General features: G+C 34.0%; 3 protein-coding genes and 1 long non-coding RNA gene across 5 annotated transcripts in view; 3 read left to right on the top strand and 1 right to left on the bottom strand.

The window, feature by feature from the left end:
- Positions 1 to 3,943, top strand: part of LOC120085597 (nucleic acid binding protein) — an 8,279-nt gene extending 4,336 nt beyond the window's left edge. The window contains exons 3-8 of the mRNA XM_039041662.2: positions 1 to 1,576; positions 1,911 to 2,125; positions 2,269 to 2,890; positions 2,992 to 3,073; positions 3,349 to 3,396; positions 3,578 to 3,943. The exon at positions 1 to 1,576 is cut by the window's left edge and continues 133 nt beyond it. Coding sequence (XP_038897590.1) covers positions 1 to 1,576; positions 1,911 to 2,125; positions 2,269 to 2,890; positions 2,992 to 3,073; positions 3,349 to 3,396; positions 3,578 to 3,781 — 2,747 coding nt within the window. The 3' untranslated portion in view covers positions 3,782 to 3,943. The remainder of the gene's footprint in view (positions 1,577 to 1,910; positions 2,126 to 2,268; positions 2,891 to 2,991; positions 3,074 to 3,348; positions 3,397 to 3,577) is intronic.
- Positions 3,944 to 16,935: 12,992 nt separating this feature from the next.
- LOC120085598 (Ubiquitin system component Cue protein) lies at positions 16,936 to 31,111 on the top strand. Of its 2 annotated transcripts, none has more exons than XM_090318085.1 (9): positions 16,936 to 17,541; positions 17,876 to 18,035; positions 18,140 to 18,201; positions 25,743 to 25,837; positions 26,582 to 26,695; positions 28,059 to 28,124; positions 28,313 to 28,410; positions 28,523 to 28,941; positions 29,418 to 31,111. In XM_090318085.1, exons 1-9 carry the CDS (start codon positions 17,133 to 17,135, stop codon positions 30,608 to 30,610), a joined length of 2,616 nt encoding a protein of 871 aa, XP_090174211.1. In that variant the 5' UTR covers positions 16,936 to 17,132; the 3' UTR covers positions 30,611 to 31,111. The 2 variants fall into 2 exon arrangements, with proteins under 2 accessions (XP_090174211.1, XP_038897593.1); XM_039041665.2 differs by having other exon boundaries at positions 16,965 to 17,541; positions 25,754 to 25,837.
- Positions 31,112 to 31,231: 120 nt separating this feature from the next.
- Positions 31,232 to 36,439, bottom strand: SAT32 (interferon-related developmental regulator family protein / IFRD protein family). The gene is made up of 13 exons (XM_039041666.2): positions 36,045 to 36,439; positions 35,567 to 35,735; positions 35,274 to 35,354; positions 34,500 to 34,582; positions 34,280 to 34,392; positions 34,073 to 34,183; positions 33,853 to 33,962; positions 32,622 to 32,934; positions 32,446 to 32,523; positions 32,314 to 32,364; positions 32,098 to 32,187; positions 31,861 to 31,938; positions 31,232 to 31,525 (listed from the first exon to the last, which is right to left on the bottom strand). Exons 1-13 carry the CDS (start codon positions 36,052 to 36,054, stop codon positions 31,484 to 31,486), a joined length of 1,329 nt encoding a protein of 442 aa, XP_038897594.1. The 5' UTR covers positions 36,055 to 36,439; the 3' UTR covers positions 31,232 to 31,483.
- A 21,976-nt stretch (positions 36,440 to 58,415) lies between these two features.
- Positions 58,416 to 60,200, top strand: LOC150034183 (uncharacterized). Its single transcript, XR_016532374.1, has 3 exons — positions 58,416 to 58,813; positions 58,918 to 58,993; positions 59,948 to 60,200. It is a non-coding gene; the product is annotated as an uncharacterized LOC150034183 (long non-coding RNA).
- Positions 60,201 to 72,089: the final 11,889 nt, after the last annotated feature.

Raw genomic sequence — 72,089 nt, 5'->3', positions numbered from 1 at the left:
TAATGGACAATGAAGATAGTCAAGTGAATATAGATGAGGAAATGCCTGATTCCTTGAAGCATTCTACTCGTAATAGATGTGAAATTTCCATGGAACTATCTGATAAAAGGAGAAAATTGAGACATTGTGATTCCCTTGAAGATGGTGTCAATGATAAAGTTTCTGGTCAACATTCTTCATCAATTCCTCTTGATTGCAAGCACAGCACGTGTTCTGATTTTGATGCTGGCGGCTTGAGACCCATGGCCTTTGATGTTCAGGAGCCTGGAGGTTTGGTACATTGCAGTTTGCCACAGTCGCAGGATCCTTCAAGCAAGCATGATCATTTGTCTTATGCAAAAACATCATTTGACCTGCACAACAATTCTTTTGAATGCCCAAAGCATTCAATTGATGGGAATCAAATTTTGAGTGTTGATCGCAACTTTCCTGCTCAGAGATTGTCTACTGGAGATATCAATAATGATCTTCTGCCTCCTAGACATCAACTATCAGTGCCATGTACTACAACTTCTCAGAGTTTGTGGTTTTCTGATGGAGATCCATCAGCCTTGGATATCTTCTCTGCTTCCAAACAGCTATGGGTGGGTCTTTTAGGCCCAGAGGCATCTGAAGCTCACATAAGGTATCAATTTGAGAGGTTTGGTTACATTGAACATTTTTTCTTCTTTCCATTAAAAAGGTTTGCAGTAGTGGAGTACGGTCACATCATTGATGCCATAAGGGCACGTGAATATTTGCGTGGACAATTTCAATGGTGTGTAAAATTCATGGATATTGGTTTAGGGACTAGAGGCTCTACCCACGGAGTTGCAGTTGGTTCCAGTTTGCATGTTTATGTTGGAAATGTTTTGAGCTACTGGGTGAAGGATGAGATTCTGCATGAGACAAGGAAAGCGCTTAACAAGGGTCCATACATGGTCTCTGATCTTGTCAATGAGGGAGCATTGCTGATGGAATTTGAGACTCCGGAAGAAGCTGCAGTTGTAATGACACATCTCAGACAACATCGAAGGGAAAAGAATATTCACTGGACACCTCCAAATGCAGGACAAACGAATATTGTTGCACCTTATCTAGACGGTGGAAGATCTACTTGTGCCCCTATTGGTGGTAACATCAGAAGCAACAATCCTGCAAACGTGCCTAGTAGTATGGTTGGGTCACCTCATGCTCTGATGGTCCCAGAGAGTCCCGACTTTGGGACAAGAATGTCAGAGCTATCTTCGTTGCTCTATACACTGCGTGCGAAATACAACATCAATCAGAATTCAAGTTATTTTGAAAACTACATATCTGGAAGTTGCAATGCTTCAATGAGGGAAGAAGACAGAACTCCTACTAGCACTCTCTGGGTTTCTTTTCCAAATTATAATTCTCCTTTTGTCACTGACGAAGAATTGATGAAGATCTGTAATCTTGCCATCACCAATATTGGGTCTGTTGTGAGGATGACTCGGGCAAGTGTACAGGTGGGATGTGGTTGGTTTGTTGAGTGCAGTTGTGTAGATGCTGCAATCACCGTCTTGAAGAATCTCCGTGGTTGTCCTGGAATTTTCCTTCGAATAGAATTCAGGTTTTTCCCTCTCAAACTTTCTCTGTTTCATGTTGGTAGAAGATTTTTTCATTGTGTTTCAGGAGCTTTCAGTTTTATTTACAAAGTGGTTGTCCTGGAATTTCCCTTTGCATTGGATTCAGGTCCCTCCTCCCCTACCTTGAAGTTTGACTTTTTCTCCCTTTGATTGTATTCTTAAAGCGTTTGGGATCTTTCTATCATGTTTAGTCAGCTATTACTTCCTAATTTCAATTACACTCGGCTGTCTTCCATTTTGCTTCTTTCTTGCTCCCACAATATCTGTTGTTGAGGTTGGATTGCCTGTCATTAAAATATTTCTTGTGTATTTGAAAAGTTTTCCAGGAAGGTTCCATGCAACACCTTTCCCGAGGAACCATGATAGTTGTGATCCATCTCCCAGAATATTACTTGAGAATCATGCAATACCTCAGCAAGGTGGATATTCCTATCAGTCAAACTGGGCTCCTTCTGGTCATACAGAGATGCTTGAAATAGGGGTCGGGAGGACTGATGCTTGTGACCGAAACCTGCTGATAGATCATCCACAAGGTGAAATCTACAGATGGTGGCTTCCGCCACCCCCCACCCCCACCCCACCACACACACACATTAAAAAAGAAATAAAAAGGAACTGATGAAAATTGTTTAATTCTTGCCACTGTATTCAGTTAATGGTTTGATATCCTATTTAGGTGTCCACGTAGTGTCTGGAACGATTCCATGCTTGCCCACATCAACAATGGGACCTCCGGCTCCACCACCTCCACCTCAGATTCAGCCACCTCCATTTATTCGATCTCCATACCCTCCTCCAAACAGTTCTTGGGATGCAAGGGGTTTAAACCATCCTTTGCCTTTAAATCCAATATCACCAAGTGTTATACCTAATACTTTTCCGGGTAATTCTGTTGCATGCCCTCCCTTTTTACCTGCTTCCGTGACACCTCTTTCTCAGATACAAGGAACTCCGATGCAGCAGCATCTAGACCATGTTTTCCCCCATCTTGTTGCTCCGCCATCAATATCATCTCTACCACCTTCCCAGCCTGATATACCTCCTCCTATGCCTCCATCTCCACCACCTTTGCCTCACTCACAACCACCTAATATTCCTCCTCCACCCAGCTCTCCTCCGCCTCCACCTCCACCCCTGGCTGCCACAGGAACCAGTGAAGTGGAAAATTGTAGCCAGCATGTTCTGTATCAATGGCAAGGAGCACTTTGTAAAAGCGGGGTTCAGTACTGTACAATTTATGCAAGAAGAGTGGACTCCCAAACTTGCAAATACTTAAATGCTGGTCCAGAACCTATTGAGTAAAGACTCGGGTTCTTCGTTTTTCTCTTCTATTTCAGCATCTGTTTCTTCTTCTTCTTCTTACTTCTGCTGGTATTTTGCTTAATTCTTCTTGGTGTAGGTGGCCTGCAAAATTAGATATGACCAAACGCACAGATTTTAGGCATGTGAAGTCGACATTCACCAGCACTTCACCAAGTAAAGTAAGTGCCTCATTCTTGAGATGAAGATCCTTCCGATGGGAAAATATTTAAAAATTAGGAATTTAAAAAAAAAAAAGAAAATAGAAAGTAGAAGAGGAAAGAACCCCTCACTGTAGCCTGTAATAACATTGCTACTGTGAAGTATGAACGAGGACAAACTAGGTTTAGATCTAGTAGATGCAAAGCCGTTTTTATCTCCCCTTTTTAATTATCGCATTTCTAAAGCTATTTAGTATTCACTTCTAACTATTTCCCCCTCTTAATTTTTTCTTTAGAGGGAGATATGTCAGCTGATCCCATCTTCTGGTGGAGACCATAAAGGAGTAAGCATCTCTTCCTTTCAAATTTGTCTCATTTGCTTTAGAGCTTTGGAAAAAATTGTAAATCATTTTCCTAGTAACTTGTGATATTTGTCATTTGATTGTTCTAGAGATACAAGCATGGCTGTTTATTCATTGCGATATGCAGTAACATTTTAACAATCACACCCTGTAATCTTGGCAGTTTCAAGATTTTGTATCGTATTTGAAGCAGAGGGATTGTGCGGGAGTAATAAAGATACCGGCCACTAAATCACTATGGACAAGGCTTCTCTTTATACTTCCATATTCACAGGACTCGTGTTCTCTGCTCTCAATTCCACTAGGGCCACCAGATAGCCTGATTGCCTTGGTTCTTCCCAAAGAAACAAACTTCGAATGGGTTTGAATACGGTTGCTCGCAATCTTGTGCCAAATAGTTCAATGTAGACTATTGAACTACTCTCGCTGCTATCTTTATAAGCAAGACGAAGACGAGAGTGTAAATTTTGTATGGAACATACAAATTTTGACTGTGAGTTTATCATCTGCCTGCCTATTTTTCTCGAAACTAACGTCTTCTCAAACCTTCTTCAATGTAATGAAAATGCATTCATTGCTCAGGTGAAACAACTAATTTTCAGAAAGTAAGAAAGGAACACTAATTATAATGAAAATCAAGTTTTATACAAAAGTAAATCTTATTTCACAAAGTCGACTCAGGTATAATTGAGTAAAAAATTCTCTAACTAAGAAGAAATGAACGCTAGAACACGAATTAAAATATACCTTTTAAACATACTTTTCAAATGAAATATAGTAGGCAAAAATTGCAAAATTTATTCTTAGTGCAATACGTTTACATGTTCACGGCAAAAAAAAAACCAATACTTTATTTATTTATTTATTTTTCTGAGTTTTAACGATTTACAAGGTGGAATCCAAGCAACGTCTTTTGAAATGATAGGAATATCTTCAAAAACTATGCTTGAAAAATTACAATATCTATCTAAGATGATAGCATTTGCCAAATTTAACTAGCATGAATAATATAATTCAATTGATATAAAATTATATTATCAGTCTTAGAGTCTGACCATGATTACCCACTCCACGTATTATTTGTATTATTTTTTTAAAAAAAATTGTCAAATCTGTTGCTTAATTAGTAAACTTAAAAATGGATGAAAATTTTCACAAAATGGCCTCAAAACTAAAATCTTTTCTACCAATGATCTATTCTATACGAAATTCCAAAATTACCCACAATTTTAAAAAACCTTCATACCGTTTGGTATCCGCGCACCTCTACGAATACTTTACAATGATAGGTCCCTTTATTTCCTTCATTTCCTTCTCAAAACATTTCTCTTCGAAGAATTTTCTTTCAAATTTTCTCTTGTTTTCTCTTCGAACTTTAGTTGAGCACTCCTTGCAGGATTCTCGCTAGTCGTTTCTACGTACTTGCCATTGTCGTCGTGATTTGAAAGATATCAGACTCTTCTTCTTGAAGAATGCATGTTGATATTCGAGGTTTGACTATCTTTTATGGTTTAATCGCGTATTCATTCGAAATTGATCGTTGAGAGAATACTAAGTGATCAGATAAAAAATACTAAGCGAGCGTTTAGAGAATATTAAGCGAGCATTTAGATATTATTAAGCGATAGAATAGAGAATATTAAGTGATCGTTGAGATATTTATTGTGTGATCGTTTAGGTTTATATCATAGCTATCTGTTATGCGATCGTTTAGCTAACTATTACGTGATTGTTGAGATATCTATTATGCAATCGTTGAGATATCTGTTATGCGATCGTTTAATTTTTGTTATGCGATTGTTTACTAATTGTTGTAATGTACACGCTTGTCAGATTGGTAAGATGAACATCCCTGCTGAGAAATATTTCTCTGCTACAGTCTCTTACCACGTCCACAAAACTGCCTTTGTGATTAAGAATAAGTTGACAGAAGAACAGATGAGACTGTATAGGAAAACAACCTTTGGTCCACTATTGGATATAGATCTTGTTTTTAGTGGACAACTTTTGCACCACTTTCTGTTAAGGGAGGTAGCAAATGTGAACCCAGACGTTATATCTTTCAACATTCTAGGGAAGAAGGTAACATTCTTCCAAGACAATTTTAACTTGATAATTAGGTTGTGACCGACTAGGCGAGTAGTAGAAAGAGTAACAAGTGGTGAAAGACTATGATAACTCATTCTTGGACTGAAGAACCCAAAAGAAAAGGATAGTTCTCGCAAGGATGTGGAGACCACATTCGAAAAGTTCAATTTTACTAATGATAAAGATGTTGTCAAGGTTGTATTGACACTATTCATTGAAACGATGATGAATGGAAAAGACAAGAAAACCCAATTCAATGTGAATATATTTGGGATTGTCGATGATCATGAAGTCTTTGTACATCACGACTGCTCTTCTCTCTTTTATAAACGTATATTGAATAGCATGAAGACTATCATGTGCAGAAAGAATGAGGCATATGATTCAAAGAAAACATAAAATGATCATCGTGCCTTATATTACTTTATAAAGGGATTCGCACTTACATTCCAGGTATGTACTTTTGTTTCTAATTCACTTTAATATATATTGAACCTGTGTGTTATGTCGTGTAATAAAGTTCCCATATCATAGGTTTGAGCTTACGATATTGTATCCACATCAAGTAAGTTCATAGCCACCAAAGTCAGTAAGATTGCAATTCCTAGAATTCTTAGATGGACTTGTTCTCGTGCTTCATCTTATAAATCATTAAGCGATAAAGTTTTCCAACCAAAAAAAGTAAGTAACTGATCGCTTCTAACTTACTCATTTGTTTATAGTTTCATTCATTCTTACTTGCTCATTTGTTTATGTACAGATTACAGTTGTGTCGAGACTTGTACCTAGCGCAGAGGAGATAAGGTACAAGGAGGACCGACTGGAAGGACTTAATATGGTTCATGTTGTTGGAGAAAGAAGGATTAAAAGGGTTAAACACTTCATTAATACTCACGAGTCCTCTGGGGGGCACGAAGAGTATGAACCCCATGTAGATCAGCTTGTAAATGTGCAACGTATAGAGCCGGAACCACGTATACCGGTTCAGACTAACCTCATAGAGCTGTAACTACATGTCGGTTTAGACTAACCCCTTGAAGGATAAGAGGGCACGTGACGAAACATCAAATAGGCAGCATAAGTCCTCAAGACATCATCATTCCAAATCCTACAAGGTTCTTAGGAAGGAAATTAAAGAAGTTTGCAAAGATATGGCAAACTTGACTACCATGGTTCGTCAGATGGGAGATACATTTACTATCCAACATCATCTGATGGGCCAATAACTAAACGAAATAAAGATGATAGTCCATTATCTGAATGAGGTATGTATTTCTGTACAGTCGTTCAGATATTCTCAAATGGTAACGATCATTTATATAGTCTTATAAGATTGTTTAGATAATCTAAACGATCGCTTATATTTTCTAAACGATCGTTTAAATATTCTTTGGTGATCGTCTAGATAATCTTAAACGGTCGTTTAGATAGTCTTAAATGATTGTTTGGATTTTCTAAATGAACTTTTGTAAATTCTTAAATGATCATTTAGAAAAGATAGGCGATCATTTAAGATTATTAAACGATTGTTTGGATTTTCTATAAGATCATTTATATATTTTTAAATGATCGTTTAGAAAATATAGACAATTGTTTAGATGGTCTTAAACGATCATTTGGATTTTCTAAATGGTCGTTTACATATTCTTAAATGACCGTTTAGAAAATATAATAGACGATTGTTTAGACGATCGTTTAGATGGTCTTAAACGATCATTTGGATTTTCTAAATAGTCGTTTATATATTCTTAAATGACTGTTTAGAAAATATAGTAGACGATCGTTTAGATGGTCTTAAACGATCATTTGGATTTTCTAAATGGTCGTTTACATATTCTTAAATGACTGTTTAGAAAATATAGTAAACGATAGTTTAAGATATTAAACGATCGTTTAGATAGTCTTAAATGATCGTTTGGATTTTTTAAATGATAGTTTATACATTCTTAAATGATCATTTTGATGGAACGAACACATGCACAACAGAAGAAAAAACGGATCTAAAGTACTCTAATTAGGTTAATTACAAAGATAAGCATGCATTAATAAAACAAGTAAAAGGGGATTTAATAAGTACAACCTTTGTAGTCCCCAAAATTTCTTCAAATCCGCTCCAATCTCCTCACGAACAGTTTGTAGACCACCACAAGAGTCTTCCAAATTATTCTCCAACTTAAAACGGGACGGTGGAATCTGGTGAGTGACTAATTTGGAGAGGAAAAGGTTAAGACTTTGAGAGAAAATTACAATGAGATTATCACATAATCTCATCCTATTCCACTATGACCAAGAGTTTTTAAAATTCATTTAAACACTCCCTTTTAAAGACCATTACATACAAAATATGCAACTTTGAGTTTGATGAGAATTTAACACTAAAAAATCTACTAACTGGGATTTAGTGGGGCAAGTGTCTTCAAATGAAGACAACACTTAGCAATTTAATAGTTGAAATTTTCCACTCAGAAATATTGGATCTTTCCACTAACTTGGTCAAAGTTTTGACTCTCAAAGTCCAAAGTCAACAAATTTGACTTTTTGACTTTCAAAAATCTAAAGTCAACAATTTGACTTCATTGCATTCTTGACCAAATCAACAATTTGACTTTTAATGCACTTTTGACCAATTCCATTTTACTTCAAATTTAATTCTAATAATCAATTTTTAAATTAAATTATTAATTAATTTAATTTAATATTAAATCCAACACTAATCCCAATTTATATGAATTCCCCTATTCATAATCTTGACATTCAAATCTTATTTAAAATCTCCTATTTTCTCTCTCTTTATGTTTAATTCATAATTAAACATTAGGTTAAATATATCATATATATTTAATGCTTTGCTCTAAAATGTTTTAAGGTTTAGTCTGATATGAGCTAGTAGGGGACCTCATGGACCTACATATCATGGGCTCTAACGATATGCGATTAACCGGATAAACTCTTTAACCCAATTAATCACCATTTGTTAACTACCGAGTCACTCCACTAAAGCCCAGTAGTTGCACTCCCCTCACTGTAGATATATTATGTCAACTCGATATAACCATGATTAGTAAGTTAACCCTTCACAGGTTGTTCATAATAACGAGTGGGTCAAAAGTTGTTTTACCCCCAAGATTACATCTTGCTTCTTAAGTTCTACTGATCCTCTAATGAACAATTGGTTTATGGTCTAATCACTAAACTGAGTCTCTCTCGTGCCAATGAGAGGGTGAGGCCCCTTATTCAAGACCCGGAGTCAGCACTTAAGGGAACAACTTCTCTATTATCCCTAAAAGCGGGTAGGAGTGAATTCCGTTTTGCACTATATGTCCTCAGCTATCTACTTGGTCTTACCCCTGAAATGGGAGACTTATTGAGCCGACGCTTTTGAGCCAACTTCACCCATGCAAATAATTCCGAATAAACATAAGTTCATAGTTAGCTTAGGATTAAGGTAAAGTTACTTAGGTTATCGTTTTGAAATAGTCAGTATTAAACTGTAAACAACGTTATAAAGTAAGAGTGACTTAATTCTTGGTCCGATCTTATGCAAACTCATTGCATAGGACGCCCCGCTCCTCATGTCAATACATGAACGAATCAGGATCACTTCGTTTGTAGCACTTTACAACAAATTGTAACAACTACAAAGTGGGTCGCATCCAATAGTGTTACCAGAATAAGGCACCCAACCTTATTCGTATACTATAGATCATTTTGATTATTTACTCAAACCTGATTCACTCTTATGTCTCCACATAAAGTTAAGTACTCATGTAATAGTCATGGATCTTTTAGTTTATTGGATTTATTTCTAAAAACGAAATAAGCAATTCATATATTCAATAACAACTTTATCGATTTACAAAATAGGTTTATTGTTTACAAACCACGAGTTTTAGGACATAAAACCCAATACGTTTAGAAAATATAGACGATCGTTTAAGATTATTAAACAATCGTTTAGATAGTCTTAATTGATTACCTCGCTTAACAAAATATTTCGTTTGATTTGTTCAGGATAGTAATAATATAAGGACTCGTCATGATGAAAGGAAAAATAATGAGGGAATTTTTCGTGATGATAATAATAATGATGGTAACAATACCTATAAAAAACATGAAGAATATCCCCCTCAAACTAGTGTAGATGAACATGTCAATGAACCAGTTGGGATGATTAGTGAGCAATCCAAAACTCAAGAACCGTCTCCAATATTTGAATTGATGGACACTGCCGTCAATGATCCAATTATTAGTGAATAGCTAGTTCATCACACCGCTTATGAAATACATGAACTCCCCACTCAAGCATTCAATCTTAGGGGCCATTTCGATTCGAATTCAGCCAAGGTTGTGTCTTCAACTCAAAATGATGCCACTGGAGTCAAGGTAAGGCTATTGCATAAGTTAGTTATCTTAACATTGTACTATCACCGATTTATAATTAAAATGTAGGATAAAAACGACCACGAGCGCTAGAAAAGGAAAAAAACAACCAAGTTTACACCTGAGGATGTGAAAAGCGGGAAAATGGGAGATTCTCTTTCTAGTGATCCCCCCCCTCTCCCTCCCTTTCAAGTGATCCTTAACCACCTCATTCACCTTCTAAATCTTCTCAACCCCAATCTCAAGAAGCTCAATCACCTATAGTAGGATTGAAACTAACCACTAGTATTATCAATCTGAATCCCTTGGTCCCTATACCTGAATTTTCCATAAGGATCGTTAGTTCTTATGACTCATGCTTCCCAGTCCCAGATGTTCTGTGGAATAAATGCAAGAAATGGAAAAGTCATCCTAAAACCATAAATGAGGAGCGAACGGTAATATATACCTTTAGGACCAAGATTTCTTCAAAACACTTAAGCAGACACACATGGGTGTTTGGAGACGTGAGTATTTCTTTTAATTCATTAACCATAATCAATCGTTTAGAAAATTCTAATAAATCGTTTATAAGTTTCTAAACGATCGTTAAAATCTTTATAAACTATCGCATAGAAAAGTCTAAACGATCATGTAGACATTACGAAATGATCGCATAGAAAAGTTTTGGCGATCGCGTAGAAAGCTCCCAACGATCGCTAAGATAATTCTACACGATCATTTAGGAAATTATACACAATCTTTAAGATAATTCTACATAATCATTTATAATTTACAGTAGTTATAATTATATTTTTCTTTGTTGGAGAAGATTGTGGATCTCCTATTGATGCACGTACATCATAAGTTGCACTCAAAACTTGACATATGCAAGTATTGATTCACAGTGATTGATTCGAACTTCATGGTATAGAAATTTCACATATTTATTGAAACTACTCTTCACTCAACCATGTATTTACATCTTGCCTTTCCCAGAATGTTTTGATGGAGCCAAAGGGAATTGCTTCTAAGATTCTGTCAGAAGGTTTTGAAACAGAGAATGGCAAAGTGGAAGGTTGGTTGGATAGTGAAACACAAATGAGGTTTTGGGTGGACTCTCACTTCTTTATTGACTATGTGCTTGGATAATATAAAGAATACAAGCCAGTGTGGATGGATGTTGACTTCGTATTTGGGCCAATCAACATCAAACAACATTAGTTTATGCTTTCCATTGATTTGGAGAGGTGCACGATCTTTGTATTTGACTCCATGCCGAACTACATCGATAGCGACATAATTTATGATTATCTTCAGCTCGTGGCCAAAGCAATAACTTCGATGTTGATTTTTGTCTAATTCGACATTCAACATGGAGGTTCAAGTATGGGCAATGAGAAGGGAAGAGATCGAAGGTGACCCTCCAAGAGGGCAAGTCTTTAGACTGTGGCATTTTTTGTACTAAATTTATAAAATATTGTGTAACTGATGTTGATAAGGCTAGCTTAACACAAGCTAATATGGCATTGTATAGGAAACAATATGTTGCCCAGTTGTGGGCAAATAAATATCTATGATAATAGAATTCAAATTGTACTATACATTTAACTAAGAAAATAAATAACTAATCAATCACCCAAAACTAACTAAACGGTCGTATATATCTGAGTAAACGATCACACATAATAACTAGAATATCGCATACAAATACCAAAGTAATCGCATACAAATAATAAAGCGATCGCATAGAAATAACTAAACAATCACATAGATCGAATTAAATGATCACACATAACTAAGCGATCAACCATAAATAACTAAGTGATTGTATATAAATAACTAAGTGATCATCTATAAATAACTAAGTGATCACCTATAAATAACTAAGCGATCACCCATAAATAACTAAGTGATTGCCCTTCATTTATAACAAATTGATCGCATACAAATTACATATCGTTGAGCCTAGATAGGCTAGTGCTAGGTGTTATTAATGATTGTCTGCACGTTTTCATGATATGTTCTCTCTGATTACATCGTGTAGACCTATGTATTTGACATGGCTCATCTCCAGTAGAAGGTATTCTAACGATTTGACATCGATGACACTTGCTACCTTTCGTGGTGATAGAATTTCAAAGTCTTTAAAATCTGGTATTCGACTCAATTCTTGTCTATGTCCAATAGGAATATTGGTTCGGTGTAAGCAACAAGTACACACTTGACGGTAAAGCATTTTACGCATAATGTTTGAACATTAATGTTTATAAGGGTCACTGTAGATTTTGCATGGGAGTACGGGACCTCAATGCAATTAAACTTCATACAAGTACATGTCCGTAAACGAAGATCAACCAATCCCCTCAAATATCCATTGTCCACATTAATTATATGCATGTCCATCGGGGAAACACGATATGTTCTAAACATCAATTTCGATTCCTTAAGAATACTCATTCGTAATCAGTTACAATGCTTGTGCATGTCATTACATGTGTACGTCGGATATAGAACCAACTTTGTAGCCACTCACGGATATGCTCTAATACTTATGTGATTGGTAGTTCTCGTGCATCTTTCAACACTCCATTGAGGCATTCTACTATATTTGTCGTCATCTTATCATACCTACAATGGACTTGATAAACCCTTACCCACTGTTGTAATCCAGTCTTCTCAAGATAGGCCGTCACATTTCTTCGTTAGGTAGAAGTATCGGATTATGTCCTTATTCTTAAATTTGTCAGTCAAATTGATTCGAATATGGTACATACATAGGGCATGAAATGCATCAGGGAATATACTTGAGACAACCTTTGCAATTGAGATGTGACGATCTAATATAATCACTAAATTCGGAATGTCTCTTGTCGAAGCCTTTAAATAAACTAAGTCCCTGATGCATTATTCTCACCATCTACAACACTGAAGGCGATAGGATATATGTTATTATTGTCATCGTTATACATTGCTATTTAATAACACACCTTTGTATTTCTCGTGCAAATGGGTCCCATCAACAATGACTATTGGGCGGATGCAATTCAAAAAACCTCTGATACACAGACCAAGTGTAACGACCCAGATTTGTACGCATATAGGAAATTAAATGTCAAATATTAAGCAGGACGAAATTTTATTTAAAGGGGTGGAAATTTAGAAGGAAAAAAAATGAATAATTGGAAATTGAAAATTTATTCGATTATTTGGAAATTTATTCATTATCCAAAAATAATGAATGAGGGAGCAGAATCATGGAGGACTAATTAGAAGTTGGACGCTAGTTAATTCAGGAGACAACGGGCAGTAGATAACATTTTTGTTTGGGCACTGCTCATTGGAAGAATTGGAGGTGAATTAATTGCCCATATACTCTTAAAATTTGAAAGAGTTAAAAAGAGGAAGTGGAATCCACAAGCAGTGAAGGCAACCATGCGTGAAAACTAGCGAGATTGGAGAGAACATTGGAGAGAGCGAGATTCTTAGCGAGACAGTAGGAAAGAGCGGGAGCAGGAGCGAAAGCAAGAGCAAGAGCAGGAGCGAGAGCGAGAGCGAGAACGGGAGCGAGAGCGAGAGCGCGACCAGCGACAGCGACAGCGAGAGCGAAAGTCGCGAGAGCCAAACCAACGTGAAAGCTGGAGAGAGCGAGATTCTGAGAACAAAGAGAGCGAGATTTGGACAGAAGCGTGGATTATGCGTTGAATTTGGCCACGTCTTATAGATTATACATAGAAAAACCCTAATATTGAATACAAACAAAGAATGATGACGTAAGGGCAAACGTTAGCCAAGAATTAGGTGTCTTATTGAGAGGAATCCTTAAACCTAAGTAATTAAAGAAGCCACCTGTAGGATGATTTGTCACACTGAGAAGAGCTGAAAACTACTATAAATAGGACCCTTTGCTGAAGATTTAACCCATTCTCAAACAAATCTCAGTAACAAAGAATCGTGTGAGAGAGTAAGTGTGAGTGAGGAAGTACTGTGAGGCTAAAAGAGAAAAGCTCGGGTAAAGTACTACCCAAATTTCCTTCTAGTTTAAAAAGGGAAAGCTCTACTAATCAAATCATAAAGAATAATAAGGAATAACTAGATCACGGTAAGTAGTTTATCTCACCCTCTCTTTAAATGTTCTATGGTAGTGTACCTTTATTATGTTGCATAGTTATGTTCATTGTTATATTGCATTATATGTTTAGAACACGTTTCTCTACAAGGGACCCCATGCATGATGTTTGTTCACGATTACGTTAAAAATCAAGTTTTAATTAGGTGTAAGTTATGCTTCCAGTCTAACCTTACGTTTATGTTAATGGTTGATGTTGGATGCAACTTTGGCCCTACTGACTGCATGACTCGTTAATCATCAGATGGGTTAGTTTCCGCTTAAGTCCTCATCTTCTTATTAGGGCGGAGAAATTTATGGGTTGGCAGGGTATGTATGGTTGCACCCCTCTAGTCCAATATTACGTTTATGCTAATGGTTGATGTTGGATGCGACTCTAGCCCTACTGACTGCATGACCCACTAATCATCAGATGGGTTAGTTTTCGCTTAAGTCCTCATCTTCCTATCAGGGTGGAGAGATTTATGTTGGAAGCATAACCGACCACTACATGTTATTATACGTTTTTTATCCCGAGCATATGTTTTCATGACATGTTGCTGGTGATTGTGCATTTGGTCACTACCCTACGTGAGAACTACTTACTGGGTATATTATATATTCATCTTATATTTTTACAGACTTTGTAGGTAAGAATACAGCGTAGATGGCAGAATTGGACATCGCTCAAATGGCCAACCATCAAACTCACTATCATAGGCATATGCATTTTGTACCACCACGCAAATGTTTTATAGATCCTGGTGTTTTGATAAATAAACTTTTTATATAGCTTTTCTATCTAATTAATAAAAATTTAGATATGTTCTTTGAAATTTTCACCAAAACTCATTTCATGATAGAAAAGTCTAAGTATGCATGTCGTAGCGGTCGGATCATAATGTGTAAGGATCCGGTCGTTACCCCTAGTGTCATGAAGACGTACTTAAACTATTGCCCGTCTTCTACTTTAACCTCAAAGATTGTATCTAGATTTGCAAGCTTAAATGCCTCGCCATATGATCCTTCTGACAGCCTTCATACGAACACCAATCCATATTCTCTAGTGCAAGAAGCCCACCTGTAACTTATGTTCACTTCATAATCTCGTCGGACATCTTCAATTATATCCCTCGGGCGGTATCTTTGACCAACTTGTTCGTATTTGGACTTGATTAAGTGTCCAATAATCCAACTTTTTGCTTCTCGATGATTACCCATTCACATTTTAAGAGAACATGTATGTTAACTTGGATATTTCATCACTTTGAAGGAATCACTTTCTTTTATTTATTTTTTACGGGCCCTCCACTTGCATTCCTCAACCAAACATTGGATAGTTAGCAAGCTCTTTGTTGATTTTTTTATACGATAGTCAAAGTTCTTTCTTATTGCAAGCATTGATAACTTAACTGACAAATCATATTTCGAAAAGAAAATTTGACCGACCTTCATATCCTCGTCACTCAGACAGTCATGAAGTATTGTGATGAGGTCGTCATATGATCGACCATCTGATGGTTTGGGTATATCTACAAATGGTTGGGTTGGAACGATGAAACGCATTTGAACCGAAGGCCTCACAACTGGTGGGACGGAGCAGGTGGGGTTGGAACATGGATGTAAGGTGTTGGAGAAGTTTGTGGTCCTGAAGATTGTCCATATCCATGTTCAGTATCAAACTGTGAAGTATATCTGGGTTCACTGTTGTGACCAAACCAAGCTTCACTTCAGTTATCCTCCAAGTTACATGGCTTAATATGATCATCCAGTGAAGACATGGTGTGAATATTATATGTTAGAATGGTTACAAACCCAAAGTTTTGACTGGTTAAAATGGGTTGATCAATTAGATTACAATGTTGATACATATCGTTTATGTGCACTCCATGACTTTTGCAAGGTGCAATTTATACAAATAATGACATTCGGGGTGCATCACTTCCTTCTAAAAAAAGCTAAGGTCCTCCCATTGATTATGTCAATTGGGGAAGTTGAGACCAATAAATTCTAACAACATTTAATGTGTATAACATATCTGGATCAATATTAAGTCGTTGGTGCATAATACTCACTAATTCACATATTGTTATATCATTTTCGACTTTCAGACCTTTCATATGACCTCTAACATAATTTCTTATGGACTCATCCCAATCCCCACAAAATTGTACAAAGATGCGAAGTAGCATCATTGATTTGCAATGAGATAAGCAAATATTAAACAATGTCTCATAAAGTTTAAGAAATCATCCAGTAATTGATAAGTGATCGCCTAACTATTTATAAGTGTTCCCTTAGTATTGTATATGCGATCGTATATAAGTTTTTTAACAATCATTTATACAGTACTATACGATCATTTATAAATTACTACACGATCGTTTATAACTTACTACACGTCTGTCTAGTAATTCATGAACGATCGTTTATATTATAATGAATGATTGTGTATATATTACTATACGATAGTTCATTTAATGCTAAACGACGCTTATTATGAAAGCAATTTGGGACAAGAAATATTGTAGAATATCACTTACATTCTCTCCATTTCTGAATCTGATGATGTAAGTGATCGATGAGGATGTTGTACTGAAACTCTGAGAGAACACTTCAAGAGAACAATTGGAGAATTTCATGGGGAATTCAAGTGAATACTGAGATTGACCTTCTATTCTATTCATACTAATGTTATTCAATGCTATTGATAGAATATTAGTTGGAAATAGATGCTTTTGTGGAATGTTGGTGCTGCATTGAATATATATTGAATGAATGCTTGAGATATGGTTGAAAGAAGAATATAGAAGACTTTGGTTCGAAACTTTTTAAAATTGGGGATAACTTTGAAATTTTACATGGGCAAAATATCAATGATAGAAAAGTTAATAGGAAAAAATATGGTAGATTTTTTTTTTATTTTTGGATCATTTCGTGAAATTTTTCCACTTTGATTCAATTCTAAAAACAGATTCCGCTCGTCGTAGTCCAAAGTAGAATTCCAAACACAAAGTTCGGTTTGGCAGTCGCCAGCCACCAATTACAAAGCCGAAGAAAGGTATAAATTAGGAAGCCAACCGATTCGTCTTCCTCTTCCTCCTCTCCACCCGGCGCTCTCTTCTTCCTATCCGATCACCACCGCCAGCCATCTGAATTCAGAATGTCTAATCGTTACAACCACGATGGAAACAAGGGTTTAAGGAAAGACCAAAAGAAGTACATCCCCAAGAATCAAAATCAATCCACAAATGAACTCCCCAACCCTAAACCTACCCTTTCGTCTTCTCTCAGACAATCGCTGCCTAAGCCCTCCGATTCTGCTGCTGTAACCACTTCTGCCGCGCCATCAACGAGTAGGATTCAGATGGGTGCAAATGGAGATTGGGTGTCTAGCAGAGCTAGTGGTGGCAGTTTCGTGAATTACTTGCCACAGGACGAGGCCGTTGCCACTGGTCTTCGTGCCGAAGCAGGAGCATTGGATCCGATGGAATCTCAAAGAGTTGTAGACCTTTTGAACAGAGAGTTGTCTCGGCTGCTCAAGTTGAGTGCGAAAGAGTTTTGGAGGGAAGGTATTTGGAATACATTTCTGAGCACGTGCTTCTCAAATTAATCGCCTTTTTTATTCAGTAATAATTAACAGAACTTGTGGGAATGTGTTTTGTGATTTTGCTATTGATTGGTATCGTATGCTTATACTGAGTATACTTTGATGGTATTAAGGAAACAATGGTGGAGGATTGTCTCCTTATATCCTTCCTTAAAAGTGCTCCCTAGGTGGTGCTTGTCTCTTTTAGGATGCATTAAGTCTTGTTATCTGATTATGATGTATTGATAAAGGTGGATACAGCGTGATCGTCCGCCAATCGACTGATTCTTCTGATCCTTTGCTTGTATTTCTTTCAGTGGCTATGGATACTTCCTTGCATGAATTTCTCGATAGCTTCCTAAAATTCAGGAGTAGATGGTATGATTTTCCACATCGTGGAGCAAATGGAATAGTTGCAGGTGTCATCGTCGGAGAATATGAATTAAGCCGCCGTGTTTTTATGGTATTATACCGGATGTAAGTTCCATTACAAAGTACCAAGTTTTATTCACATTGAACATTATTGCAAAGCTGAATGGCTAACAGCAGATGTTTTTCCCTCTAAAACCTTCTTCTTGCAGGTCTTCCAATAGGGATCCTGGTGCACGAGCTGCTGATAGCCTCAGTTTAAAAGATCATGGAGGTAATTTCACTCATTGTGTCTATTTTAACATGGCCTTGTAGAGCTATATAGTTCAGGATATCAATATAGTTTTTTGCGTGGCTATAAACACTATCTATAAGGATGGAGTGTTTTAGGCACTGAGTTGGTTAATATAGTTAGTGCTTATTATAGTCTATGGGTTATGATAATTTGTAGGTTTTGATAGTCTGTGTTCTTTTACACAAACTATTTTGGTTTGTGTAATAATAGTTTTTGTTTATAGTGCAGATTATTTTAGTTTGCGTAGGAAATAGTAAACACTTTAACAAAAAGAGAAAGAGAGAATGGGTAGGAAATAGCAAATACTGTAACAATGTTAGGAACCACAGTAGTATGGGATGCCTTTGTCCCACATTGGTTAGAATGGGATGACCAATGTGGTACTTAAGTGGCTTGGCTCTCCCATCCCAATAGCTAACTTTTGGGGTGTGGTTCTCCAAGGTGCTTAAGTACCTAACAATGGTATCAGAGCCAGTTGCCGACAATCCGAAGTGGAACTATCGGAGGGTTTTGACTAGGTGTGGCCGAGTGAAGTACCGCCGGAGTAGCCGCCGGGACATCGATTCTGAGGATGGGGTATTATTAGGAACCATGGTAGTATGGATGCCTTTGTCCCACATTGGTTAGAATGGGATGACCAATGTGGTACTTAAGTGGCCCGACTCTCCCATCCCAATAGCTATCTTTTGGGGTGTGGTTCTCCAAGGTGCTTAAGTACCTAACAAATAATTAGTAAATATTGAAACAAAGAGGGATTTGAAATATAGATATTGAAAAATAAGGGTAGAAGAGAAAAACACCAGAGTTACATGGAAAACCCTAGACCAGGAAGAAAAACCACGATAAGAGTTTTTTATTAATTTCTGATACACAGTACACAATACAAGGATATGTATAAATAACCAAGGGATGAAACCCTAAACTGTAGACACCACGTAAAAAGACTAAAATGCCCTTAGGGCTACACAACATTTTCAACACTCCCCCAAGTTGGGGCGTAGATATCAATGAGACCCAACTTACTAACACAGGTGTCAAATGTCTGTCTCGGCAACCCTTTGGTGAGGACATCCGCAATCTGTTGACTGGACGAAACATAAGGAATGCAGATACTATCGTTATCTAGTTTCTCTTTGATGAAGTGTTGGTCGATCTCAACATGTTTGGTTCTGTCATGTTGAACAAGATTGTTAGCAATATTAATGGCAACCTTATTATCACAATAAAGTCTCATCAGGTCATGACTTTCCTAATGAGATCTACCAAAACCTTTTTCAACCAAAGTTCTTCACAAATTCCAAGGCTCATAGCTCTGTACTCTACTTCGACACTGCTCCTAGCCACGACACCTTGCTTCTTACTCCGCCAGGTAACTAAATTTCCCCACACAAAAGTACAATATCCAGAGGTAGACTTCCTATCAATAATAGAACCAGCCCAGTCTGAATCTGTGTAAGCCTCAATGCATCTTTTGTCATGTTTTCTGAATACCAAGCCTTTTCTAGGCGTAGACTTCAAATATCTCAGAATCCGCGTAATTGCCTTCATGTGTCTTTCATAAGGAGCCTGCATAAACTGACTGACCAAACTAACTGCATACGATATATCAGGCCTGGTATGCGAAAGATAGATCAGCTTCCCCACAAGCCGTTGATATCTTTCCTTGTTAACCGGAACATCATCTACTGATTCTACCAAATTGCTATTGACTTCTATCGGTGTATCTGCAGGTTTGCACCCTGTCATTCCAGTTTCTCTCAACAAGTCTAGTGTATATTTTCTTTGAGACACTGAGATCTCTTCCTTTGATCTTGCTACCTCCATGCCTAGGAAATATCTCAAGTCACCAAGATCTTTAATCTCGAACTCATCTGCCATCCTTTGTTTCAACCTGCCAATCTCAGCTGAATCATCCCCTGATAGGATAATATCATCAACATAGACAATTAGAACAACTATTTTCCCTGATGTTGACCTCTTAGTGAACAAGGTATGATCAGAATGCCCTTGAACAAACCCCTAAGATTTGACAAATATAGTGAACCTATCAAACCAGGCTCTAGGAGACTGCTTTTGGCCATACAGAGACTTCTTTAATTTGCAAACTTGATTGCCAAACCGTGCTTCAAAACTTGGAGATAAGTTCATATAGACCTCTTCTTCCAACTTACCATTCAAAAATGCATTTTTCACATCCAACTGGTGTAAGGGCCAGTCTTGATTAACGGCAATGGAGAGAAGAACACGAATAATGTTAAGTTTTGCCACAGGTGAGAAGATTTTTGAGTAATCCACCCCATATGTCTGAGTGAATCCTTTTGCAACTAACCTGGCCTTATATCTATCGAGAGTCCCATCAGACTTGTATTTGATAGTGAACACCCACTTGCATTCTACTGTTTTGTTACCTTTCGGAAGAACTGCCAGATCCCACGTTCTGTTTGTTTTAAGGGCCCGCATCTCCTCCATAATTGCGGCTCACCATTCAGGAACTTCCAGAGCCTTATGCACATTGTCTGGAATCATCACGTTGTCCAGGCTGGTAGTGAAAGCTTTAAATCTTGTAGACAAGTTACTGTAGGACAAGAAGTTTTTCATAAAGTGCTTGGTGCACGACCTTGTACCTTTCTGTAGGGCAATCGATAAATCCAAGGTAGCATTAATCTCATTGGTCTTGGCTACCTGTTCATCTGTACCAACTGATTGCACATTTTCAGTTTCCTATGTATCTCTTGGCAATTCACCACTACCATCAATCTTGACTTCGTTAGAGTTCACTACATCACTTTCAACACATTCATTATCATAAAAAATAGAGGTACCTTGAGCCGGTTTTGGTTCTGACTCTTGAACACCTTCTGGCAGAGCAACAAGGGGAACTATTTCCTTTCGGAGATTCTTCCTATAGTAGATTATCTAAGGTACTTGTTTTGTAGGGAGGACGGGATCATTTATTTCAGGAATAGACTCTGGAAATAGATCTAAAGGAACAGAGTAGGTAGATGCGTTAGCCTCTTCACTTGTGGTTTCCCCCTGAAGAGGACTAACGGGAAAAAAGGGTTTGTCCTCTTGAAAGGTGGCATCCATGGTGACAAAATATTTTAGAGAGGAAGGCTGAAAACACTTGTATCCCCGTTGATGGAGTGGATACCCAACAAACACATTTTTGGGCCCGATGAGCAAATTTGCTCTGGTGGGGATCGTGATTATGAACAAAAACAGTATAGCCAAACACCCGAAGAGGAACATCTGGAAAAAGACGACTGGACGAAAAGGACTCTTTAAAACATTCTAAAGGGGTTTGGAATTTGAGCACACGGGACGACATCCGATTGATGAGATGAGCTGTAGTAAGTACAACATCTCCCCACAGATACGAGGGTAGGGAAGCAGGTATCATGAGAGATCGGGCTACTTCAATAAGGTGGCGATTTTTTCGTTCAGCCACCCCATTCTGCTGAGGGGTATAGGCACAGGAGTTTTGGTGGATGATACCTTTAGATGTTAAAAACTCACGGAGGGACTGATTAATAAATTCATGTCTATTGTCACTCCGAAGAATGACGATTTTGGTATTGAAATGAGTTTCAACGGTAGTATAGGACTGTTGAAATACCTCCGTTACTTCATATTTGTCTGTAAGAAGAAACACCCATATAAGATGAATGTGATCATCTATGAAGGTGACAAACCACCGTTTTCCCAATATAGTTGTAACATTAGACAGACCCCAAATGTCACTATGTATCAAATGGAAGGGTCGGAAAGGTTTATAGGGTTGTGAAGTAAAGGAGGCTCTGGGCTGCTTTGCACGAATACAAACATCACAAGATAAAGACGACACATTCACATTACAAAATAAGTGGGGAAACAGATATTTCATATAATGAATGTTTGGATGTCCAAGCCGAAAGTGCTAGAATTAAAAATAAGTTTAAGAAACAATAAGAGAAGACAATAAACTAGACCTAGACAAACTCCTAGAATAAGCATCATCAGAGAGGAAATAGAGCCCCCTATTGTGTCAGGCAGTTCCAATCGTCTTCCCTGAGCTCAGGTCCTGAAACAAAACATCATCTGGTGAGAAAACAACTTTGCAGTTCAAATCTCTGGTTATTTTAATGACCGATAGCAAATTGTAAGATATCTTTGGCACATGTAAAACATTATGTAAAATCAATCCCTGAATCGGAGATAAGTGACCTTTTCCAACAACGGGGGAAAAAGACCCATCTACAATTCGTATTCTCTCATATCCAACGCTTGGATAATAGGAGAGGAATTGATCAGATGATCCGGTTAAGTGGTCAGATGCTCCAGAGTCAAGGATCCAGGATTCATCCCCCTCAACAAAGAAACTAAAGGACTGGGGAGTACCTGATCGGACAATATTACCGGTTCCAACTGTACCTGGATCCATCTGGCTGGTCACCGGGGGAGCACCATCAACTATTTCATCAATGAAGGCTCGACTGGATTTAGATTTATCGTTTGGAGGGCGCTGCTTGCAATTTGGTGGTCAACATTGGTCTTTTGTGTGTCATGGTTTCTTACAATGTTCACAAATTGGAGGGGTCTTTCTATTCTGTTTGTCATTCTCTGATCCAGATGACTTGACCCCAAACGCAGTAGAGTCTAAGGCGGTGGTTGTTGTACCATTCATAGCACTGGTTCTATCCTCTTCTAATCTGACTTCTGAGCAAAGTTCCATCAGGGACGGCATTGGTCTTTGTCCCAAAATTCGACTCCGAACGCCATCAAATTTCGAGTTTAAGCCAACTAGAAAATCATATACGCGGTTAGCCTCCTCAATCTTCGAATATTGGACCCCGTCGACTGGGCAATTCCAAACTATTTCCCGACACAGATCCATTTCTTGCCACAATAGTGATAATTTATTGAAATAGGATATTTCATCAAGAGTCCCCTGCTTGCACCCATGCACCTGTTTCCTCAATATATAAAGTCGTGAAGCATTCTGCCTCTTCGAATATAGTTTTCGGACAGCTTCCCAAATATCCCAAGCCGATGCCGAGTAAAGGAGTGGCTTCCCGATCTGGGGTTCCATACTGTTTATTAAAATCGAGTGGAGGAGAGAATCCTCCCCCTTCCATATACGTTCCTGAGGATCCCCAGGGTTCAGTCTGGGTATCTCCCCGGTTAGATATTCGAACTTGTGTCGTCCTTCAAAGACCATTCTCACAGATTGCGACCAAGAAAAATAGTCCTGGCCGTTAAGTTTTTCACTGATAGATATTCCTACATAATTACTCACAGAACCATACATAATGCTTGCAAAAGGTAAAGTGGGGTAAGCAGTTACCGGAGTTTCTGAACATAACGGAAATCCCGGATATGTATCTGGATGAAAGTCAGTCGACGGATTGGCGATGGATCTAACGGCTGCCCCAAGCGCAGAAATTTGCTATTGCAAATTTGCCAGTTGATGTTGAAACCCAATGGTCCCACTAAAATCTGCCGTAGGTTGTTCCTGCCCATGAACCCTTGAAAAATTGGTTTCTGCTAGCATGGGAAAAGATGCTTGATGAGCCGGCTGACCAGAGAAAAAAATGTGGGGAAAGAAGGCTTATTGGACTGGGTTTGGTTGGACCCGTTGGTTCGATTGGATCGGGTTCGGCTGGACCGGCTGGTTCGAATGACTGGGCAGAGAGGAAGAGAAAACTTGACCTGGAAGGCTGACGGCGTCGATACCATATTGCTGCGATGAAGATGATGGAAGATCGGCGGCATCTAGGCTGCGAATGGTGACCTGGCTTTGACCGGGCAGAGTCGACGGCTGCGATGGAGGACCTCCGACGGCCGCTGGAGCGATCGGCGGCTAGAGGAATCGCTCGACGCCCCACTGTACGGCTGTGCGACTGAAGAGGCATGGTCGGTCGAGTCTATTCGATTGGCGGTTGTCTGCCCTACGAACGGCTGGATCTGTAATGGTCCAAGTAACGAGCATAAATATTGGTCGAGACAGCCCTAATTTCAGCACTTTTGAGAACTTTCCACTGGAGTTCCATCCCTTGTTAGGGTTGACGACTGAATCTCTGCTATTCTAGCTACAGTCTCATCATCATGCTCTGATACCATATTGAAAAATAAGGGTAGAAGAGAAAAACACCAGAGTTACGTGGAAAACCCTAGACCAGGAAGAAAAAACCACGATAAGAGTTGTTTTTTATTAATTTCTGATACATAGTACACAATACAGGGACAAGTATAAATAACCAAGGGATGAAACCCTAGACTGTAAACACCACGTAAAAAGATTAAAATACCCTTAGCGCTAAACAACATTTTCAATAATTAATATTGTAGTTAATTGTAGATTATGATAGTTGGAAAAACCAACTATTATAATTGGAGCCCCAAATATGGAGTGGGCTATAATAACCCACTACACTCACTAGAAGTTGGGGGCTCAAATATCCCCTAATTGTTTATCATATCATTATGTTATTCAATTATTTATTTTAAATCCAGCATTAGTATTTGTTTTGAGAACAAATCCAATCTGATGAAAGCAAGAAGAGTTCAGCTACGTATCAAATATAACATAAGTTATTGGAGAAGAAAAAAATAAGTGAAGGGAACGTAGGGGGTTCTATGAGAAGTATTTTGAAATTTAATGCTTCAGAGCAGATTTTGTTGTCACTTATTTCGACCTTGTTTATGATATTAGTTCTGTGATACGGGTGATGGGACATTTTTTTACCATCGGGTTTTCCAATAACCAGGAACACACGTGTTTAACATTCTACGAAAAATCTGACACTTCTTTAAAAGCATGGATAGCCACTAGGTGCATCTTAGTTGTACTGCTCAGTGTCAAGTAAGTCAACCTCACTTTAGACATGCATCTGGTAACCATGTGCTCACGAATCCACTTGAATGATGAAGGAGGTTCCTTAATTTAAACCCTACTATCTTCTGAGATTCGTTTACATAAATGTTCTTCTCTAAGATCTTTCTTCCTATTTGGTCCAAGATTTTCCTTTTTAGTCACTCTAATACTTCACTATTATTATTATTTATTTTATTAGTACTCTTCTATAATGCTTTTTTTTTTTTGGTTCATTGTGCATCTCACTTCATTTGACCTGTGATGTCACCTGGCGTCCAGGCTTGAAGGCCTTTGGGTCTTGAGGAAAATTCTGGGTCCTGTTATGTACTTTGAAACTGCTGATACCTTTTGGCTATGATCAGCAGCTCAAACTTTTAGTTTACTTAATAATTGGAGGTGAGCTAGATGAAATATGATGCACCTGTTATGGACATGGTTCTGCTGTTATGGTAGCCAGCTGACTGTTGGTGCATGTTTATACAAATACGAACAGTTTGTTGGAAGAATAATGTAGACTTCTTTTCTAAAATAATTTTAGTCTGATCAAGAGGATATATTATTTTGAAGAACTTCAAATGTGTCCTAGGATCATCATCTGGAGAGTGAAACTGAGTTTATATCAATTTGGTGATAGTGGTGACCTGTTGTTCACTAATTTTGTATGTAGTCCTTCTGCAGGGAAAGAAGTTGCTTGACCTTCCAAAGTTACTTGATATATGTGCTATATATAGTCATGAGAATGAAGATCTAACTAGAATACTGGTAATCATCTTGCTTAGTAGTTCCTGTTGGTTCTCATCCTGTAATGATCATGTAATGTGTCTAAAGTTTTGTACTCTGCTGCTTTAGACCTCAAACTTTTGGATAATTAAAGTTCAAACTGGTTCTCAAAGTAATTCACATTTATATGGATGCAACTGCAAATGTGGAATTTTTAGATGTTATAGTGGACCATTTGTCTCTAGCAGATGTCATAATGATTGTTGGAAGTTTATTAGATTATTATAGCAATTATCTCTTCAGGTAAGAGATAATTACAACAAGAAACAGATGATAATTGTTTACAAAACCAACACTGGAAATTGAGAACAGGCTGCAATGCATATGCAACTTTTCTGTCCGCTGATTGATTGATTGTAAAAATTGTTTGTATATGTATATTTTAAATTATTATTTACTTTACTGGTGCTTTAGCTGCAGATTATTTAGGTAAGGGAGTAATTTTTTTCTTTTTAAGAAAAAGGAAAATAAGAGGAAAAAAAAAAAAAGAAAATAGAAATTTTTAGCTTAACGGAATGCAATATGTTATGCTTCTATGTATGTTGAAATTTTAGAAATAGCCTCAGGATTTTCCAGGTCGAAAATGCTTTAAAATCTCAGCATAATATTCTCAGAAGTTAAAAGAAACAAGGAGACTGGGAAGTTTTTAGCTATTCTTAATGAAATGCTGTATGTTACTCTTCTATTTTAAGTTGACATTTGAAATTGCCATATAATATTTTCCAGGTTGAGAATGCTATAAAATCCCAACCTAGTATTCATGAAACCTTACCATCAGTTATATCTCACTTCCTCAGCATTGTCTCTATGATGCATGAAAGGTGCAGCTCATCTCTTGAGGTACTTCTTTTAATTAATATGTTGTGTTGATAGTGGATATTCCAGGAAATGCTCTGTGATACTGATACCCTGTTACAACTAAAAGTTAATTGGTCATTTGTTTGTTTGTTTGTTTGTTTTTGTTTTTGTTTTGAGAGAGAGAGAGAGAGATGCAGTGAAACTAGTGCAGGGCTTTTCTTCGTTGTTCAAGATCCTATTGCTTTGGCTAAAGAACCTCATTTGATAATATACAATTTCCCAAAAACAAATAGAAAGCAATTTCATAAATGATATAAAACTAAGGGGAAGGAAAGCCAAGCCCAAGACCAAGGGATACTACAAAGGTTTGTTCCAATTGGTTATATTAAAATGAAAAAAAGAGGAAAAGGGTTATAGGAGGATTCATACAATAGTTGTATGAGAACCATTTTTTCAACAAGAAAGAGCCAAAAAAGGGAGCTTCTATAAGGAGAGCTATCATTTGGTATTGAAGACGCCAAGGTTTTTCTCTTGCCAAAGAGACCAAAAGAGAGCTCTAATAAATTGAAGACGAAGGGTTTTTTTTGCTTTCTTGTGCGGGTGATCCACCATAGTTGGGGAGCATTATCTATATAATACCAGAAAGGAAGATTTTTGGAGTGAACCAGCAGTTAATATGAAAGTGTTGATACTTCTGAATGGGTTGTTGATCTTTAGGTGACTTAAAAGTGTGAATGTAAAGTGAAAGGTGGTTAATTTGGATGTATCCCAAGGGGAGTTGAAGCCCTTGAGAAGATTTTAAAGCCAACCTTTAAAAGAGCACGTGGCTTTGACAATATGAAACAGGGACAAAGCAAGGAAACGTGAAAGGGGATAATTAATTCTTCACATGCCAAAACTCATCTCCTGGGCCCACAAAATGGAGTTATTTACTAAACACAAGCAAACAGTAGTTCGGCTTCTCAACCTTGGGTTAAACCTCTTGGACTCGAGGAATACATAAAAAAATAAAGATAGATAAATGCACTATAGAGGTTAAACTGTTCGTTGAGTGAATTTTCTATTTTTCATTTGCAAGGGACCTTTAGTATGATATGGGATACTGCCAAAATATTGCCCAAGAAAGCACATGTTTCACCTTTTAGTCTCTTGCTCTACCACTCTGAATGGTATGTACATCAATGTTTGTGTCTATGCCAGAGAACGGTGCTGTTTTTTTGGGTTAAAAAATAAAGTCTACACCCACTCAATTATGGAGTTCAATTGCTTTGATAAGTTTATGGTTTTTTTTTTCTCTTGACAGTGTCAGAGTATCATTTTATAGTGTTCCATGTGCAAATTATGATGTACAGACCTAGAACTGAATTTTATCCATTGAGGAAATCTCTCCATTTCTTTTATGCAGACTCTCTTCTCCTCGAGTAACCATGGAGGAAGTGGGTACAGTAAGCTTCAAGCAGACTTCTTGGAGGTAGGTGAACTTGAACAAAGGGGAAATTGTTGTATATTAAGACTGAGGCTCTCCTCTGAGTGTAAATTTATGATCAAGAAGCTGAACCGTTGTATTCTTTCCTTCCACCATTCTTTGACTCAATAACAGAAATCATTCATCTATGTCACTACGTCTTGTAGCAATCACTAACTCGATTCCCTGGGTAGGTGATTGATTTTATCAATGATGCAATTGTCACGCTGGACTCTTTCGTCACTGCATACAGACTGGCAGCTATATTCTTCTCCTCTGCTGTTGAAATAAGGTATTACATTTTTTTTTTTATAGAAGATTCTGGTTTGATTTCCGCTGGTGAAGTTTGTAATTGAATTTGAATATGTACTCTCGCTCTCCCCCAAAAATTAATGTTATTGCAGCTGCGGGAATGAGGATTTACTTGGAACTCTTGCAAGGTTGCATGATTTACTTCTTCCATATTTACACAAGGGATTTCAAATTGTCCTTGTGCCCCAAGGAGATGAAATGTTGTCTAATGTTGCAACAAGTTTGAAGATGCTAGCATTAAGAATTGTGAGTCTTGGTTGGAAACTGCTGGAAATCTGCTATCTAGATGACGAAGTGTTTGGACATGCCCTCCCTGTTCCAGTCTCTATGAAGATGTTCCCTGCAAATGTAGAAGATCCTGTCATAAGAGCAGATATCTTGATTCAAACTTTGAGAGAAATTAACGGAATCTCGCAACAGGCTTCAGATAAACAACTTGGTCAAACATTTCTTCAGCGTATGGAAAAGAACCACTCTGTAATGAACAGAATCAACAGTTTACGAAACAATGGTAAGTTTTCTGGATTGAGGTTGTATTTTTATTACAAATAGGATGAATTAAGTTGATCAAACATTCATTAGTGCCACAATATACAAGTAAATAAAGCGTAACACTATTGGCAATTTTTATTACTAACTATTCATGCTTGGAATAGTTGATCATTAGACCATGAAATGTCTTATGCATGGTACGTGTTGGATTTAGTTCCAGTTATCCTGTGAGATAAGAAAGATAAGAGTTTCCCATCATGCCAATTGCACAATCTCAATGGATTTTGGAAATAGAGTAATTTTCAATTTCCATTGAGAAATAGAGTAATTTTCAATTTTCTGCTCAACACCTGCACGAGGAATGGCACCCACAAAACGAAAAATCATGTAGATAGACATATTTCTGAATAGAATTTTTAGTATTGGCTAATCTATTTTCTTCTCGCTAGAGAGAGCATTATGACATGAATCGTGTGCCTATTTCTATTCCTACAGGATGGATATTTGTCGATGATGAACAATTTGATTATCTATCAACAATAGTTATGTATACCCCCACGTCTGATGTTAAGAATCCATCTCTTTCTAAGGCCCCTGTGATGAGCCACATATCAGAAGTAGATGAGGATGCTGCAATGTTGGAGTCGAAAATCTGTCAAATAAAGGATCTTTTCCCCGAGTATGGCAGTGGGTTTCTAGCTGCATGTCTGGAAGCTTATAATCAGAACCCTGAAGAAGTGATTGAACGAATACTTGAGGGAACTCTTCATTCTGATCTTCAGTCCTTGGACACTTCCTTAGAAACAAAGCCAGTGCCCAATTCTAGAGCGACTGCTAATAACAGAAACGACAAAGGAAAAGGAAAACTTTTTGAGTTTCCAACAGTTGCCTACATCGACCAAGTCTCTCGTGATAAAGATTTGACATCTGAAGGCCCTTCAGTTTCATCAACTTCTGTTGGCAGATTTGTTCGTAAATCTAAAGATAACATGCCATACTCAGAGACCCTTGACAATAGAAATGAAGCAGATCCAGTGAGGACTGCAGCTTTAATTTCTCAATATGAGTATGAAGATGAGTATGACGACTCTTTTGATGATCTTGGTATTAGCATAGCAGAGACCACAACAGAAGATAATGAAGACTCGATAGGTCAAAAGCTGAGTTCCAATTCAGGTAGCTCATCGAACTCAACAAATGGAAGTTCAGCATCAAATGCTCCCAACTCAAAGTGGGGATCTAGAAGAAAACCACAATACTACGTCAAGGATGGTAAGAATTATAGTTACAAAGTTGCAGGGTCGGTTGCAGTTGCCAATTCTGATGAGGCATCTTTAGTAACTCAAGCTCAGAAAGAACTTATTTATGGACTTGGACGAGGAGGCAACCTACCACTCGGGGCAGTAAAAAAGCTGACAGAGGCCGAGCAGGATAGCCAACCTGATGTTTCTGCAGGAGATCCAAGAGATAATAATGTACGGAAGTCTTGGGGCAGAGGAAGGAGGGAAAGGGAAAGTGGAACAGCTCCAGGCATGCCTGAAGGACAAGGTAAACAACCAAATGTGGCTGAGGTTTCAGACAGGGGGGGAAGAGGCGGCAACCGAGGCCGTGGAAGGAGAGGAGGGGGTGACCATCACAGGAAGGATAGAGCCATGAAAAAGCATTTTGCTGGATTGTCTGGTTTCTAAGTTAATGTATTCCGAGCAACTGTCTACAGATTTAAAATCGATCTGTTTGTTTTATCGAAGACAACTTCCCGAATGATTACGCATACAAAGGACAAGTTGCCTATTAGTCGAATTGAACGTCTGCAGCACAGCATTTTTCTGTGAGAGAATGTAGCTGACTGGCAAACTTTATAGTAATTTTGAAATTTATATTAATCTAAAAAGTCTCAAAGATGACTTTGTTCTGGCAGCGGATTAGAGGTAAACATGGAAAGAGAAGTTCAAGATGGGAGACTCGGGGCATTTTAGCCTCTACAGAATGTCGATCTCAAATATGTACAGCTTCTCTAAGGTCGCGCTCTAAGCCGTGTTAGAATTTTAATTTTGTAGCTCTGAATATTTAGCTGTACTCGTTTACATATCTTGTGGATAACAAACATTTGAATGCAATGTGAACTTAAATAGGAGAAAAAAAGTATCCTCATAATGAATGATAATCTAAAAGGTAAACTTTTTAATAAATTACGTTTGCTGTTAAACAATGCTTGTATTGAAACATGTCGATTGGCTATTATAATTAGAGGGCCCCTTTTTAACATGACAATAACCTCTAGCCCAAATTTATGAAATAATATGTCCGTCTAATAATAAAATAGTAAATTACTTGCTAAATCGAAATTAAATGTGAATTGTCAGTACTTACGAAGTGAGGGTACAGCATGAGATTCCGAGATTAACAGCCCGAATTATGAACTGCGAGTAATTATAGTTCCTACTATTTTACAATCTCGGAAATATAATAATGGATCAACAGATCGTGGAGGCTCGCACCAGCCTTTAACAGCACCTCAATATATCTAATTCATGTCAACAATTAAATAAATTCTACATCTCTCACTCGCCCACGTTTACAGCATAGTGTCCAATGTTTCTCCCCTGCAAACATAAAAGCAAGAGGATCATCCAAGCAGAAAATGTATAATTTTATTGAAGATGAGAGTTCAACAACGTCCAAACCAATTATGTCTAGTTCTAGGCATTAGATTGTGTACCAAGAGGGCAACCATTACATATAAAATATTCATAAAATCGATCCGAGGAACAAAAGTCATTTTAAAAAAAAGTAAAGTATTTGACAACGCTTTCGAATTGTTTTAAATAGTTTTCACAAAAATGATTATTTAAAAAAAAAATCTCTTTAGTCATTCCAAACATGTCCCAAGAAGAAAAGAAAAAATGCCTTCATATTCTAGTAATGTGCAGAGACCTACCTCAGCTAACATTCGCTGCTTGTTCAAGTGCTGAGTCCTTGCCTTATTGGCAATTGAATTTGGTGACTTGAACATCCTCTGTAATTTTAGGAAAACAAACGCTAATCAGAAGAGAGAAAAGTCAACTAATATAAAAATGACATTGCCATATGCAGGAATAGAATTTACAAATTCAGTAAAACACGTTCAACCGAAAGATAAATAAATAAAATAATTAATAACTAGTGTTCCACTAACTTTTTCCGCGGTTGATATTCGATGTTCGCTGTCCAAGAGAAACTTTTTCTTCGGAGTGAACCCAAAGACATCATGAAGGAATTCGTTCTCCTAAAACAGAAAAATAAGGAGAATATTAGAAAGCTTTAGAAGTCATAGGAATAACACCCGCAGATAAAGAATAAATTGGACTTGTAAAGTAAAACGTGTTGATATACAAAAGGCAAAGAAACTAACCTGCATGTGCTTAACAAATCCCCCTCCGAGAAAGTGCTTTAAGAAGTTCAACTGTAAAAGTATAGAAATTTAGTGAAACGAAATGAAAAGAAGAGTTCATACTATACTCAGACAACGAAAAGATGAGGGAACCTGAATCGATTGAGTCCATGTTGAAGTCTGCAACAGATCTCCTCCAATCTTCATTGAAGTTTCAGGACAATAACCATCCTAATATCAGAGAACAGATAATCGAATGAGCCTAAAAAGAGAAGGACATCAAAATCATCAAACTTAAAGAAGAAATAAAGATAATGATCTTTGTGTACCTCAAAAAACTCCAAAATATCTCGAAATGTATTCCGCTGGGAGTTGAGATCTTTCTTAGCAGAACCCTTACCACCAGCTTCCATCGAAAGGTTTTTTACTTGATTTAAGATTTTTCCCTTCAGTCCCTGTATATGCATAAACCATTCCCTCGGTTTACTTTCCTCTAGGGCGGAGCCATCAGTTGATCCTTTAGCTTCAGCAGAAAACTTCTCCAAAATGCCTCTCTCAAAAATCAGTGCCAGTGCTTCACCAGCAGCAATGCGTACAGCACGGTCATCCTTGTCCAGAAGACTTGATAAATATGATATTGACCTGTATATTTGCAGTATAATAATTTCCGTTGATCAACAATTCGACATACATAGGGTGCCAAAATTTATATTTCCGCTTCTTATAGAAGGAAAATTCAAAATTATAATATGTTAGTAAGGATTCTCCACATATTGATTTGGTTTTTTTACCATAGAGCCTTTGATATTCTCTTTGGAAAGAAAGCGTATTGCCCCATAAAGGGTACAAAATCATAAACTAATGACTAAAATATTGATGTCAATCTCAATATCACATTTTAATTCTACGTATATATCAATATCGACAAATATTTCTATAAATAAAAAAGATCCTAAAAATTATTTAAATTAAAAGTTAGGTTGTATTTACTTCCAAACTCAATTAAATATTTTGTTATTACTATATATCTTCATATTGAGACTAATAGATGATTTTTCTTTTTATGTTCTACGGGTACTTTTAAAATAACGAAAAATACCGATTAATGCTTAATACCGACGTCAAACCTTCCAGGATATATCAATAGATATATTGACATATCAGAGGATATTTTAATCCTTGATCACATCAAAATGTAAGATTAAAAAATAATAATAATAATAAAAAAAGCATATTTTAATACAACGCGAACATTTCTAGACATTTATTTACCAAATTTTCATAAAACTGTGAACATTTTTTTGCACATTTGTTTACTACCATATTAACACAATCAACCCAAATGATGTCCTCATTCCAACCACCTAAGAAAATTCATTGGGATGGTGTTATTTCACACCTAGACATGCAAATTATGACATCAACCCATTAACAACCACAATCAAATCAATAGCACAAGATTGGATTTCTTACCAAAAATAAAGGATTGACGGGAGGGGGAAAAAACTAAATAGTAAATTAATAGAAAAAGAGGAAGCTGCATAACAAAAATTTACTCACTCTAGCCAATCTTTGGAATTAAGTTTCAACCCATCCATAGTTGTAAGGACGAAGGACCATGCAGACACCATAGCTGTAATGATAGCTGCTGATTGCCTGACTGCAACTACCTATGAATTTCGAAGAGCAGACAACAGTCAAAATAGGCATCCACATATTGATTTGAACCGCCCGGGGGGGGGGGGGGGGGTTTGATAACAAAGAAAGGACAGGGGAATACATTTTGTCCTAGTTTGGGAATGACAACTTGCCACATGAGCTGTAATGACCTTTCAATTTCTTCCATGTCATTTCCACCAACAAAAGTGGTAACTGCCAAGCATTCGAGCAGCTGTAGAAAATTTATCATCCCATGCAAATTAGTAAAATGAATATCATCAACTTATTTTGAATTTAAACTTCAGATTACAAATATCATATCAAATACCGATATCTTTGAGGACTCCGAGCCAGATCTAAGAGCTTGAGAAATTGAGGGAATTGATTCTGACAATATTTCCCGAGCATTGTCTCCCTCACCCACAGTTAAAGCCAATAATCCTACAAAGTATATATGATCATATAATTAATTGGCATATGGATACATAGTAATTGGGAACGCTAATGTTATCAAACACTTGGGAAGGCTAATGTTATCAAACACCTACCAATTGCATGAGAAGCCAAGGATATTTCTTTGCTGGAACCCTTTTTGATACAATTCAGGCCTTGATGAAGCAGAGTAGCAAATCTGGCCAAAGGAAGAAGAAATGCAATCAATCAACATGCATGCTCTTTTTTCTTTTTCTTTTTCCCCCAATAGGATCTAACATATATCTATTAGTTGGATGATTGCATCAAAGTTGCATAATATAAAAGAGGAGAATTTAGTTTCAGTTTCTTACATTACATTTGGCTAAAGATTTAATTTGATCAAACTGAACAAAATGATGAAACGGTAAAATGACAATCTTGTGGCTGAATTATAGTTACAGGAGAAATTTGACTAGAAAATTGTCGCACTCTAATACCACATTCCCATTATGACCATACTGTCATATTTATGGAAATAAAGCAAGAGCACACGGTAATAATTTTAGGTCCATATGATAGTTGGTTTCCTAGAAAAGTATTCTAATGTGTGTACAAAGGTTTCACCCCCACAAAATCTCTCACACAAATGAAATCTCTCTCCTTTTTTCTTCCCCCACTTTGAGCAGTTCTTATATTGTAGCAGCAAGACTACATTCTGCTCAATCGACAAAAAGAATTATATTCAACCAAGAAAGTGAATGAAAGGAACGCTGGTATCCTTCACTCTTAGGAACAGTACCCAAGACAAATCAAAGGAGACCGTTCCAATCAATAAACAAGAAAAACAGACTGAAAGAGTTGAAGCCCACGTTCGGAAGAAGTAACAATTGCACGGAGAGAGTACTTACTTCTTTTCGACAAATTGATGTTGCAAATTGCTGCTGAGATTTTCTATAATCGATGCCAACGCTTTCTCTCTCGTGGAACCCCTACAGCAGAAGTCGAACATACTTTAGTCTTCATTTAAGAACTACATAATATATTTTTCAATAAATAATAATAATGATGATGATGACCAACAAGTTATAAACTACAATGGGGCAACAGCTGTGGCTACTAATGACAAAACAAATTGCATCAATTTTCATTCTCGAAGTAAGAACAATTAGTACGAAGAACCGTTCAAGAACTGAAAGAATACCTCTTCTCATATAAAGCATCAAGAGCTTGATCAAGTAAAGTATCTTTGTCAAAATGAAAATCCTCAATCCCTACAACAGACATACGATCGGACCGCATAGTCGATGAAGAACTCACACTACTATCATCATCACTATCCACCGTTGGAGAATTTTTTCGCTGAGTTTTACCTGTCAAGATGAGACAACATCAATCCCAAACCCTTGCAATCAACAATTTGCACAATGAAACATCAAAATTTCGTCGGGCCAGTCACATAAGGATCCGATGATCCTTGAGACGGCACAATACGCCAGAATGACAATCAACACAGCCAAACAAACAGAAACACTCCAGGACGAAAAGTCAAACCATGTATAGATGATGAAAAAGGAACAAGATACTAAGACCACAAAAAATTAATTCGTAAAAGAAAACGTCAACAAAAAAACACCATCGATATCGATCAAACTACGGAAAAGAAAGGAAAGAAAACTCACGTCTTCCCATTTGAACAGATCACGGTGGCTCCTCCCTCGAATAGACGTCAATTAGAACTACAAGGGTGCGTAAAAATCTGAGAACGAAAAAGTTTCGGAGAAAAAAGATGAACAGAATCTAATCGAATTGAAACGAGAATCGAGCAAGACTTTGATGAATTGAAGGAAAACCTCGCCATCAAAATTCTGGAATATAGGGAAGAATGAAGAGAGGAAAGTTTCTTAGAGGAACAAATTAGGGATTTTATAGAAATAAGAAAAGAAGAAATAACCTATTAGGTCCAGGACATTTAAAACGCCGAACGGTGGTGCCAAAGGGGATTTCGTTTCTGCCATGTTCTAATAACGAAAATGGAATTATTCAATTCGTATGGTAACGAATATTCGGTGAAGCTGTGGTTGCCTGGAGATGATGACGTGGATTCAATTACCACCGTCGGATGTAGAGAGCGTTGGTGCCTACTCTGAAGGGACCCACCGAAGGAGATAAGTCGGCGCCGCGTGGGATGGACACGTGGCAGATGGTCTTAGAGCATGTAAAACACGTGCTTTTGGTATTGGACGCGTGAGGGATACGCTGTTGTTGGGAGTGAGGATCACGTGCTGTAGCTGTGGTGTGGAGGAATTGTTCCGGAAAGGTGGGGAAGTACCGCTATATTGTAGGATTTTGATTTGGACCCAATACTTCACAACCCAAGAGAATCGGCTTCAATCTCTCTACAACGTATTTTTGGGCCTCGATCATCTATCAGGCCCAGTTTTAGTATTTGGGCCTACACCGGACTCTTCGTTTTCAGTTTGGGCCCAGAATTCGGCTCAGCAATTGGGATGCGCCAGATTGGGTCTTGCTTTTATTACGCAACTTAGCACTGGTTGTTCCAATTCATTCAATAGAAATATTGGTGAAAATTCTCTTTTGTAGATTTATCACGACAGGATTAAATTGTTACCAGACTCGATTATTATATGCTAAAGTCTAAGGACTAAATTATTGCAATATTAAAAATATAGGGATTAAATTATTGCTTCTATGAAAATTTACCGGATTAAAATTGATTTTTAACCTAAAATATATTTGTAAACATGTTTCTAGTTCAACCACGTGTGTCCTTGTCGAAGATATATAACTTAAGCCCGGTTTAGTAACCATTTGATTTTTTACTTTTTATTTTTGAAATTAAATCTATAAACAACACTTTTCACCTCTAAATTCTTTGTTTGGTTATCAATGTTTTCAAAAATTAAACCAAGTTTTGAAAACTAAAAAAATGTGGTTTGTTTTTGGAATTTTACTAATGATTCAACTCAAATATATATATATATATATATTTATATATTTAAATATAAAAATTCAACTCTTTTACTTATAAAAGATGTTGGTAATAAATTGAAAAAAAAATAAGTTTAATTTTTAAAAACTAAATAATTACAAAATGAGGTTTAATAGACGTTATATGTTTTTATTTCATGCCATAATATTATTAATTCATATAACTGCAACGATGATGGCCCTATATGTATATTCAAGTATAATCATTAATAATTACTAATTAACTTAGATCAGATGATGATTGATATATTCGCTATTGTTTGATGGCTCTCTCTTTTTTCCTATTTTATACATAAATTGGTTAGATTTGAAGTCACATTCCATGTTATTAATCATTATGGATAGAAAATATAGAAAGTTAGTTTTAAAAGGATATCTAAATATAGGATGGTAACAAAAACAGTATGATAATAATATGTCACTAATAATGGTTGATACTGTCTTTCTCAATAATAATAATAATAATAATGGTTGATACAAATCACACACTTTGGCTATGTCATTTTTTGTTGCTCTCTTTCCCCCTGACTTATCTCATTTTTAAATCAATACCTAAAGTAACCCCTGAAATATTGACATAAATAATCCAAATTTATGGGAAGGAGCGGGGGGAGGAATAAATGGATTTAAAAATAATAATAATTAAAAAAAAAAAAAAAAAAGTTCACAAGCGCAGCCCTTGTTTGAGACTGACATCCAAACTGTCACTGCCAGAGGAAAAAAGAAAACAAAAAAGTTTTGTATGTATAAATATACACATCATATTTATTCTGTATACTGCTAAGGTTTGTGGTAGCTTATATTGTTTGAGTCATCTGGTTGTCACAGACCAGTTGTATTTATCAAAAATAACCAAAGCAAAGAAGGGAAGGAGCGATAGTAAAATGGGCCATAGAAGCCCAATTGTCTCAAACTTTAGGTTTTAAATGGGGAATTGAATTCAAAATTAGGAGGCCCTCCATGTGCAGCACAGTTCCCAGTATGTTCGGGATCGGGAAGAAACAATAGACCGACCGATCTGCAGGGGGCAGGGGTCAGTCAAAGCCTCGGAATTTGACTCATCGCCCAATGTCAGAGTGGGAGCCCAGTTGGGGGCTAGCACTACAACACCCTTTTCTATTAAGAATCCCTTTGGATTTTCGTGAGATAAATTGTTTTTCAAATTTTTATTTAAATATTTTTTATAAAAATTGATTAAAATACATATGAAAAATTATTTTGACTACTTACCAAACACTCTAATTTCTTATAAAAAGACTTATTTTTTAAATTAAACATTTAAAAATTAACTCGAACACGACTTAAATGTAGATTATAAGTTTGCTTACTTTTTATTGACAAACCCACATCGCTTTTCAATCTTCCACTCTCACCGACATCCACCTAATCCCCACCACTATTCCATTGATTTTGTTTCCACTTCATTTTTCATTTTTTGTTTTTTGTTTTTTTTTTTTTTAAAAAAAAGCACATGGGAAGTGGCAGAGAAATGGAGGGCGGGGAAGTGATTGATTGTGAAAGTTGAAAGATATAATGGAAGAATTGTGTATTTCCTTAATTATAAGCATCATCATTACTGATATGATACACACAAATGTGAAGAGTTTTGCTTTTGCATAACGATTGGGGCTTTAAAGGGGGAAGGAATTGAGCACGCGGTTGCTGAATAACAAGGGCGCAAAGGCCACAACTTTGGGCTTTGGGGTTACGTCAAACACGCGATTGCTTGGCCTTTTTTATCATCATCTTCTTCATGGATCGAAGCACTTTTTATTTTATTTTATTTTATTTTTGTAGTTATTATAGTTTTTAACTATTTATTATGTGGCAATTCCCTGCCATTTTAATCAATTTGTTTCTTTTTTATATATGAAAACGCGATTGTTTGCCCTTTTGAGACCATCTATTTGAAGCATTTTCCTATTTCATTTCAATTTAATGTCATGTAATTGCTAGACAACATTAATCCGTAATTTGAAGGGGAAAAAACTAGAAATAAATATTAATAAATTTCTAAAAAATTTATATGAAAATAAAGAAGACCAACGTTATTATATATAGAATTTTTTAACCTGATGCAATGTTAAAAACTAGTATAAAATCTTATTAAAAATTTAAGTACTTCATAGAAATTTTTGAATATTTTCCTTACCAGATACTGCATTAAAAAAAGTTGAAAATTATTGTTATTAATATATATGCTGAAATAAAAGTAAAAATAAAGTCAAGATTTATTTACCCTAGTTTTTTTATAGGCAAGACCAGTCAAATTATTCTTTATACTATGAAAAGTCTTTTCGTTTCCTAACATAGTCAAGGTTTCCCTTTGGTGCAACGTATTACGTCAAATCGAACTATATGCGGTCTTCGATATTTGTTAACAATATATGGAAAATAAGCAATATTAATAAATTGATTGGCCAGCAACAACATGAACATAACTCTTTTTTTATTATTAATTTTTTTTTTAAAAAAAAAAAACATGAACATAGTTTGATATATAATTGACACAAATTTTACTTTTTTTGACGTCTCAATCACACAAAAATTATAAAATGTTTAATGGATTGTAATTCACTCGTCATTTGCCAAACATGCCTATGTTTATTTCCTTTTCTAGCTTTAATAGAAAATACAAACGTGTGGTAACTATTCTTATTTATTTCTTTTCATTTATGAGAAACATTTCCACGACCTCGAAATCGATTGTACGAGCACTATGTCAGTTGAGCTACACTCATGTTGATAACAATAAAATTAATTCTCTATACTCATGTTTTCAATTTTTTCAGAACTATAAATAAAAATATAATTTTATCATTTTTTAACTGCTTAAAAGGTATTAAATTTTCGTCAACTTGTCGATCTTTTCATCGACATTTGTAGATGATTTTTTGTAGATTTTACAACAAGATGAGAAGTTAATCAATATTTTCAGTGTATCGTAAAAAAAAGTCAAAAAATAAATATAAGCCATAAAATATTACGAATGTGAATATAATATAAATAACAAATATATCAACTGGTTTTAAAAACTTAAAATGATAATTTATTATCTAAAACACCTTTAAATTCAATATTTATGTAAAACTGAGACAACAATATTTTCTTCGACATAGACATATAACAAATATAACATATATTTTAATATCTAATTTGTTTGTTAAATTTTGGATTTGACAAAAGAAATATAAAAAAAAAATATCAAACACATTTGCATTTATCTTTCCAAAAAGAAAAAAGAAAAAGAAATACTTATTTGTGTTGTTTGTTTCATTGAAAAAAGAGCAGCAAGAACATCATCCAGTCATATTTGTTAAAATAACTTCCATTATATTCAAAATCATAAGAAAGTCGCATTTAATCATATAAAATCAATTTATTGTTTAATTTTACATTTTTTAAAGTAATTTTTATATCGTCAAGATTGATTTTGAATGACAAAAAAATGTTTTGAAGTGTTTTAAAAAATAACAAAAGTGATTTTAACGATTATAGAATTACTTCCAATGATAAAGTAATAGTTGATTTTAATGATTTTAGAACACTTTCAAATATGAATTTGAAATAAATGATAAAGTAATGGATGAGGTGGTAGAAGAAATGATTGAGAAAGAGGAAGAAATGAAAGGAAAATTGGATAGAGTCATTTCAATGCAGTGGTGAGAGGAAACAAATTGCATGTGAAATTGGCACATAATTTAAGTTTGTGTTCAGCAGTGGCAGCCAAAGTAGTGTGTGGTATGTGGTTGTGATTTTGTGAAGAACCCCATTAGCTGGCTGTTGCAGTTTATGATGGTACTCTTTCTCTAATTCTCTATGTGCCTCTTCAACATACAACAGGAGACCATGCATCCTCACTTTCATTCATCAACAGCTATACGTGATTCATTAACAGTGTATTAGCTACGTTAATACATCAAATAACACTTTGGGCATAAACCCTCGTGACTTTACTTTTGGTGTCACCTCAAAAGACTTCATACTAATGGAGATTATACATATCACGTGAAGGTTAGATGTATTTTTCCTATTCAAAATTTAACATCAACGATGTATAAAATGTTTATATGATAAATGTTGGTTGATTTACCCCTTGTAACATATTTTAGGTTTTAAACAACGAGTCAAACTCATTTATTATACATATCGCTCACTTTTGTTTATTTAATAGTTTCTACTTCACGTCATGTAAAATCAACATATGTTTACTGTTGAGAGTGGTTAATTACCACACATTAATGTTATAAAATACATGGACATACCATATTACATATAGAATTTTAATTCTAAATTATTTATAGATCTTATTGAAACATTTTGAAGTTTAGACTCAATAAAAACAATTGTAAAATTGATCGACTAAATCAAAATTGTAGTATAATTAATTAATCGTATTTTCCTCGTAAAAAAGACAGGAACTCACAACTCGAGATTTAAGAGACTGAAGAAAAAAGACTAACGAGAAATCAAAGGCACACATATGCTCTAAAGAAAGAAAATTGAAGTTATTATTCATTGACTTATTTAAATATTTTAAAGTTTAACTAATCTAATATAATGGGACCTTAAATTTTTAATATTTTATCTACTAGGTTTATAAATTTTTTAAAATATATATTGAAAATTAAATTATCTATTGAAAATAGAATAAAAAGTTCAATAAATTATGGTTGATATTCTTTAGAATTCATTCAAAGATCTATTAAATACAAAATTTAAAGATACTTGTTAAATTTTATGAACTATAGACATCAACTTAAAATTTTTGTAATTTAACGTAAGAAAATTTATATATAGGGAAGTTTGATAATTTTTGCGTTCCATTAAGTTGAGACATAACAATACTGATGGAGAGCCTTTGCCTCGCAGAAGGGGAAAAGGCCCAAAAGCAACAGCCTCTTGTATGGAATTTCAATGCTCATCCATTATCAATTAGGCGTCTGGTATTTTAGATATGAGATTGAATATTTATTGACCAATCAAAGACAAAATTGAAAGCTAATGTACTGATTAGATATTAAATACTTTTTAAAAATTCAATAACTTATTAGATAATAAAGACAAAATTAGAAAGTCTTTTAAGATTTAAGATGTAGGAAAAAATGATAAATTAAAATTCAATATAATAACCTACCGATGCAAATCTATCTGTTTAATATAGGACCTTCTTGGACTTCTCTAATACCATGTTAAATCAATGATTGACCCAAAAATTTAAGCGGATGGGTGAATGCGAATTTAATATCATATCACTAACACTTTCCTTCACTTGTGAGTTTGAAATGTGAAAAAAAGATTCAACAAGTGGAAATCAATAGTATTTGAGGCGGAAATAATATTATAGGAGTTCGAACACATGATCTCTCCAGAGATGTTAGTGATATAATATTAGGATTTGTCTTCACTCATTAACTTAAAATGTGTATGTCAATCGGTGATTTAATAATGTCATCGGTTGAAAGTTTTAAATATATTAAATGAAGAAGTAGATGAGAAGGGACAAAAAGCTATGGGGATAGATTAAAAATTTGAATTTGGGTGGGTAGCAAATGCCAAATGGGTATCATTCAGGCTCGTGGGCCAACTTTGGAGTTCTCCAATGGTTCGTTGTTCAGTCAGAACTATTTGGGTTGGGATCTTCTTTATTTCTTCTCGTTAAATTATTAGGTGCGATTGAAGGGCTATTTAGATTTGGGTGTGGTTTTGAAATTTAATTAGGAAAAAGGTATTGAAATTTAATTAGGAAAAAGGTATTTTGAAGTTATTTAGGAGAAGTTTTTTTTTTTTTTTTTTTTTTTCATCCGAATGTGTCTCTTAAATTAATAAAATAATAATAAGGAAGGTTATTTAGACGCATTCACTTAAAAAAAAGATGCGTCTCTTCTAAAAATAATAATAATAAAATAATCTGAAACACAACTCTTTAATTAATAAAATCATAATTTTTTTTTGATTTTTTTCATTCTTTTAACAACTTGAAACCCAACTCTTTCATTACTTTTTACCATTAATAATATTTCATTTGTTTAATTTTAAATCATTGTTACCTAAAATCAACCATCTCACTTATCTCTTTTTATTTTGATAATAATATTACTAGTTTTTTAACGGTATAAATAATAATGTTATTTTGAGATCAAGAAATTTCTATGATTGATTTGATATACTCAATATTAATTTTAAATTTTAAATTATTGTTTTTGTTTAAAGTTGCTAGAAACTTATGCAAAAACATAGATATTAACTTTCGACTATTGTAAATAATATTCAAGGTTCTTTAAGATGTGTTGTAGACTGCAAGTGCATTTTCGTTATTGAATTTCATTAATAAATTTAATCATATGTACAATGTTATTTATTCATGACTAGAAGAAGATCCTCTATTACGCCTAGATCGATCATGTTCAGTCACATAGTGTCCACAATCGCACGCCCTCTTACACTTGATGGTTGACTTTCCTCTGCAAAGTGTATACCATCACTACGTTGTCGATATGTCATATACTGGTCATGGACATTTAGATGGACATGTGAAGTTTGTCATTCTTTCATACTTAGTGTACTGGGGGTTGTTGGACAAAATTCAAATGTTGAGGAAGAGGACATCATGGAAGTATGTGTAAAATGATCGAGTATCGTTGTTGGATATTTATTTCGAACATTAGGTCGAATAGGAACATCCTCATGTCTTGCTGGATCACCTTGTTCTTCCATTGGAACATCACTATCGAAATATCACACTCGATATATAGAGGTGAGTCTACGCAAGGCTCTTTGAGCAAATAATGGAAAATTTGGAAGCTCGACCTGAAAAAGAATTGAATAACAAGTTAATGACTTTAAAACTTATTTTGGTGTACAATGAAGAAATAAAATCAAACAATCCTAGTAAACAATAAGCTCATACCAACAAGTGATAGGATGCTTCTGCTTTAGTTATGTACAGCCTGCTCATAGTGGAATGCCATTCAATATATCCAGGCTCGGTACCTACATCGTTGTTAATAAGAGGTCGATTAACAACCAAACTCTGTCAATTTTTCCAGATTGAAATTTGAGGAGCCAAATATACAATCCGGTCTCGCTCATGTCTGCCCCTTAGATCGTGTGGATGAAGTCGGGCGTCTGTGTTGCAAGGTTGAGAAATTTGTTGCAACATCCCAAATTGACGCATCTCACGATCTGGGTGATGCCACTCCACAACGAAGAAGCATATGAGTAGACATTTGGATGTCCATATCTCATTATCATCGAGACAGTATGGCGATAATAGTTGGATAGGATAATTATATGGCTCCCAAATAATCTGCATGGATATGTGTCAAAATATGAATTAACCAGAAGATTGAAACATTCTGAATATATAAAATATTACTTGGTTAGGTATATATGTATCTGGTATGTGCTTATACTATACTAGAACATGCGTCGGTGCTCTAATTACATAATAGTTGTCATTCCATCTACAACAATCACAAGTTGAATTTAAGCTATTAGTATTTCATAATAAACACAACAATAATGAGGTAAATATGCTTACCTTACTGCAAGTGGTCTGTCACCTAAGTTGTTCTCGTATCTATGGAGTCGTCGAAGCGCTAAAAGAGGAAATTGATCCCATGCCCAAATTTGCAGCAATAGAAGTAAGCCTGCAATGTCTTTTCCATCGCACCCTTACATAGTTGCCTATACAACCATGCAAGACATCCAATGGCCCAACTGTAAGTCCCGACAACATCAAAATCTACCAAGAGAGGAAGATACATCAGGTGTACTCTACTGTTGAATTTGTCGGGAAATACCAATCCTCCAATCAACATGAGAATATATGCTCGAGCATATCGTTGCAGGTCCTCTTCATCTACATTGTCTGGTATATGGGTGAAGTTGTTAAATTGATCAGCTAACCATAGCAGGTTTAGACGACCTCCCTTAAGAACGACGTCATTCATGGTTACGCCTTAAAGAAGGGCACAAAGTTGTTCCCAGTCATAATTTAGAGACTCGATCATTGGTCTTCCATTAATTGAGAGTCCAAATTGGATAGCTACATCTTGAAGTGTAATTGTACACTCTCCATGCAACATGTGGAAAGTGTGTGTCTCCTGTCGCCATCGTTCCACTAATGCTGTTACCAGATGCCAGTCTAGTTGTATAAATTTTATACGAAAGACTTCATAGAATCTTGCCGCTCATAGATAGTTCAATATACGAGGGTCTAGGTTCTCGTGCCTTCGAATAGCAGCCTCTCTTCGCCGACAATGCATTGCATCGATATGCTCATCTACCCAAAAAGCCTCGAATCTATGGCTATGCTATAAGTACAAAACCGAATTGTTGTATGGCCTTGTGGTAACATCCCCGTCCATCTGATCCCATAAAAACAATATTAAATTTAACTTAAACATTTAGGAAAAATCAATGTGATTACAATCAATAAATACAATGACAATTAATAAAGAATACACCATTCATTATATAAATATAATCAATAAATACAATGACAATTAATAAAGAATAAATAAGTCAAAGAAGTTACAATCAATAAGGACAATTAAAAATAAACAACTAAGTCGCATCACGAGCTCGATTGGGACAAATCTGTCTAATATGCTCTTCTTGTCTGTAAATTGTGCATTGTGTCTTGTAACGTTCCCTCCGATCCATCTCATTTTGCATGCGATAAGTCCACGGTTTGCCAACTTTCCTAACTCGTGATTCGCTCGGATAAATAATGGAGAAGTTAGGACCAAACCAACATTTTTTTATCTGGACTCGAATTGGGGTGAATAACATGCCAGATAAGTGGGAATTTTGTAATAGTGTTCAATGTAGTAAAAGTAGTCTACCCTAATGGTCTTACATGCAGCCATTATGTGGGAACAAGGGATTCCAAAACTCTCCCATTTATTGCATGTGCATGTTCTTTCACTTAATTTTAAAATCAATTATCCAATTAATCCATTATAAAATAAAACGTGTTAGTTTAAATCCAATATCACTATTAACTTTAAATTCTTTCTTTAATTTGTTTTAGTTTTTTTTCTTTTCTCCACAAAATAAAGTAATATCACTATTTTTTTCCATTAGGAACATATTCTTAATTTACATTAAAAACTATTAATAAATTTTAAAATTTTGACAAAATGAAAAAAGATTTAAATATAAATTTTACATTTAAAAAGATTTATTTTTTTCCATTAAAAATTTGAGTTAGATTATTTTTACTAAAAGTATAAAAAAACATTATTTTTACTATGTAATATTTTTTTATTAATGACTTTTTTATATGTTTAAACATAAATAATTTGAGACTATGATGTAATATTTTAAAAATCATAGTCGAACATTCTAAACTATATTTTTAAAATAACTATCATAATTTGATATGTATAAGAAATATTATTTGATTTTTGTTTAGATGTTCAAGATTTTCTTTAACGACAATGATAATAATGAAGCATACAAAGACTCACATTGAATTCTTTTTCAAACTTCAACCATTGTTGGTGATTTCATTTGGATAGACTTGGTTAGAAAATTTACACTTCTTTTAGAACAAAGTATGAGTTGTTTTCAAATTTTTTGTTTGTTTTTTTTTATTTGACTTTAAGTTGGTTCTCAGCTTGTTGTTTTTAGATATTTGAAGTTTTTTTTTTTTTTTTTTTTTTTTTTTTTTTTTTTTTTGAGTTTCTTGATTCTCTTTTCTAAATATTTGAGATCATTAGCTTGCTTTTCATTTTTTTTTCTCAAGAACAATAGGTTGGGTTTATTTTGATTTGTTTCTTGCAAAATACTGGAAGTGATCTACATTTATATGTATGTTTTAAATAATTTAGGGTGGATATACACACGTTAGGAAGATTTTCCATGTCATTTTAGATATTGTATTTTATCTTGAAAGTATCTTTTCACATAAATTAATTTTGACATTTTCGTTGTTGATTTGGTAGCTATTTTTGTTTGATTCCATTTAAAATCACCTCAGTAAAATTTTCCATCTTAAAAAAAAAAATTACCAAAGTAGCAATAAAATTGCAAGGTAATTATTTTTAAAGAAGTAGATAAAAACCAAAGAAGACATACTTACAGTTTATTATATTTAATCAAAGAAGACCTACTTATTTTGATAGCTAAATACCAACCAGAAAAGCAACAATAGAGTACCAACCAAATACTAAATACCAACCAACAGTAAAGCGGACTACATTAAAGTTTATTATATTTATTAGAGTTATTTTTAATACTTAACCCCATACATAACACAATGTTAATCACATGTAATTTTCTCTTATGATAATCTATGAAATTAAACCAATATAAAATTATGAGAATCAATACAAAAGAACTTAACCTACTATAAAAAATATATCAACTTATTAAAAGTAAAATATTGCACCTTACTTAAAAAAAAAAAAAAAACTTTGAATAATGGTTTGTAAAAATTTCTTCAATATAATATCCACTGTAAACAAAACAAACATTAAAAAAATTAGTAAAAATTATCAAAAACTTAATTCTTTGTTAAATAACAAAAATATATCAACTTACCAAATAAAATACTACACCGAAATAAATTAATAATATGAAGTGGGAATAAAGATAGAAGATGATCGGTATTTTAAAATAAATAAAGAAGGGGGAAGAAATGAAGGGAATTTCGTGTTTGATGAAGATGAAATGAGGGTTTTGGTGATGAAGGGGAAGATGAATTTCTTTTGGGTGAAGATGAAATGAAGGCTCAGTGAGGGGGAAGATGAATTCGTGAAGATGAAAAAAATTAAAGGGATGAGGGTTGTTTTATGGTGGAAGGAGGTGGAAGAAAAGAAAAATGGTCAAAACAGACGCATACTGACCGCGCATCAAAATAGAGTTGTTAACTCACTCTGAATATGTCTGTTCTGAACAGACACATTCAGAGGGAGTTGACAACTCCTTGACGCGCGGTCAGAATACGTCTGTTCAACAGACGCATTTTGACATATATATATATATATATATATATATATTATAATGTGCAGAGGAAAAACATAATAAGATAAAAATATATTGGTGAATGTGTCGGATGGGGACAAAAAAAGAACCCCTTTCCCCTAAATAACTTCAAAATACCCCCTTTCCCTAATTAAATTTCAAAACCACCCCAAATCTAAATAACCTTGAGATTGAATTACAAATTTAATCTTTAATTTGATACCAAGTTTCCAAATATATTTTCAATTTTCAATTTTGTATCATGTCTTAATTTTAAAAATATATCTTATAAAATATTAAACAATTAATATCACATTGAATAAGTCTTTGAATCTTTAATTTTGTATCTCATAGATACTTAACTTATTCAATATTTTCTAAAATTCACAAGTCAACTAGAATAAAAAATGGATGTTCAGAGTTCCATTAAGTATATCCTTCAACTGTTTATATAAACAGTTAAATTTAATTCTTTATAACGTCAAAATCCTATTAGACACATAATTAGAAGCTCAATTATATATTAAACATTATTCAAATTTAGAGACTTATTAGACACAAAATAAATATGAAGATACAAACTAAAACTTCATGGAAACATATATACATAGAGAAAAAACTTATATATAATTTAAGCAATCAATTAATACTCCAACATTAAAATTTTAGGTACGTAATGAAAACTAAACCCAAAAGTGTAATATTATGAAATTTAGGGACTACATTGAAATAAAAGTTAAAATTTTTAGGTACATAATGAAAACTAAACTCGACGTTAAATGTTTAACCAAATATATTAACATAGAAAATTGAAACGAGTATTTAGTGAAAAATCAAAGTTAAAATTATAGATTACGAAACTTAGGACTAGATTGAAATAAAACACAAACTTCAATCATAAAATTGTAACATTTTGAAATTGAGAGACTAAATTGAAATTAAGTTTAAAACTTAATTACTAAAAGTGTAATATTCTAAATTTTGGGTAACTTAAGAAAAATAATTTTCTCAAAATTAAATCTTTTTGGAAATAAAAGTAAGTAAATCTATAAAGAAGTCAAAATGAAGTTGTTAAGTGATGTTGCATACGATCCGTTCGTAGAGTTGAGGTTCAAAAGTTTGTTGTACTAAAAAGAAAATCAGTAAAGAAAATAGTAATGATAAATGGATTAAAAGGAAAAATAGAGAGGAGAATTACCGTATAAAAAATAATCTCACGAGCTGTCGGTTTCCATACTTTAGCTCTTTGGATCTCGTGTTATCTTCCACTTTTATTTAAATCTTTTATTGACATTATTCTTTAAATATTTTATATATCTGTTTTTTTTTTAAAAAAAAAAGAAATAAGAAAAGAAAAATCTTTTATATAATTGAATATTAATAAATAGAAAAACCTAATTTGAAATTGCCTAAATGTCCACAGTGGTTAAAATTAGTTTAATATATATATATTTTTTAGAATTTTTCTGCATGGTTTCTTTGGTCAATATAGTACAAAATTTAATGATTTTCTTTTTCTTTTTCTCTTTCTTTTCATTTTATGTCGATCGTTAATGTCGACGGTTGGAATTAATATTCTAAATCTCGTGAGGTTTGTAGTTTGTAAATTTTGTACATTAATTATTTATTTAATCAAATAATATGTTATTTTATTTGATATTTAATTTGTATTAATCCAAATCCAATAAACTAAAATCCAACGTTACATTATGTAACTTAAACATGTGGATCATGTAATAACTTAAATGGTTTTTAGTATATGTATAAAGTTGAGTACCTTATCCTGGTAACACTATGGATACGATTCATTTTGTAGTTATTACAATAGTTGTGACGTGTCATAAATGATGTGATTTTAATCATTCATATAGAGACGTGTGAGTGAAGTATTCTATATAAAGAGTTTGCATAAGATTGGATCGCGAAATGATTAGTCTCTTTTTATAATGTCGTTACTTGAAGAGATTAACATTTCAATAGGATGACTATATGTGACTCGACCTTAATCCTAAGTGAGTTGTGAACTCCTGTCTATGAGGGCGATATTTTGATCTATATGGGTGAGAGTGGCCAGATTCGCTAACTCAATCAATAAACCTACTATTTTGGAGATTTGTCCGAGTAGGAGCTAGGAATACAGCTATCCAAGATAGAATTCACTTATTCCCGTCTTGAGAGCAAGTAGATAAATTTCTTCCTTAATAGCTGATTCCGAGTCTCGAACAATAAAGTCTCACCCTCTCACTCATTCAAGAGGGATTAGTTTATAGTTGGATCATAAGCTGTTTGTTCATTAGAGAGATAAGTGGTATTTAAGGAGTTAGATGTAACTACATGGGTGAAATGGTAATTCGACCCAACTGTAGTTACGAGCAATTCGTGGAGGGTCGACTTATTGTTAATTGGTTAGATCTATGAACATAAAAATATATATACAGTACGAAAAGTGTAGCAGTGGGTCTTTAGTGGAGTGGCATGTACTTAATGAATGTTGATTAGTTTAATTAATTAATCTCGTATCATTGGAGTTTCTAATCTATAGGTCCATAAGATTCTCTTGCTAGCTCATTAAGGGTTAAAAATATGTTTAAATTAGTTTTGGATTAATTTGAATTGTTTAAGTTAAATAAGGGAAGAATTAATTGTAAAAGATACAATTAATATAATGTACATATTCCTAGAACTCGGAATTCGTAAATTTTGTGTTAAACATTCTATTTATCAATAAAATATTATTGAGTATTTTATTCAATAAAGTTGTTGATATTGTATTCTATTATGAAAATCCAATAAACATATCCATGGCTATAGTATGAATACTTTAACTTTATGTGGTGACATAAATAGGATCAAGTTAATAGTATATAGCATAAATGGTCTATAAGTATATGGATGAAATTGGATATCTCATCCTTGTAACACTATTGGATGCAATCCATTTTGTATAGGTAATACAAATGATGTGATCCACAGATCATTCATGTAGAGACATGTGAGTGAAGGCATCCTATGCAATGAGTTTGCATAAAGACTGAACCACGTAATAGTCATTTTTCTTTATATCGACCGTTTACTGTTAAAACTGACTATTTCATACTAAAGTAACCTAAGATAACTTAATCTTAATTCTAAACTAGCTATGAACTCCTATTTATTCAGGATTATCCTTTGATCTGCATGGGTGAGAGTAGTCCAACAACATTGCTTGATATGCCTTCCATTTTGGGGACAAGATTAAGATGGAATTCACTCCTACCTGACTTAGGGTTAACATATAGGTTGTTCTCTTAAATGCTGATGCCTAATCTTGAACAATGGGGCCCGCTCTCTCTTGATAGAGAGGGATATGATTTATAAAAGGTATTATAAATCAATTGTTCAATAGATGATCAGTGGGAGCTTAAGGTGCAAGATGTATTTATAGGGGTAAAACGGTAAATTTGATGTAGCTGTAAATACGAATAACCTGTAAAAGATCGACTTACTGATTATAGTCAAAATGGATAGAAATACATCTATAGTGAGGAGAGTGCAACTATCGAGCTATAGTGGTGTGCCTTGATAATTAACGAATAGTAATTAATTCGGTTTAAAGAGTTTAACGAATTAATTACAAATCGTTGGAGCTCATGATTTGTAGGTCCGAATAATAAATTGAGTATTGATAGATGAAATTATGGTTATGAATTTGAAACGTTCAAATTCAATTTTAGGGTTTTCAATTGATTGTATATGATACAATTAAAAACGTTTAATTTAGTTGAAATTAAACGAAATTGGAGAATCAATTAATATTTAAATTATGATTTCAAAATGAAACTGAATCATATTGGTGGATTTGATGTTTTATTCATTTAATATTAAGATATTAAATTAATATTCTTTTAATTAAAAGGTTTAATTAAAATAAAATTAGTTTTATATAAATTAATTATTTTTGAAATAATTTTATAAAACTAGTTTTAAATAAAATAGTTTTATTTAAAATAAAAATAAATTTTTAAGAAAATTGATTAAAAATTAAAGAGTAGTAGATTTTTTCAAGATTGGAAAAATCCATTATCTCTTATGGTGATATATCATAAAAATCCACCAATTTCTTCATTAATTATCCAAGTAAGAGCTGCACTCCATGCAACCTTACTGGTTTGCATGATTTCAATCTATATATATAAGTTTCATGTAGAAAGATTGAGTGTGATTTTGAGTTACTTACTGAAGTGTTAGAAAATTGAAAATCCTAAAAAAATCCACCTAAATTCATCCTCAATTCAGCTTGATTTGAGTGTTTCCACCACACATTCCTTTTTTAGTATAGTGGAGAAGATTTTGGTGGTGGTCTTCTTCAAGAATCAAGCTCAATCTTGTTGAAATTCTGCTAAATTCGTGAAAGAGATCTTCAAAGGTAATGTTTGTTTTAAACCCTCTATGAATGTCATATGAATAGCATGTTTAAAACTCAAATTAAGTGTAGCTAGAGTGCTTATTGATTCTAATTTCTTCCGTGTTATATTACTCCTTCACATAAATATAGTATAATATAAAGTTAATTTTGAATGAGATTTAAAATTATACTTTATAATAAAGGAGAGACAAATATTTGAATAAGATTCAAATAATATTTGTATGAATGAGATCATATAAAACTGTAAGTTAAAATTAATATGAATGAGATTCATATTAAGACTATAAGTTATATGAGAGAATGTGGTTTGAATATGATTCAAAGATATTAAATATGTGATATTTAATAGTTGATTAATATTAATCAACATTATTAAATCAATTTATATATATGTGTGAGTTGGTTTATATATATATATATTATATATTATTTAATAAAAAACAGAAGAACTCTCAAAAGAAATCGAGGACAAGGGTGTTGATCTTCGAAGAGCTTATGCTCCCATATAGGCACACAAAAGGTGCTCACTCAACTTGGTCATTCTGTCATATAAGGAAGTTATAACTCCTCTCCCTTCCTCTCTCTCCCCTACCTATTGTCTCCTTAATATGAGGAAGGAAAATACAGAAGAAAAGATCTAATTTTCCATCTGAAAAAGAATTCTAAGAAAAACAAAATCTCTCTAAAAAATTTCACTCTTGCTTCCATAACAAGGAATCCACATATCCTTGGTGCTTATTCCATAGAATAGCAAGGTTACTGAGTGGTTGTATCTCATTTATTGTTCAAGGCTATTCTTGCTTGTGCAGAAGGTTTTTGTCGTACGAGGGAGTTCGGTGTTTGTAACTGTTGGGGAGATCTTTTCGTGGAGAGGAAATACATGGAAAAAAAAACTACAAAGGTAAGTTCTTCACATCATTTTCTCCTAAAAAAACATGTCATTTATGTATTTTTTCTCTATTTTGAAATTTTCAAAATTGAATGTCAATAGCACGACGTTCACACACTTCTGCGAGAAACTTAATTCCTTCAAGTACCAACTGTGAATTTGTAATTTTGGGAGGAATCGAATGCATGTCCGTCACAATAGAGAAAAAAACTCGCATCAGTGTAGTGCTTGGCCACTTACACTCCACCGATAAAGCCAATAATTGTTTAAGAGAGTGGAGAGTTCAAGATGTATTTTGGCATACCTCAAATTGCATAAGCTCTCTCGATTATATAGAAATAGGTTTCGTAACGGTTATTCGCTAATTAATTTATCGGGAAATCAATCAAGTCATTACTAACCGTTGTGAATCACCATATTTATTTCACTAGTGATCCAAACATGTGTAAAAATACAATACTTAGGCATAATCTTTGTTTTCATAAGGTCGGCCTCTTCAAGTTTTATTGTCGTCCGTATGGGTCGGTCTTTATACTTAGTCAAATAACCTTATGGCTTGATGGGCCAACCCTATGGATTGCTATCCATATGTAACTAAATAAAATCTATAGCTTGATGGTCGACCCTATGGGTCGGTCTCCATACTTAGCTTAATAAATCTATGACTTAATGGTTGACCCTATGGATTGAGTTCCATACTTAGCCAAATAAACTTATGGCTTTATGAGCGACTCTATGTGTCGTTCACCATACTTAGCCAAATAGGTATTCACCTTTTCACCCAAAACATCGATAAAAAAAAAAATAATAAAAAGTGAAAAAAATGAGAGTTAAAAATATAGCAGTCAGGTCCAAAGTAATAATAGATATAACCCAATTTGTTAGAGATAGCAAGCAATTAGCGGAAGAATTTAGGATCATTACACACTCTAATTCATCAATTTTTGTATCAAACTAAGCATGTTCATAGATGTCAAGAGGGTTTCATAATAACTCACCTTTGAAGACTTTAATCTACGAAATCAGTTGCAATATCCTCAGCTACAAGGTGTAGACCACCAATAGATCTTTCCTACTATTCTCTTTGGACTTTAGATTGAGTTGTGGGACTCAAAATGAACTGAATTGAAGGGAATTATGAAAAGAAGAAGATTGGTTTTTCACTCAAGTTGAAGAACAAATTGAGGAACCCTTCTTCAACATAGAATCTCTGTAATTTGCAACCTTTTGCATGTCTCTCTCAGCTAAAAAACTTAGCTTTTTAAACTAGTTTGACCATGCAATTTTGATTGCACATTAATAGGACAACTCTTACTTGGATCTTGAAGTGGAATTGTTGGTGTTCATGCAAGTGGGAAAAACCCATTTTTAGTGGATTTGTCCAAAATGCAATTTTCTTTTTAATTCATTAATTAGGTTGAAATTTCATTAATTTTACCAAAATTAATTCAATAATTAATTTTTTTAAAAAAATTAGTAATTAATTAAATAATATAATTAATTCTTATTAATTTAACATCAAATATTAAATTAATTAAATACTAATTCCACAACCATGAATTTTCATTCATATAATTAATATTTAAATCGTATTTAAATATTATCCGATTCTCCAATTTCGTTTAATTCCATAATTAAACGTGTAATTTTATCACATATAATTACTTAATTCTCTTAAATCGAATTTGAACGCTTCAAATGTACTCATCACGCTATTCTAAGGTTTATCCATTTGTGAGCTAGTATGTGAACCTAATGGACCTACAAATCATAGACTCCAACGATCCAAGATTAATCGACTAACTCTTTAATCTAATTAACTAAAATTCGTTAACTATCAGATCATTCCACTAAAGCCTAGTAGTTGCACTCCCCTCACGGTAGATATAATGTGTCCTCTCAATATAACCATAACTAATAAGTTAACCCTTCACAGTTTGTTCGTAATAACGGTTGGGTCAATAGTTGTTTTACCCCCAAAATTACCTATTGTTCCTTTAGTCCCACTGATTCACTAATGAACAATTGGTTTGTGATCTAATCATCAAACCGAGTCTCTCTTGGGTCAATGAGAGGGTGGGATCCCTTGTCCAAGATCTGGAGTCAGCCGTTAAGGGAACAATCTTTCTACTATCCCTAATAACGAGTAGGAGTGAATTCCACCTTGCACCCTATGTCCCCAGCTATCTACCCGATTTTACCCCTAAAACGGGATGCTTATTGAACTGGTGTTGTTGAACCAACCCTTACCCATGCAAATCTAAGGATAATCTTGAATAAACAAGACTTCATAGTTAACTCAGGATTAAAGTTAAGTTACCTAAGTCATCGCTTTGAAATAGTCAGCTTAAAACATTAAACAACGTTATAAAGTAAGAGTGACTTATTTCTTGGTCCGATCTTACACACTCATTGCATATGACGCCTCCACTCGCATGTCTTCACATGAACGATTCAGGATCACATCGTTGGTACTCAATACAAAGTGAGCCACATCCAATAGTGTTATCAGAATAAGGTATTCAATCTTATTCATATACTATAGACTGTGTTGGCTATCTACTCAAACTTGATCCATCTTTATGTCTTCACATAAAGTGCGAGTATCTATATAATAGCCATGAATCTTAGTTTATTGGATTTAGTCTTTACAAGTACAATTTACATACTTAATAACAATTTTATTGAATAAACGTCAATGACATTTTTATTGCATATAGAATATGCTTATATTACAAACTGCGAGTTTTAGGATATACAACCCAATCCAATTTACATCTAGCTTATAGAAAATATCTAAAATGTCCAGTTGAAGTCTATCAGTAGTTGATAGTGATAGATAGTGATAAAATTCTATCACTTATATGAGTCCATCAGTGATATGAGCATTTATTGTCTATGAAGGGTAGAACTCTATCATTAATAGAAAAATCTATAAATGATAGATTCATATCAATGATAGAGTCTATCATTAATGCACTATCACTAGTATAGAGTATTATTATTATTATTCGTATATCAATTAAATTATTAAGAAAATAATGACAAATAAATTGATATTAAGAAAGAAAATGATCGAGAAAACAGGACTAAAAAAGTGCATGTTAAATGGGTGAAGGTAGGTTTTTTTTTCCTTTCTTCTTTTTTGGGTATCATTTACCAATGACTATCACTATTCTATAACAATAAGAGTTTATTAGTGATATCCACTTATAGGCTTCTAGTTGTATATAGAATTCAATCTATGAATATCACTAATAGACCTCTATAATTATTGCATAATAAGTCTATCAGTGATAATCAATGATAGACTTCCATCAATTTTAGACGTCTAGTTCATATGAGTACGTACTTATGCTATACCATTTTAAATTGTCAAAGAAAAGGAAACTAAAATATTCAAACCTAAAGTTATTGCTAATGGCAAGGTCCTAAACTCTGTACTGATCAGGTATAAAACTCTCGCATTGATAGAAGCATATCACTATAAATATATCTGTGATATGCTTCTATTATCATTGATAAACTTCTATTAGTGGTTGTTTAGAAAAAAAAAACTTCTCTAGGTGATTAAAAGTTAGAAGGATTAAGAATCAAGAATAAACTACAATCAATAAGAAAAAAAAATCCAAAGCTCAAATCAAGACGCCAAGAAGAATTAATAAAAAACGAGAATAAGGATTCAATCGTTTTGACGATTGTCAAGGGAAAAAAATCAAAATCAAGAATAATCAAAATCAAAATCAAGAATCTAAACGACACATATTGATAATTTTGTATACTATTGAATAATTAGCTTCATCAGAATACATGAAAATAAAGAATAGATAGACACCAAAAGACCCAAAAAAGAAAAGGAAAAAAATACTGAAAACGAAAAAATAAATAAGGAAAAGATACAAGAAAGATAATAATTGAAATAAACCTGAATTAACTTTAACACCCTCCCTCAAACTCAAGGTGGTGGAATAACAACCAACTTAAGTTTGTGAAGCGACTAACTAAAGTTAATGATGGAAATATTGGGATTTATGCTCTAAAGCCTCTTAGTTAATTTGTTATTTGATATAATAGTTGATTATTTTGAATATACAATAATAAGCTATCTATCATGGAAAAAATCCAAGGTTATTTCATGAAAATTTGAACACTATGTAGTGGACAGTATATGGATAAAAGTTGGGTGTCTTATCCTCGTAACATTATGAATACGACCCACTTTGTAATAGTTACAAATGGTATGATCTAAATCGTCCATGTGGAGACGTGCGAGTGAGATATTTTATACAATGAGATTGTATAAGACCATATCACGAAATACTTAATCTCTCTTTGTAACGTTTTCTGAAGATATTAATATTTCATAGGATAACCATGTGTAACTCGATCTCAATCCTGGGTGAGTCATGAACTGCTGCCTATGAGAGCTTGTCCTTTGATTTTTATGGGTGAGAATGACCCAATTCGCTGACTCAATAAGCCTATATTTTGGGATAAGATTAATTATCCCAAATTTTTAAGTAATTTTAATCTTAGTTATCTCGAAATGTTTGTTTGTTTATTTTGAATTTTAGGTTAAAAATTGAATTTAATTTAAGGAAAAGTTGGTTAAGATAATTTGGAGATTTGGAATTTTGGAAGGAATTAAATGAGATTTGAAAGTTTGGAATGAGGTAAATTTTGATTTGGGAAGCTAAAAAGGAAAAGGATATATATGTGTGTATGTGTCTATATATATATCTATTATTTTCCCAGAAAACCCTAATTCAACCTCTCTCTTTGTGTGTGTGCGCGTATGTACGCGTGCGTTCTTGAGTGTGGGTTCATAAGGCGTGCAAAAGGGAAAAAAATAATCACTCTTCTTCTTCCATATTATTCTTCTTCGCATGGAAGAACCAACCATCGTCAGTCCAAGTTCCACCCACCAACTTGTGTGCCGCTCTCGATCATCACCTCGTCGCCGTCAGTTTCATCTGCTCGGTCGTCGTTGGAACAGCCAACAATGTCGGCTGTTCATCCATTTTTGTCAGTGGCGAGTATCACTAGTTTCATTTCGGTTTGGATCTAAACAGTAGCGTCGTCGATCTTCTACTGCACCTTCCGTTCGTGTTATCGCCACATTAATCGTGCCGTTCAATTGCCGAATCGTTGGAAATTTTGAGAATTAGGTAAGGGTTGCTTGTTTTGGGTTGAGTTCTATATATTTTTTTCTTGAAGTTTTTGGTGAACCATGGAAGTTTTAAGCCTAATGGTTGGTTTATTGTTGATCTAGGCGGTTGGGATAGAGGTATTGAGGTGGTCACAGTTGCTATCCAATGGCATCAAGGAGTAATTTTGGTAAAGTTTTGGTAAGTTTTACGGCATTGCGATTTGTGGAGATTGGGAATAATTGTTATAAATTAAGTTTATGATGTTTGGCTCTGGTTCATGTTTAGGTTGGAGCACTTGGGGGAATTCTGGAGTGGTTTTAGTTAAATCACGTGCTGTGTAAATGAATTGGATTGAGTTTTGGTAAAATGTATATGGTGGAATTAGGCCTTTAATATTAATTTTAAACTTTGTTTATGTCATAGACTTGATTCAAGATCTAATTGGACAATTAAGAGATAAGTTTGTTTGAATATATTTTTGGATTTGAATTAATAGATAAGTGACATTAATACCGAAACGCCTTTTGTTCGGACATTTTAGTTCCTTAGTTTCAATTAGAAATAAGTAAATTCAGAAACATATATTAGACCTTACGAATATGATGTAAATTGAATGATTCAGCTTTACGCATGTTAGGACCATGAGAATGTTTTATTCATTATGATGCGGAATCTTAGATAAATGTTTTATGATTCATGTTCAGTGGTGACAATTGCCCTTCTAACACTAGCCATTTTTTGTGATCCTTCGAGTTTGCTATCATGTTATTGGGAGTTGACGGGTTCTCTACCACATTACCGTGATCCTTCATGTTCACTACCATGTTCAGCATCATGATCCTTTAGACTCAATAGCATCATGATCCTTTAGACTCAATACCATGTTCAGCTCCGGGGACCACAGGTTCTCTACAATGTTTGTGTGCTTTCGAGCCCCAAATACGTGTTAGAATGGATGTAATTGTTCTTTAGATGACCATCCATGTTTTCATGTTTCCAAGTGTTCACGATCTTATGTTTCTTTGATGAATTTCAATATGCTTGTCCCACTAATATGCATGCATCACATATTTTTGAGTATAGTCTGACCCCGGTAGGAGGGTTACTTGCTGAGTATTTTATACTAATTCTTTATTATGTTATGTTTCTCAGGTAAGGGCAAGGACACATCGACGAATGACAGGAGGAATCCGAGACCATACCAATATGGATGCCCTATGGTTGTTATGGCTTAAGTAATGTTGCACTCCATATTGTTTTACGCACTTTTTTTTTGTTGAACTTAAGATAAAATCGGTACTGGCCACTTAGGTGTAAATGGATGTCACAAAGGGATATGAGACTTACGACACTACAACAAAAACGGATTTTTATGACTCTTAGAAAATGCCATTACCATTTTTCGTGACTCTTTTTTTTAGTCTTTGAATTCACCATCAAAGAAAGTGTATAGATGACATATGAAAAATGTGTCATAAATCGTTGTTTCATGACTTTCAAATTCAATCAACAATAATCATTTAGTGACATTAATTACCTATCATGGTAACATTTTTTTTTTTGCAAAGGTATTGTAATTAAAGTGTGGGGTGGGGAAATTGAACCTTAGACCACGAGGTTGATAATATGACTATGCCAATTGAGCTACACTCTTATTGACAACATTGACATTTATTTATAGCCATTGAAGGTTGATTAATGATAGTATTTCGACGTAAAAAAAATACATTTCATGACATATGAGAAATGTCAAAAAAGTACTTATAATGATGGATAATTATTTGTTTTATCCATATTATTACACCTAAGTTTCCTCCAATTTTGACACGAGATACATAGAAACATAAATATGAACTTTCATATATAACAAGGTTGGTATCGTTTATACAAATAAACTATATACAAGGAAACTAATAATTAAACTTTGGTAAGTTATTTACAAAGAAACTAAATAAATAAGTGTTGCCAAAAAAGTTTGGTATTATCCCAACAAAAGAAACACACACATACACACATATACATAACTTGTGAGACAGTTTCTTCACTTAAATAGATTTGCGTATGACCTTTTAAAAAAATAACATTCATGTTAGAATTCAACCTAATATATCAATGTCAACAATAATAGTCATATAAATATACCTTCTTAATATATCAATATCAACAGTAATAATTATATATCAATGTCAATAATAATAATTATATAAATATACCTTCTTAATGTTTACAATCTCTCTTAACATGCACTCAAAACTAAAACACACAACATACAAATATAACATAAACAAACCGAAGGTAGAATTATACTTGCTTGATGTGTTACTAAAAGAAAATCTAAGTGCTCCTAAATAATAATAAAAGGTTTAAAGGTTAAAACTCAATACTAAAACCTTTGTCTAAGTTGAGAGGTGTTCAAAAGGATTTACCAACAATTCACTATAAGAACTAGATGTCTAATTGGTGTATTTCTCAGAAAGTCTGTAAAGAAGATACACTTGCTTTTGTGTAAAATAGAGAATTTAAAATTAAATAAATCATATATAAAAAAAGATTGCCAAAGCATAAACATATATTTACACAAACTACCAAAGTATGAAGCAAACCTATTTGCTTGTCTAGAAAAATAACAAAGAGATTATTTTGCATTCCTGTAGCCACAAAAGAATCACACAAGAACAGAAAAACAAAACAAATACACCATGTACTTAAGAAAAGAAAGAAAATAAAAATAACATATGGCCATATTTTTTCCACCATAAGATAATCCTAACAACAAAACATTTCAGCATGTTATACATAATTAAAATCAACAAAACGAGAGTATCCAGGCGGGTCCAACCATATTAGAACACATCATCACTTCAGAATAACATAATTCATAATTATGCATAATAGTAATGAATAAAGGATCATGCTAGTACGGAAGAAAACAAACCCAAATAGATAGAATTCTACTTACCTAAGCGTTTTAAAAGTGTTTCTCAAACGATCAAGAGACTCCTTATATAATAACATTCAAATTCCAAGGTTGAAACTTAGTTAGAAACCTTATTTGAATCTCGATCTTACTTACAATGACCTTGAACACCAATTCAAACACATCGTAACGAGTGTAAACTACAAATAGAGAAAACCCTCAAATTTCAAACTCAACCCTTGTTGAAGAGTGTTCAAATGGTTCCGTAACTATTCTAAATCTAAAAATATGGGATTTCAAGTATTAGAGACAAGTTCAACAATCTTAAATTAGTTTGAAACAGAGTTTAGAGCATTCTCACCCACTGAAACTTACCCAACTAAGTATAGTCCTCATTGGTGGGTGTCTGAATATGCTAAATCCTACCAGAAGAGAAAATTAGTAAAGAGACATTTTACTTAAAATTATATGTAAGCAAACTACATGAGAATTAAGTAACAAAACTCATTGGAAAACAAACTTATGTATCCAACCAACTAAACTTATCAAAATGAAGAGAAAATTAGTAATTGTAACTAAATAGAAAAGACAATAGTAATTGAACAAGAGAAAAGATAATAGTAACCGAATTTATTTGGAGAAGTACATGAACATAAACAAAAAACTAAAAAAATTATAGGAAAATTTTTACAAATAGAAAAAATGTCAAATTATTTACAGAAATAGCAAAAAAAAAAAATGTTGATAGACACTGATAGACTTTTATCATCGTCTATCAGTGAAAGACTTCTATCTGTTTCTGTCACTGATAGACACTGATAGAATTTTATCTATCAACCTCTATCAATCTCTATCAAAGAAGATTAAAATTAAAACTTTGTGTATATAGTTTCCCTTATTTTTCTATTTTTGAAAATTCCCTAAAATTATAGACAATAAAAAAAAACAACTAAACTTATAAAAATTAATAAACTCAATGAGGTAATAAAACTCATAAACTAAATAGAACACAATAAAAACTATAAATAACTCATTGGAAAAGAAACGGCTCAAAAGAAAGAAAAAAGACTAATAGAAACTAAATATATTGAGCAAAATACATAAACATAAACAATATATCTTATAGACTTACAAACGTAAAAATGTAAACAAAATTATTGAACCTAGCAACTCAACTTAACGTAAAGAAACTCGTTGACAAAAATAAATAAAATAGAAGTCATAAATAAATAACTTATCGACCCAAACAATTAATGTTATCAAGTCATGAGAAAAGATTGATAGCAATCACATTGTTATTTCATTAAACAAAGCAACCAAGCATTCAAGGTAGATAGACAGAAAAAATAAGTAACGAAACTCCAACTTTTAATTTTTGAAATCATAGAGATTAAACTCTAACTTTCTTCCAACCATAGAGACCAAATTTATACTTTAATGAATAAAAATTCACTGTAATAGAAACTTCAGTCTATACATTTTTGATTTTCTAATTTATACTAAGAGAAACATACACATGCAAATATTGAGGAACAGAACCACTTCAAAATATATTTTCCAACAAACAAAATGAAGTAAATTAAACAAAGCTCAAGATAGCTTGTGATCAAGATGTCATCAGAAATACCAATAAAGTATAGAAAGAAAAACCAGTGTTCAACATTCAAAGCCAAGAAACTAAAATTAACAACCTCATCACAATCTTTGTTCATATTCATCCAATTGGTTACTTAGTATATGAGAAGAATAGAACAACTTGTTGAGAATGTCCTAGAACTCACAGTTCGTGTTAAACATTCTATTTATCAATAATATTGACTTGTTGATTTTGCATCTTATTATGAAAATCCAATAAACGTATCATTGGCTATAGTCTGAATACTGTAACTTTATGTACTGACATAAACAAGATCAAGTTTACAGTATATAGCCTAAATGGTCTAATAAGTATATGGATGAAATTAGGTATCTCATCCTGGCAACACTATTGGATGCGACCCACTATGTAGTTGTTACAAGAAGTTGTAAAGTATTACAAACGATGTGATCCACAAATCGTTCATGTTGAGACATGTGAGTGGGGGCATCCTATGCAATGAGTTTGCATATAGACTGGACCATGAAAATTGTCACTTTTCTTTATAATGACCGTTTACTATTAAAATTGACTATTTCATTTATCAAATAACCTAGGTTAACTCAATCTTAATCCTGAGCTAGCTATGAATTCCTGTTTGTTCGAGATTATCCTTTGATCTGCAAATGTGAGAGTAATCCAACAACACTGCTCAATAAGCTTACCATTTTGGGGATAAGACCGAATGAATAGCTGAAGACATAGCCTTGCAAGATGGAATTCACTCCCACCCTATTTAGGGTTAGCAGATAGGTTGTTATCTTAAGTACTGATTCCATGTCTTGAATAATCGGAGGCTCACATTCTCATGATAGAGAAAGAATTTGATTCATAGAGATTATGAAGCAGAATTTTTCGTTAGATGGTCAGTAAGAACTTAAGGAACAAAATGTAATCACAGGGGTAAAACGGTAACTTTGACCTAGCTGTGATTACAAACAACCTGTGAAGGATCGACTTACTGATTATAGTTATAAAGTGAACATAATATATCTACAGTAAGGGGAGTTCAACTATGGGCTATAGTGGAATGTCCCATTAGTTAACGAATGGGGGTTAGATCGGACTAATGAGTTTAGCCGATTAATCTCGAAACGTTGAAACCCATCATCTGTAGGTCCGTGAGGTCCCCTACTAGCTCGTAAATGGTTAAGGTTTAGAGTAGTTTGAGAAATTAATTTGAAACGTTCAAATTAAACATAATAGGAGAATATATATTTAAATATGATTTAAATATATGAAGATGGTTATTATGCAAAAATTAATTTAATATTTGATATTAAATTAATTAATATTTAAATTAATGTATGAAATTAATTTAAGAAAATGATTTTTCAGTTATTAAAATCAAAATTGAATTTGAAATCAAATTTTGGTTTTAAAGAAAAATTGGGAAAAATCGTTTTGCATGCATTAAAATGAAAAATCTTGATTTTCCAATATCATGTTCTTCATGCTCACACAAAGCCCACTTCCTCCTCTTAATTAAAGCTCCAAGCATGAGCTGCAAGCCATGTATATCTCTTCTTTGCATGTTCATCTGCAATAAATAAAGAAGATTGGAGTGAATTGAAGGATGCATAACACAAAAATTTTGAGAGGAAATTTCAGTGGGAAGAAAGGGTTTTTCAAAGTGAGCTGCTGTGAGCATTTCTCCGTTTTTCATCGTTTCAAGCTGTTCTTAAGTCCCACAACGCGGTCTAAAGCTCCAAGAGGATAGTGGGGAAGATCTTGAGGTAGTTCACGGTGATCTTTGGTGAAGACTGCTGCTGATTGATCAAGTTCTTGAAGAGTTCTTCAAAGGTATGATAAAAAAAACTCTCTTATTTAGATGAACATGTTTTAGTTTCTGCCAAAATAAGTGAATTTGAATGCTTATGGATCTTTGATACTTCCGCTGCATATTATCTAACTCTAACACAACTGAAGTAAAAAAAATGTTTAAATCTCTTATCAAGTAAAAAGAAATGCTAGAAAACTAAAATAAGTGAAATTCATAGATAAAAATGAATTGGCAGTTGAATGATTGCCATAGAAATGCCCTAAACTAAAACAAAGATTGGAAATTGTATCACAGAAATCACAACATGGGAAAAAGAACAGATGCATTTCTATAAATGCGATGAGATGATTCTATGCTTTGGTCTCCTTAATTGTGTAAACACACTATTTTATCTAATGAAACTCAAGTGTAAGTTTAACTAGAATACTGGTGAGTTTAGAGTCGAACATAGGGATTGCTCTCTAAAGATGTGGTGAAATACTTGTTTTAGAGCTTAAGGAAACTTTGTGTCAATAATGCGGATGACTGGTTCTATTCTACCACTATTACTAAAATGCACAAAAGAAAAAAAAAAAGGGTGCGATGAGTATCATAGTTCAAGTGAAGCAAAATGTGGAGAGAAATGTAAATTTCTAATAAATGAAATAGGGCTGAGAAAAATAACTACTAACACTCCTGAAGTAATGCATATACCACGCGTTCAAGCAACTTGCCCATAATTACAAGCTATGATTTTCAGTGCATTCGACCACAATATCCTATTTCCAGGACGCATGTAATGAGTATTTATTGCAAAAGACGTATCTTTATGTCTAAAGATATTTCTTTCCTTGTTTAATGAGATATGAAATCTCTTGCTTTTTTAATAGTTCTATTTAGAGCAATTTGTCAACTTGATCAAAATAGTTTATGAAGCACGCATTAAACAAGTTGAACACCAATATATGATTTACTCAGTACATTTTAGTTTCATTTTCCGTTGAACGCTAATATATGATTTACTCAGTACATTTTAGTTTCATTTTCCTCAACCCATTATAAAATTAGTTGCTCATACTTGGTAAAAAAGAAGATGGATACATAGAAAAATGTGATGATATTCATAGTGGTAATGAAAGTTTCTCAATGTTACACAACAATACAAATGCTAATGAAAATATAAAGTGAAGGATAAGAATAGAGAATCAAGCCGTCAGATGCAATTTCTTGCACCTTCTAGCTCTTTTAAATGACTACTTCACGGTGATTGTGATTGGATTGATGTCTTTCTTGTTGATTTTTTAGCCCTTAATATCAAATTAATTAATTTCAATTAATTAATTAATCAATGTTTTGATGATAACTAACTCAATTTTTAATTACTGAAAATCTTAGTATTTTAATATGTCCATAGCGTAGAGCTCGGAACAACGATTTCAACACCTCTTGAATCACTCAAATCGGAGCTAAAACGAAGACGATATGATTGAAACAAGTCTATAGAAAAAATACCGTGGTGGATGACATGTCATAACCAGACCATTTGCATGTAGACATGTGGCAGCATATTGGTTAAATGATGGATCATTAAGAGATTAACATATTATGGACTTTTGATTTTTGGATTGATTTAAAATTTAAAAAGAAAATAAATTAAAAGGAAAATAAATTTAATATTATTTTATGTTTGTATCAATAGCTAGTTTTTTACACGTGGTATGTTTTTTATTTTTGGATTGACTTTAAAGAGAATAAATTTAAAAAGAAAATGAATTAAAAGAAAAATGAATTTAATATTTTTTTATGTTTGTGTCTAATGGCTAGTTTTTGACATATTGTATGTTTTTTTATTTTTTGGATTAATTTTAAAAAGAAAATGAATTTCAAAAGAAAAGAAATTTAATATTATATTTTGTTTGTATCTAATGACTAGTTTAGTTTAAAATCTCACCCATTGATTTTTTTTTTTCCAAAATCCAATGGTCCAAATTAATGGTGGTTTCTAAAAATTTTTCCATCTCTATATAAACCATCTTTCTCTCTAAATTTTAAACCAACAAATTTTACATTTTATAATCCTCCAAAACTCAAAAGTTCCATTATTGCTCTCTCTAAGTTCCCAATTTTTTTTTCTTTTCATCTTATTCTTGAGAGAGTGTTATTGTATTATGAGGATAAACTTGTTGAGTGCTTAAACTTGTAAATCCACTCTAGTGAGAGTTGAATTGTGTTCTTCAAAAATTCCAACATTTGTAAAGGTTTGATCCTAAACCGTGGAAAGGATCAGGTTTGCTCTTGAACCCGTAAAAGAAGTAGTGGTGTAACGGTTGGGCTCTAATCCGTGGAAAGAGTCGGAAAGATTTTATTCAAATTCCCAAGAGGCGTTTGGGAGGTGGAGTAGGTCGAGTTTGACCAAACCACTCTAAAAATTACGGTGTCTTTTTCTCTAACTTTTTTCTTTTTATTTTTGTAATAAATTTAAGCAATTATTGTATGTTTTAGTTTGTTCTTATTTATTTGCTAAAATTTGATAGAATTAAATTATCACATTTTTGTCATTTTATTTGTTGCATAAATTAATTTTTTCTTATTATTTATAAAAAGTGTATTAATTAGTTTAATTGGGTTAATTTATATAAAAAAAAATTAATTAAACCCTATTCACTCACCTCTAGGGTTGCCATATCGATCCAACATTTCTTCCTTTGCTACTAGTGGAAATCTTGAGCTCTCACTTAAGATTTCTTAATTGCATAACTTTGGAGAAAGTTATCTAGGGGAAGGAATGAAATTTTTTTTGTAGAGCTTTCGCCAATTTCTTTCTATCTCCCCTGGACAGGAATCTTGTGTCTATTTAAAGGCGTCGATGAAGAGTATTTTCGTCTCTCACTAATGATTGGACTGACACAAGACATTAATTTTCATATCCCGTTGCACCGCCTTCCTTGCATCAGCAGTTCCTTGGCTTTGTCGCGAACCTTTCGTGTCTGCTACTAACTTTGATTTGACTTCTACTGCCCATGCGTCAGTTGTATTTAATGTTTTGTCTTCTCTTATCGCATTGAACTTATGCAATTCCCTTTTGGGCATCAAGCTTTTCCATGCGCTCCGGTGGCAGCAGTTGCTTCATCGCTTTCTGCGTTCAAAAAGCTCAAATTTTATAATTTACAAGGATTATGAATATCTGTATGCTAGTGATTGCGTAGTGTAATTAGTTGCATGATTTTCTTGTTAAGTTAACGAATTTTCAATGAGTTTTCCAAATTCTTTTAGATAAGACAAGTAAAATAACGTGTAATTCTACAAGTCATCACACCCCAAAATAATGCTTGTTCTCAAGCATATATTTAAAGTCCTGATATATCTTAACTTGCTTTGATGCATTAGCTAGACCTCTCAAAGTGCTTTCCTATTCAAGATTCGCTAGACTGGTATTTTTTCTTGGCTTGCCCTCACGAGTTTCTTGCGAACATCTAACTATGAGTGAGTTCCAATCTCAACGCCTTCTTTATGTATATATATAATTAATTATTTCTTTTTGATAAGATACGACAAAGAGATATTTAAAAATAACACAACTTTGAACGCATTAAGCTCAAACTTCTCCTACCCTCAAATTTAGAGAGCTGCAAGCCTCATTGCTGAAAATTGAATTAGGTGACAACTTCATAAAGTTATCACAAGGCTTGAGATAAAGATGTTTGAGATAAAGCTTGCTCGCATACTATTTTCAAGAAATATTTCCTAAGGCATAACTAATCATCATATAGTTTAGCACAAGTATCATCGTAGAGGTCATATGTTAAACACACAACATATAAGAATATTAAGAATGTGGGAGATAAAAGTAAAGAAAATACAAAGAAAATGGAGAACTTGACATTCAAAATGTGAAGCATACAAAATGTAATTAATTACTGCGATCAAAGCATACAAAATGTGAAATTGACATTAAAAAATTCATAAAAACACCCCTAAATTTAATGTTCGCTCGCATCATTGTTTGGTTTCGGAGGGAGTACACCATCGTCCTCTGGGAATTGCAAGGGATTCTAAAGATGCGGGGGAATGGTTGGTCCGACTACAAGGTGTGCAATAATGTCTTGAAAGAATTGAATCATGAAGTGAAACTGTTCGTATTGCCACTGTGTCTGTTGGTGGACAAAAGTCCATTTGGTGATTATAAGGATGAAAGCCCTATCACAACGTAAAGCACAAAAACTAAAACTCATTATTAATTTGGGATTTCTGAAATACCCATACACTGAGAAATTTAGAAATAATACAGAGACCAAAGAAAAAAAAGCCTACTCTAAAATTAGAACCTAGGTTAAGCTTCCTTTAAAATCACAGAAAATGGATAGAAAACCTTTACCTTTGTAGAACCAAGTAAGAATCCAATTCTCCAAATTGGGATTTTAGAACACCACCAAAAGAGCAACCTTCTTATCCTTTGAAAAACCTCTGGTAATTTTTGGTTTGTAGGAACCAATTGAATTGGATAAAAGAAAGGGAGAAGGAGAAATTTTCTTTGAGAAGTAAAAAGGCCAAAAATGACCTGTGTAGCATTTTTTTTCCATCTATTCTCTGTGATCAAAATAAATTTTTTGATCAACTGAGACGGAAAGGGGGAGAAATGTGGAACCACCCACATTTTTAAATAACTCCCATACGTGGGAGTTATCTAATTAATTTAATTAAATAATTAAATCAATTATTAATTAATAAAAAAAATTAAATCTAATTTAATTAATGATTTCATTTACATTATACTAAATGAAACATCTCTAACGTAATCTATAGTTTTCAATTAATTAAATTAAATTATCTCTTAAATATTTAATTTGGCTTTCATTTGAATCATATTCAATTGTATTTTTCTCATAACCTATAGTTTTAGTGTGCATCAAATACACATTAATTTTAACTTATAATTTCAATATGAATTCAATTCATTAATATTTGAACTCTTTCGAATATTTAATTCTCTCATAAATTTTTTTGAATCATATCACAATTAAATTTATATTATAAAATTTAATTAAAATATAAATATTATATTATAATGTATCATTGCACATTATATTATTTCCCTAGATGAATTTGAACATTTTAAACTCTATTCAAAACATAATTACCTCAATTCCCTTTACAAGCTAGGAAGGGGACCTCATGAACCTAGAGATCAAAAGCTCCAATACTATGAGATTAATTGGCAAACTCATTAACCAATTAAACAATATTCGTTAACTATAGGTACACTTCACTAAAGACCCATAGTCGCACTTTTCTCACTGCAGATATATTTCTATGTCCATGAATATAAACTAGTGACAGTAAGTTAGCCCTTCAAGAGTGTTCGTAACACCAGTTGGGTTAAATTACCATTTTACCTTGGGTTACCTCTATATCCTTAAGTACCAGTGCTTCTCTAATGAACAACTTATTTATGATCCAACCATTAAACAAAAACCCTCTCGAACCAGTGAGAGAATATGACCCTTTGTTCAAGTCTCGGAGACACCACTTAAGGGAACACTCATTTACTTACCCTAAAGTCGGGAATGAGTGAATTCCATCTCATGAAATTATGTTCCCAGCTCCCACTCGGTCTTATCCTCAAAATTGTAGGCTTATTGAGTCGACGAACTGGCCATTCTCATCCATACACAAAGAACAATCCTTCGTGAACAAGAGTCCATAACTTATTTAGGACTAAGACTAAGTTTCCTAGATCATCCTAATGAAATAAAAACCTAACTAGTCAACGAAGTTACATCTAGTGGTTACTATTTTGTGGTCCGATTTTATGCAAACTCATTGCATAGGATACCCCCACTCGTATGTCCCCTATACGAACACATTGAATCATTGCATTTGTATCAAATACAAAGTGAGTCGTATCCATAGTGTCACCAGGATAAGATACCCGACCTTATCTGTATACTATAAATCCTTTAAGCTGTATCTTGAACACTGATCTCCATATATCTCCACACACAGTTCAAGACTCATACGACAGTCTAAGATGTTATTTTATTGGATTTGGATCATTTAGGCAAGATAAATACAAGATAAGCAATAACTTTTTATTGTAATAAATGCTAATAATACTTTATTAATGATCAGTCAAATGTTACATTTACTATCTACGAGTTTTAGAGTATAAAACCCAACAGTGATCTGTTAACATTGAATCATTTGAACTTGGTGCTAGATGAATCCTTAGAGCTCATTTTTTTGGTTAACAAGCTCTTGTTTCTATCACCTTAACTCGTTTAGTTGACCTATGACCCCTCATTGTTTTCGCAACAGCCCGTCGAAGCCTCCCATGATGGGCTCTTGGAGGTCATCGTAGAGGAATTTGTACCATTCATTATAATCATGATTTTCAGTTGTATTGGGATCATGACGTTGACTGCTGTCACCAGCTGGACGCCCGCTGATCTCACTAATGCCAGATCCGTTGCCTGTTTAAAAAATAGGAAGTCGAAGGTTTGGGTCATCAATAGTGGGCTTTATTGTGTGGACGCCTGGGACCTAGGCTCTTTGTGGATTCCTGAGACCTTAGGCTGCTCAAGAATTGGAGCTTTGCTTTGTTCATTGGGTGGAGGTGGAGGTGTTGATGGTTGCACAATCGGAAGAGAAAGTAGAGAAGTATCGTTAAGAGGAGGAAGGCACTTATTCAGATCAACGCCTAACTTGGAGACTCCCTTAGTGTTGAGAATAAGAGAGCTTCTACATCAGAGTTGACCTGATGCGAGAAGTGCTTTGTCCAAGCAGAGGTGGGGAGAATTCATTGTGGCGGGGAGAAGGTGACCTCTCATCTTGAGGTGTGACCGCCTTTGTTAGACAAATGTTATATTCTTAAAATAGAACCACATAAGGGAGTACAAACCACGTAGTAAAATAGTATTGAAGGAGTTTTCTAGTGAAACTACTGAACCTTCAACAAGAGTTATTGAATAGGCAAGTACAT

This window comes from Benincasa hispida, chromosome 9 (assembly GCF_027475165.1).
Source record: "Benincasa hispida cultivar pf3 chromosome 9, pf3_genome.v1.1, whole genome shotgun sequence".
Classification (NCBI taxonomy): Eukaryota; Viridiplantae; Streptophyta; class Magnoliopsida; order Cucurbitales; family Cucurbitaceae; genus Benincasa; species Benincasa hispida.
This window is presented reverse-complemented; position numbering and strand designations above follow the sequence as displayed.

Coding starts and splice junctions, on each gene's coding strand:
- LOC120085598 (XM_090318085.1), top strand. CDS start 17,133: ATGTCTAATCGTTACAACCACGATGGAAACAAGGGTTTAAGGAAAGAC. Junction 17,542..17,875: donor GAAAGAGTTTTGGAGGGAAG/GTATTTGGAATA, acceptor TATTTCTTTCAG/TGGCTATGGATACTTCCTTG. Junction 18,202..25,742: donor CAGTTTAAAAGATCATGGAG/GTAATTTCACTC, acceptor TTTTGTATGTAG/TCCTTCTGCAGGGAAAGAAG.
- SAT32 (XM_039041666.2), bottom strand. Junction 32,524..32,621: donor ATATTTTGGAGTTTTTTGAG/GTACACAAAGAT, acceptor CTCTGATATTAG/GATGGTTATTGTCCTGAAAC. Junction 31,939..32,097: donor GAATATCAACCGCGGAAAAA/GTTAGTGGAACA, acceptor CTAAAATTACAG/AGGATGTTCAAGTCACCAAA.